This window comes from Rutidosis leptorrhynchoides, chromosome 1 (assembly GCF_046630445.1).
Source record: "Rutidosis leptorrhynchoides isolate AG116_Rl617_1_P2 chromosome 1, CSIRO_AGI_Rlap_v1, whole genome shotgun sequence".
In the NCBI taxonomy this organism is placed as follows: domain Eukaryota; kingdom Viridiplantae; phylum Streptophyta; class Magnoliopsida; order Asterales; family Asteraceae; genus Rutidosis; species Rutidosis leptorrhynchoides.
Genome location: NC_092333.1, coordinates 53,732,467 through 53,804,555, shown reverse-complemented (window position 1 = coordinate 53,804,555; position 72,089 = coordinate 53,732,467). Strand labels below are relative to the sequence as shown.

Genomic DNA, 72,089 nt, shown 5'->3' with positions numbered 1-72,089 from the left:
TGAAAGCCGATGTTGCTAAATACGTAGGAGAATGTTTGACGTGTTCTAAAGTCATAGCTGAGCATCAGAAACCATCAGGTCTACTTCAACAACCCGAAATCCCGGAATGAAAATGGGAAAACATTATCATGGATTTCATCACTAAATTGCCAAGGACTGCAAGTGGTTTTGATACTATTTGGGTAATAGTTGATCGTCTCACCAAATCAGCACACTTCCTGCCAATAAGAGAAGATGATAAGATGGAGAAGTTAGCACGACTGTATTTGAAGGAAGTCGTCTCCAGACATGGAATACCAATCTTTATTATCTCTGATAGGGATGGCAGATTTATTTCAAGATTCTGGCAGACATTACAGCAAGCATTAGGAACTCGTCTAGACATGAGTACTGCCTATCATCCACAAACTGATGGGCAGAGCGAAAGGACGATACAAACGCTTGAAGAAATGCTACGAGCATGTGTTATTGATTTCGGAAACAGTTGGGATCGACATCTACCGTTAGCAGAATTTTCCTACAACAACAGCTACCATTCAAGCATTGAGATGGCGCCATTTGAAGCACTTTATGGTAGAAAGTGCAGGTCTCCGATTTGTTGGAGTGAAGTGGGGGATAGAAAGATTACGGGTCCGGAGATAATACAAGAAACTACCGAGAAGATCATCCAAATTCAACAACGGTTGAAAACCGCCCAAAGTCGACAAAAGAGCTACGCTGACATTAAAAGAAAAGATATAGAATTTGAAATTGGAGAGATGGTCATGCTTAAAGTTGCACCATGGAAAGTCGTTGTTCGATTTGGTAAAAGAAGGAAATTAAATCCAAGGTATATTGGACCATTCAAGATTATTGATCGTGTCGGACTAGTAGCTTACCGACTTGAGTTACCTCAACAACTCGCGGCTGTACATAACACTTTCCACGTCTCGAATTTGAAGAAATGTTTTGCTAAAGAAGATCTCACTATTCCTTTAGATGAAATCCAAATCAACGAAAAACTTTAATTTATCGAAGAACCCGTCGAAATAATGGATCGTGAGGTTAAAAGACTTAAGCAAAACAAGATACCAATTGTTAAGGTTTGATGGAATGCTCGTAGAGGACCCGAGTTCACCTGGGAACGAGAAGATCAGATGAAGAAGAAATACCCGCATTTATTTCCAGAAGATACGTCAACACCTCCAACTGCTTAAAATTTCGGGACTAAATTTATTTAACGGGTAGGTACTGTAGTGACCCGAACTTTTTCATGTTTATATATATATATTAAATGAAATTGTTATTTACATGATTAAGTGTTTCTAACATGTTAAGCAATCAAACTTGTTAAGACTTGATTAATTGAAATAGGTTTCATATAGACAATTGACCACCCAAGTTGACCGGTGATTCACGAACGTTAAAACTTGTAAAAACTATACGATGACATATATATGGTTATATATATAGTTAACATGATTTTATTATAAGTGTGTATCTCATTAGGTATTTTAACAATGAGTTATATACATAAAAATGAGACTATTAATTTAAGAAACTCGAAAACGATATATATAACGATTATCGTTATAACAACGTCTTACTAGGTACATATGAATCATATTAAGATATTGATACACTTGGTTAATTATGTTAAATGATAAGTAAATATATTATTAAGTGTATTAACAATGAAATACATATGTAAAAAATAAGACTACTAACTTAATGATTTCGAAACGAGACATATATGTAACGATTATCGTTGTAACGACATTTAACTGTATATATATCATACTAAGATATATTATATATCATAATATCATGATAATATAACAATTTAACATCTCATTTGTTATAATAAACAATGGGTTAACAACATTCAACAAGATCGTTAACCTAAAGGTTTCAAAACAACATTTACATGTAACGACTAACGATGACTTAACGACTCAGTTAAAATGTATATACATGTAGTGTTTTAATATGTATTCATATACTTTTGAAAGACTTCAAGACACTTATCAAAATACTTTTACTTAACAAAAATGCTTACAATTACATCCTCGTTCAGTTTCATCAATAATTCTACTCGTATGCACCCGTATTCGTACTCGTACAATACACAACTTTTAGATGTATGTACTATTGGTATATACACTCCAATGATCAGCTCTTAGCAGCCCATGTGAGTCACCTAACACATGTGGGAACCATCATTTGGCAACTAGCATGAAATATCTCATAAAATTACAAAAATATGAGTAATCATTCATGACTTATTTACATGAAAACAAAATTACATATCCTTTATATCTAATCCATACACCAACGACCAAAAACACCTACAAACACTTTCCTTCTTCAATTTTCTTCATCTAATTGATCTCTCTCAAGTTCTATCTTCAAGTTCTAAGTGTTCTTCATAAATTCCAAAAGTTCTAGTTTCATAAAATCAAGAATACTTCCAAGATTGCAAGTTTACTTCCAAGTTTTCTAACTCCATTCCAAGTAATCATCCAAGATCAAGAAACCTTTGTTACTTACAGTAGGTTATCTTTCTAATACAAGATAATAATCATATTCAAACTTTAATTCAATTTCTATAACTATAACAATCTTATTTCGAGTGGAAATCTTACTTGAAATTGTTTTCGTGTCATGATTCTGCTTCAAGAACTTTCAAGCCATCCAAGGATCCTTTGAAGCTAGATTTATTTTTCTCATTTCCAGTAGGTTTATCCAAGGAACTTGAGGTAGTAATGATATTCATAACATCATTCGATTCATACATATAAAGCTATTTTATTCGAAGGTTTAAACTTGTAATCACTAGAACATAGTTTAGTTAATTCTAAACTTGTTAGCAAATAAAAGTTAATCCTTCTAACTTGACTTTTAAAATCAACTAAACACATGTTCTATATCTATATGATATGCTAACTTAATGATTTAAAACCTGGAAACACGAAAAACACCGTAAAACCGGATTTACGCCGTCGTAGTAACACCGCGGGCTGTTTTGGGTTAGTTAATTAAAAACTATGATAAACTTTGATTTAAAAGTTGTTATTCTGAGAAAATGATTTTTATTATGAACATGAAACTATATCCAAAAATTATGGTTAAACTCAAAGTGGAAGTATGTTTTCTAAAATGGTCATCTAGACGTCGTTCTTTCGACTGAAATGACTACCTTTACAAAAATGACTTGTAACTTATTTTTCCGACTATAAACCTATACTTTTTCTGTTTAGATTCATAAAATAGAGTTCAATATGAAACCATAGCAATTTGATTCACTCAAAACGGATTTAAAATGAAGAAGTTATGGGTAAAACAAGATTGGATAATTTTTCTCATTTTAGCTACGTGAAAATTGGTAACAAATCTATTCCAACCATAACTTAATCAACTTGTATTGTATATTATGTAATCTTGAGATACCATAGACACGTATACAATGTTTCGACCTATCATGTCGACACATCTATATATATATATATCGGAACAACCATAGACACTCTATATGTGAATGTTGGAGTTAGCTATACAGGGTTGAGGTTGATTCCAAAATATATATAGTTTGAGTTGTGATCAATACTGAGATACGTATACACTGGGTCGTGGATTGATTCAAAATAATATTTATCGATTTATTCTGTACATCTAACTGTGGACAACTAGTTGTAGGTTACTAACGAGGACAGCTGACTTAATAAACTTAAAACATCAAAATATATTAAAAGTGTTGTAAATATATTTTGAACATACTTTGATATATATGTATATATTGTTATAGGTTCGTGAATCAACCAGTGGCCAAGTCTTACTTCCCGACGAAGTAAAAATCTGTGAAAGTGAGTTATAGTCCCACTTTTAAAATCTAATATTTTTGGGATGAGAATACATGCAGGTTTTATAAATGTTTTACAAAATAGACACAAGTACGTGAAACTACATTCTATGGTTGAATTATCGAAATCGAATATGCCCCTTTTTATTAAGTCTGGTAATCTAAAAATTAGGGAACAGACACCCTAATTGACGCGAATCCTAAAGATAGATCTATTGGGCCTAACAAACCCCATCCAAAGTACCGGATGCTTTAGTACTTCGAAATTTATATCATATCCGAAGGGTGTCCCGGAATGATGGGGATATTCTTATATATGCATATTGTTAATGTCGGTTACCAGGTGTTCACCATATGAATGATTTTTATCTCTATGTATGGGATGTATATTGAAATATGAAATCTTGTGGTCTATTGTTATGATTTGATATATATAGGTTAAACATATAACTCACCAACATTTTTGTTGACGTTTAAAGCATGTTTATTCTCAGGTGAATACTAAGAGCTTTCGCTGTTGCATACTAAAATAAGGACAAGATTTGGAGTCCATTTTTGTATGATATTGTGTAAAAACTGTATTCAAGAAACTGATTTCGATGTAACATATTTGTATTGTAAACCATTATGTAATGGTCTTGTGTAAACAGGATATTTTATATTATCATTATTTGATAATCTACGTAAAGCTTTTTAAACCTTTATTTATGAAATAAAGGTTATGGGTTGTTTTAAAAATGAATGCAGTCTTTGAAAAACGTCTCATATATAGGTCAAAACCTCGCAACGAAATCAATTAATATGGAACGTTTTTAATCAATAAGAACGGGACATTTCAACGGGCACCAACCACCCCCATTTTCGAATAGTGGAAATGCTTTAGTACTTCGAAGGGTTCTTGTCATACATTTGAATAGTGGAATGTATGATGCCAAATATCTTAAGCGCTCTATGTTAAGGTCGGTTACCAGGCGATTCATCGTATGAATGACTTTTGCAGTTGTAATGATCCTGCGCATTTAATTAAATGAAATCTTGTGGCTTATTAAATATTATGATTATTATATAGAAATTAAACCTATGAACTCACCAACCTTTTGGTTGACACTTTAAAGCATGTTTATTCTCAGGTATGAAAGAAATCTTCCGTTGTGCATTTGCTCATATTAGAGATATTGCTTGGAGTCATTCATGACATATTTCAAAAGACGTTGCATTCGAGTCGTTGAGTTCATCAAGATTACTATTAAGTCAATTATAGTTGGATATATTATGAAGTGGTATGCATGCCGTCAACTTTCGATGTAATGAAAGATTTTCTTTTCAAAAACGAATGCAATGTGTGTAAAATGTATCATATAGAGGTCAAGTACCTCGCGATGTAACCAAATGTAATGTATTCGTCCAGATGAATTGGGGACGGGTTATCACATATATCGATGTCTTTTCGTGTAGTGATGTCGTATCCTTGGTAGAATATTTATACTATTTGATAAGTGTCTAAACCATGTTGCGGACATCCTCTTAACAACTTTCCAAATCTTGTCCACGCCTCATATAGAGTTTCATTTGGCTTTTGCGTGAATGTAACTATTTCTCCTTGAAGTCTCACGGCTTTAGATGCCGGAAAGAATTGTTTAAGAAATTTTTCAACTAAAACGTCCCATGTATCAATCGCCCCTTCAGGTAACGATTCTAACCAATCTTTGGCTTCTCCCTTCAAAGTCCAGGGAAATAACATGAGACAGATATGTTCATCCTCCACTTCTCGGATTTTAAATAGAGTACAGATCCTATTAAAGGTACGAAGATGTTCGTTTGGATCTTCCTTCGGCGCACTACTAAATTGGCATTGATTAGTTACCATGTGTAGGATTTGTCCTTTGATTTCATAATCTGGTGCATTAATGTCTGGTTGAGTAATTATGTGACCTTGGCCAGTGCGTTTAGCTCTCATTCGGTCTTACATACTTAGAGGTTCCAGATTTTCCATGATTGAGTTTGTTGAATCTGAATCACTAAAGGATTCTGATTTAATGGTTTCTTCCTCTACAATCTCTGGATGAGTGATTTGTGGTTCAGGAGGAATGATTAGTAGTTCAGGATCTCTGAATTGTCCCTGAATATCCTCTGGATTCTCAATTGTGAGGTCGGGTTCAAAAAACGGATTATCGGAAATTTGAATTGGAGTACTTGGTCGACTGGATGACGATTCTAATGAAAAATCAACGGCGACAATATTGGCTAGATGTCTTGATCGAGTTACAGGTGGTGAACGTTTTGCTCGGTGCATTCACTGAATATCCTATTAGTTATAAAAATAAAAATTATATAAGTTATCAAATTAGTAGACTTTTCTGATTTTGCCCACGTTTCGAATAGCCAATAGATGCAGCAGGTAGCCAGGACCCTTTAAATCGGAAGCCCACAACTCGCCACTAACAAATCCAACTATTACTACGAACCAGAAAATTTTGGACGTCTATCAATTTAACCACTTAAAATAATTTTTTCGTCAAAATTTTGAAGAAATTTTAGAGAAGAAATAGAAAATTCTATGTCCTAAAAACTAGAGCGTCGAGAAATAAGAAAAAAAGAGCGCGTCAAAAAACGTCAAAAAAAAATAAGCGTCGAAAAATAATAAAAAGAAAGTAAAGCGTCGAAACTCAAAAGTCTAAAAACTAAAAATTAAAACTTACGTCTAAAGGTATTAAGGCTTAAAGGAATTCTATATCCAAAACGGCAATAACTTAAAAAGTACTAAAATCTTAAAACGGCGTCGCAAAATTCTAAAGCACCTAAATCTTAGTCTAAAGAAAAAGCACTTAAGGTATTTTACGGCAAAGCCTAACAATATAGAAATAAAAATAAACTATGGCTTTTACTAAATTTAAAACTAAGCACGAACGAAAAATTATAAACTTACGCTTTAACTAAAAAAAATACAAAATATAAAATAAGTTTAAAGTTATAAAAATACAATTTTATAAAAATATTATTTTTATATTATTTATTTTATAAAAGTATCAATTTTAATATTTAATAAAACTAATTATAACATAAATTACAAATTAAAACTAAAAACTAAACTAATTAATATTATAATTAAACCCTAATTAATATTAATAATTTAATTAAAACCCTACGCGTAATTAATGTTGGGATCAGACCTGTCAGCAACCCTCATGCGGTCGCATGAGTTTTATGCATACGGGCCATGCGATCGCATGACTTCTGGATCCAGCTCTGATCTTGGGCTGCTACAGTACGGCCCGTTTATAGTTTTATATATATATTTTTTTTTTATTATATAAAGTATGTAAATAAAATAAATAAAAACTTATATTTTAAAAAAAATACTTATTAGTTTTAATTTTTAACAAAAGAAAAACAAAAATATAAACTTTTTAATTTAAATAGAAATATATTTTTCTTTTATATTTTTGTATTTTAAAACTTATATAAAATTATATTTTTACAAAAATAGCTTAAAAACTAATATATATTTTTTTAATAGCGTTTCGCTTTCGACGTTGATGAATTTCCCCGGCAGCGGCGCCAAAAATAATTGATGTGTGCAGAGGTATATACGAAATAGTTATATTTTTATTGCGAAATACTATTAAATACGATACAATTTTACACAAGTTATTTATTTATTTATAGAGTGGAAATACCTAAACCTTGCTACAACACTTATAGGCAGTGTACATAATCGTACAGTAGTGTAGTTTTTAGTAAGTCCGGTTCGTTCCACAGGGAGCTAGCCAAGTTTAACGCTATATTTTTAAAACTATATTTGTATATATATATATATATATATATATATATATATATATATATATATATATATATATATATATATATATATATATATATATATATATATATATATATATATATATATATATAAGTAATATTATTATTATAAAAGGGGGTTTTTACCGTTTAATGACCGATTTGTCGATTTTATATCTTAAGTCACAGTTAAAACCTAATGTAAAATATTAAAAATAAATATAACTTAATTCAAAGCATAAAGTAAATGACAATAATTAAAGTTCGATAATTAAAAGTGCGATAAATAAATTAACGATAAATAAAATTGTGATAATTAAAAGTACGATAAATAAAATGACAGTAAATGTAACACCGGCCATTTTTTTTTAAATACACAGCGGAAGACTTTATTAACAAATACAATATAAGTCACGTCTTTACATTAATCCGTGTAATTACGTTTAAGTTTACACAACGGTGTTACGTTATTACAAAACATTATTTATACGAAAGTCCACATCAGAGTTGGGTTGTCAAACTTGTCTTCTGCAACAGCACCCATCCCGACTAGCAGTACCTAAACCTGCAAGGAGAGAATATGTGGGGAATTAGCGCACCGCTAAGTGAATGGAATCTATCTAACAGATATAGCTTAAGCCACACACAAGCTATATACTAACAACAACACTTGCTAACTACCACTAGCATACAATAAGACAATACAAGGATCGGCGGCTTGTATGAGCACACGACTCCCAGCTGATCGGGTCTGAGTCTATCGATAGTCCCTGCTACTCAATTCACAGTATAGTTATCCAGATGCAGGGGATGCATCATTCACACTATACTCCACAATCAGTAGCCTATGGACCCAACCTCCCCTAGGCACGGTTGACCTCATACGGACTCTAACCTCTCCTAGGCACGGTCTCGAGTCCCCAGTCTCCCTAAGCCTGACTGGTGCCATTCACACAGTGTACACATAATTCACATACAACATCAGGCAAACGATATTATTCTATCATGACAATTCCTACACTATGCATGGTAAAAGAGTCAACTACTGTAGCATGATATGCTACTTAAACTCTATCCGTAGATAGACACACTCACCAATTACCAGCAACTGCTCAGTTATTATTTCTGAGCTTCCTCCTTGTCCTTATCTCCTGAGAACAGTAAAAACCAAGTTAGAATAGTGTTCCCATCAAGATTAGACACACTGACAGCGAATTATAGCAAATTAGTAAAAAATGCGTCCGCTAAAATTTTCATGCTTAACACTTATGCACTTTCAAAATTTACATCCTGAACACCAAAATACAAAAGGGCAGCATAACGGCTAGAAAAAGGCACTTTGGTAAAACATTCTGCCCTGGACACACAGTCGGTCGACTGTCTCCTCAATCGGTCGACTGACATAGATAGTCGGTCGATTGTAGATACAACCGGTCAACTGACTTTCCCAATCGGTCGACTTATTTGGTATTTCCACCATCGACCGAAAGTCAAACTCAATCGATCGGTTCATTCGCCAGTCGGTCGACTGTCGACCGACAGTCGGCCGACTGTGTTCATCATCTGCAGATTCTGAACACAACCTACGGACTTCAAGCTAAATTCACCAAAACTCGATCTAGAGCTCGTTTTCGACATCAAAACTTACCACAACTCAATTACTACATGTTATAGACTATAAACCCACAAAGTTTTGACCATAACAACATCAAATCCATGGATTGACACAAAATCAAGCTTTTAAACAAATACACTTAAAAACACCATTTTAACACTAAATTGATCATGAAAGCTCATGATTCATACCTTAAAAGAATCAGTAGAGTGTAAAGAACGTGATTTCAAGACCAATTCGAGCTCAAGATCAACAATGGAGAATTAGGGTTTGGTTAGGTGGGAAGGATGAAGGTACGGTGTGTTTGGTGAATTTTTTAGAAATGGGAAGGAAATACAGTACACTAGTCTCTTAGTTGGGTTTAATTCCCACACTGTGCAACACACGGGTATTTACCAGTTATCTGATATCTTTCGTACAGGATTAGGTAACCCAAATGAGGTCCAAATAAAATAAACAAACCTGTTCTGGGACCCTTGTCACAAACTGGACACAACACAAATATAATAAAACACTAATTAAATAATTAAAATAAAAGCACTTAAGACTAAGCACAAACCCTTAGGGCAAAATAGACAACTTACAACTAGCCCGGGTTTCAGTCTGTTACAGTAAATAAAAGTGCAATAAAATATGAAATAAAGGAATTATGCTTATTTAAACTTCCGTAATCATGATGTTCGACATGTTGATTTTAATTTATTACCATGGGTTAATTGTCCTTTATCCTGGATTATTCGATATGTCCATACGGTTTTGTCCATAATAGTCCATCAGTCATAAATATAAAGTGCGAGAATCTTCATCAAATTATCCTTATACCCGAAGTCAAATATTCCAACTAATTGGGGATTCGAACTGTAACAAGGTCTTAATACTTTGTTTAATGAATACACCAGGTTATCGACTGTGTGTAATCCAAGGTTTTATTACTTTGTTAACAATTACACCAATTACCCTTGTATGTAATCCACCCCTGTTTCAACAAGTCTATTGATTATTAATCCATCCCCGTATCCGGTCAAATGAATAATTATTGGTATTTATAGATATCCCGCCCACCGTACCCAGTCAAACGTATGTGGTTATATATAAATACGTCAAATTATAAGTCTATATATTAAATTAACGAGGTATCATTTAGTTAATATAAAGCCCATTAATAGCCCATAGTCTAATTTCCACAAGTGTCGTTCTTTTATCCAAACCCCAATTATGGTCCAAAGCCCAATTACCCCGTCTTTAATATTTAGCCTAACATCACGATTACTTCGATTTAAATAAGCATAATAATAACTTAGCTACGAGACATTAATTTAAAAAGGTTGAACATCACTTACAATGATTAATAATAGCGTAGCGTTACACGGACAGAATTTTGACTTACATACTTACAACATTCGCCACTATAACCTTATTATTAAACTTTAATATTAAAATTATAATTAAAATTAAAATATAAATATATTTGAGAGTAAGAGAGATTGAAATATTATGAGTAAAAATTCGGCCAGAATTCGTTGTATTTAAAGAATGTGACCTTCTACAGTAACTCATGCGGTCGCATGAGTTTTGTGCCTTCTGGCCATGCGATCGCATGAGTTTTGTACCTTCTGGCCATGCGATCGCATGGCCGTCATTTCCTGGTCACATACTTTTTGGCTCCTAGCTTGTCGACATATTTATTTAATATATATAATATATATATATAATTTTATATAATTATATATATATTATATATATATTATATTATATTCATGTGCATAGTTGATTTGTAATTTTAGCTCCGTTGCGTCACGCGTTGATAGTTGGTTCATGTCCCGGTTCTGGATTTTCGAACGTCCTTTCGTACTATCTAATATCTTGTACTTCGTGTTTTGCGGGTCGTACTCTTGTAATTTTTAGACGTTTCTCATCAATAATTTGAACCATTTTGATTTTACTTTGTACTTTTTAGCTTTTTGGTCGTTTGCATCTTCAATTCGTCGAATCTGTCTTTTGTCTTCACCTTTTATTATTTAAACAAATATCACTTGTAAATAGAACAATTGCAACTAAAAGCTTGTCTTTCTTGAAGGATAATGCTATGAAATATATGTTCGTTTTTAGCATTATCAATGACATTGTTGCAAATTGAGTGTGATAATGTTAGATGTCAAAACATGTGTTGATGATGATCGTAAAAGTCTAGAATACATATGAACTTTGTGAAAATTCATAATCTAGTTGCAAACTCATTGAAACTAATGAAGAGTGAAAATGTGAAGAACATTAACATCAAAACATCTAAGTATTGATGATAATTAAAGTTTGCAAAACTTGTTGCCTACAATTGAATTATACACTTTGAACTAATTTGAAGTATCATTGTGTAGAAAATGGCAAGAGGAAAGGGAAAGAGTAGTGAACCAAGAAGAAAGGATTCATACGGTCCACCATCAGATCCAACAGAGAGAATTAATTGCAACATTGAATTTCTCTCTTACCGTCATATCACTGAAGGAAGAAGAGTCGCCTACAGTCAAATGCCTGAACTCATGAGATAATTCAAAACTCTTAAATGGGAAGCATTTCTCACTCTTGATGGTCCCATTTACCCATCTCTTATTCGAGAATTCTATGCAAATTTCAACTTTGTGAATAACGAAGTCTCCTTCAATCTTCAAGGCACAAATTATTGCTACTCTCTCGTGGACTTTGGGCGCATTCTCCAAGTTCCAACAGACGGTGAAGAGTTCTTTAGTTCGCATCATGGACTAGCATATCTTCCGAGTTTTATCTCCAACAAAATGGCATTGATAGATACAATGTGCAAGGAGAATGCTCCTCGAGCTGAAATTGAGAGATCTGGAGTACTGACATCTCTCCTCTGAGTATGAAGTTTGGAATAAAGTAATTGACTACAACATCTACTATAAATCGGGAAATCATTACAACATCCATGCCACTCAATTTGCTCTCATGTTGTGCTTGGAACATGATATCAAAGTGAACATTGCCTATCTAATGGCAACAAGAATGAGTGGAACTATCACCGAAACAACTCAAGGATTACCCTATGGAATGCATCTCAACAAATTGTTTAGGCACCTCAAAATCTCAAGTGATGACTCTCTTCCACCTACTCACAAACCAATCTTACCACCAAAGACAACAGGAGGATCAACCTCCAAACAAAGAAGAACTACCAATGAGGAAGGAACGAGCAGAGGAGCTATTGAGATATCAGACAGTGAAAATGAAGAAGAGAATGAATCGGTAAGAGATCTTGGGGTTAACGCTAAAATGGATAAGATTTATCAAACTCAAATCAAAAATTTGAAGAAAGAATCAAAAGTGAAGAAATTTCTAAAAGGAGTGATCAGAAGCTTGACATGTAGGTCAGGAAATGAGGAAGATTATGATTTTAGTGATGAATTCTAATAAGCCCTTATTAAATTGTTCTATGGTTTAATGTTTAAGACAATGATGTTTAAAAAACTTTAGTATGTATGTTTAATAAGTATTCATGTGTGTCTACTACATGCATTCAATTAATCATACGAAAAGTCCAAACAAAACTGTCAAAGATGCACACGGCTGAACTCACGGTCGACCGTAGGGTAAGCCGTAAATAGATTGACAAACCGTTTTGTCCTATTCTGCTCAATAACTTCTCTCAAGTGAGAATTGACATGTCAACCAAAAGACTTTATTCATCTAACCTATCCCACTTGTGAGTATTCAATGAAGTAAAGTTGTACCTAGTAAGCCTTTATAAAAACTAGTGCATTCAATTAAACTCATACCCATCATCACAATCCCTCAAAAACCATCACTTTCAACCAAGTCATGAGATCTATTGCAGAAGGTGGAGAAGTGTCAACACACCAACTTTTAACCTATTCGCTTGCCAACTTCTCTAGTGTGAATTGGAATGCCTTTCTCAATCTCCGAGGACCTCTATATCCTCTCCATGTGAATGAGTTCTATGCAAATTTCCAATTTCATGATGATACGAAGAGTTCTTTAGTTCGCATCATGGACTAGCATATCTTCCGAGTTTTATCTCCAACAAAATGGCATTGATAGATACAATGTGCAAGGAGAATGCTCCTCGAGCTGAAATTGAGAGATCTGGAGTACTGACATCTCTCCTCTGAGTATGAAGTTTGGAATAAAGTAATTGACTACAACATCTACTATAAATCGGGAAATCATTACAACATCCATGCCACTCAATTTGCTCTCATGTTGTGCTTGGAACATGATATCAAAGTGAACATTGCCTATCTAATGGCAACAAGAATGAGTGGAACTATCACCGAAACAACTCAAGGATTACCCTATGGAATGCATCTCAACAAATTGTTTAGGCACCTCAAAATCTCAAGTGATGACTCTCTTCCACCTACTCACAAACCAATCTTACCACCAAAGACAACAGGAGGATCAACCTCCAAACAAAGAAGAACTACCAATGAGGAAGGAACGAGCAGAGGAGCTATTGAGATATCAGACAGTGAAAATGAAGAAGAGAATGAATCGGTAAGAGATCTTGGGGTTAACGCTAAAATGGATAAGATTTATCAAACTCAAATCAAAAATTTGAAGAAAGAATCAAAAGTGAAGAAATTTCTAAAAGGAGTGATCAGAAGCTTGACATGTAGGTCAGGAAATGAGGAAGATTATGATTTTAGTGATGAATTCTAATAAGCCCTTATTAAATTGTTCTATGGTTTAATGTTTAAGACAATGATGTTTAAAAAACTTTAGTATGTATGTTTAATAAGTATTCATGTGTGTCTACTACATGCATTCAATTAATCATACGAAAAGTCCAAACAAAACTGTCAAAGATGCACACGGCTGAACTCACGGTCGACCGTAGGGTAAGCCGTAAATAGATTGACAAACCGTTTTGTCCTATTCTGCTCAATAACTTCTCTCAAGTGAGAATTGACATGTCAACCAAAAGACTTTATTCATCTAACCTATCCCACTTGTGAGTATTCAATGAAGTAAAGTTGTACCTAGTAAGCCTTTATAAAAACTAGTGCATTCAATTAAACTCATACCCATCATCACAATCCCTCAAAAACCATCACTTTCAACCAAGTCATGAGATCTATTGCAGAAGGAAGAGAAGTGTCAACACACCAACTTTCAACCTATTCGCTTGCCAACTTCTCTAGTGTGAATTGGAATGCCTTTCTCAATCTCCGAGGACCTCTATATCCTCTCCATGTGAATGAGTTCTATGCAAATTTCCAATTTCATGATGATATGAAGATATCATTCACTCTCTATGGCAAAAGCTACTCTTTGACACTTGAAGAATTTGGAAACATCATGGATGTTCCAAGTAACGGAATCAAATTCTTTCTCAACCCAAACTCATTTGATGAGTTTCCAGAATGGTTAGAAAAAGACTGTGTTCTTGAAACACTGAGTGAAGGACCACTCAAATTTGAGTCCGTTAACAAAGAAGGTTTCTTAGTGCATCACCTTGCTTCAACATATGATCTATGACAACAGATCATCTCCATAAATGTATATGGAAAGGGTGAAATACTTTGGAGAATGAATGCAAATGAGGTTACTCTTCTGTGGTGTCTCATACAATCACTTAAGGTAAACATTGCATTTCTTATGGCATCAAGAATGCAACAGGTAGCTCAAGAACCCTACTTGAAACTACCTTATGGTCTTCATTTAACTAAACTATTTGCTCGCCTCAAACTAGCAACCACCTATCACTATGCTGCTCAAGTTTTGTTATACCTAATATGCAGAGCATCAACTAGACCATTCGTTGAACCTTCTCTTGATAATCCTCCAAACTTCAGCCTCCTTTCAACCGCGGGACAAAGCAGCGTCATTCACGAGAATGTTCTGAAAATCGAACGACATATGACAAACTTGACGGAATTATAAGAGACACTCATCACTACGTTCATCGCAAGAAATAAGCCAAGGCAATTTGAAGAATGCCTACCTATACCATGAATTTGTGTGCTCCTTGTTGTATTTTCCATGCATATTTTCATGTATGCATAACTACGTTTCGTGTTTGCTTTGAATAAAATGTGTGCTTGTTATGTTTTAATAAATATTTTCCAACGTGCACAATTGAAGGGGGAGCTTTGCTCTAAGGGCGAGCATAGTTCTAGGGGGAGCTAACCTTTTTGCTTCGACAAAAGGGGGAGAAATATGGATACAAGTGATTGTTAACACTTGCATATTTATAGCAAAATGTCCCTCATCACTTGTATGTTTGTCATCATCAAAAAGGGGGAGAATGTTGGTTGAATGTTGGTTAATGAACTAAACGACAAAGTCAAGTATGATGATTAACCAAAGAATATGTTCTGATGATGACACATATATATGCATAAGTGATTACCGATACCTTAACATAAAACACGCAAGGTCACTAATCCATACTTTATCTTGTAAATGACCAAGTCAAACAAAACTTAAAAAATGGAAATAAAGATCAGCAAAGTACACGGTCAAGGTACGGTCGACCGCATACTCAACCGTAGAAGCCCAAACTAAATTGCAACGCAGTTTTGTGAAAACAAGTTGCACAGTCGCCACCACGGTTGAAATGTCCCGTTCTTATTGATTAAAAACGTTCCATATTAATTGATTTCATTGCGAGGTTTTGACCTCTATATGAGACGTTTTTCAAAGACTGCATTCATTTTAAAACAAACCATAACCTTTATTTCATCAATAAAGGTTTAAAAAGCTTTACGTAGATTATCAAATAATGATAATCTAAAATATCCTGTTTACACACGACTATTACATAATGGTTTACAATACAAATATGTTACAACGAAATAAGTTTCTTGAATGCAGTTTTTACACAATATCATACAAGCATGGACTCCAAATCTTGTCCTTATTTAAGTATGCGACAGCGGAAGCTCTTAATATTCACCTGAGAATAAACATGCTTTAAACGTCAACAAAAATGTTGGTGAGTTATAGGTTTAACCTATATATATCAAATCGTAACAATAGACCACAAGATTTCATATTTCAATATACATCCCATACATAGAGATAAAAATCATTCATATGGTGAACACCTGGTAACCGACATTAACAAGATGCATATATAAGAATATCCCCATCATTCTGGGACACCCTTCGGATATGATATAAATTTCGAAGTACTAAAGCATCCGGTACTTTGGATGGGGTTTGTTAGGCCCAATAGATCTATCTTTAGGATTCGCGGCAATTAGGGTGTCTGTTCCCTAATTCTTAGATTACCAGACTTAATAAAAAGGGGCATATTTGTAACGACCCGTCAAAATCGCTATTGACGCAGCACGTTAATCATTGATTCCACAGTGAGGTTTTGACCTCTATATGATACGTTTTGATAAAATATTGCATTCATTAAAATAAGTGACTTTCTAAACATAGAAAGTTATAAACATGTAGGCGAGTGCTTAGGTATAAGCAAAACCCCAAAATACATAAGTCTTTAATTTACAGGTTGACTTCACAGTCCAATTATTTATTACACAACGCAGTTTTATTTTGAATGCAATAAACTTTGTACAAAGCATGAGAGACTTCATGCAGGCAACAAGCACATCACAGCGAAAGCATTCTAAGGACCTGAGAATAAAACATGCTAAAAAGTCAACACGAATGTTGGTGAGTTATAGGTTTAATTGCTCGAGTCATAAACATATATAAAGATAGACCACAAGATTTCATCAAAAGTTTATCAATAGATTCTACGTAACAGAGCACCCTGGTAACTAAACTTAACGCTATAGTGATAATTACCCCATTCATTTTAATACACGCAAACCAACGTGTCTTAAACTCAAATAACATACGTCCGTTAAAAGGCTAGCGCTCTAGCTCGGACGGGGATGTCAAGCCCTATGGATCCATATACAATTATTCGCGCCCACCAGTCCATATCCTATGTACTGGCAGCTACTAGCTACCAAAGCTAAGGGATTTTCGGTTTAACTCAGTGTAGAATTTTGTATGTACTTGTGTCTTATTGCGTTTAAAATAAATTGCATGTATTCTCAGCCCAAAAATATTTAAAGTATTTAAAAAGGGGGACTATAAACTCACAGTTCAATATTGAGACTCAATATTGTAGGCAAATTGCGTAGACGTAATGATGGTAGACGACTGTATGGTTGGCCTTGGATTCAAGAACAATACCCCGAACAATACCCAATATTTCCTTAGCTTAAAGCGGTTTGAAACCCGAATTAAAACACCCTCAAATATACCTTATTATTATTAAACTTAAATTAAAATTATAATTATAATTATAAATATAAATATAAATTTATAGAAGAAAGAAAAAGTGATTATATTTCGTCGAGTAAGCTGGCCTTTTATAGGCATGTTTCCTGATTTTGGTCCCCATGCGATCGCATGGATTTTCAGTGTTTTTGCCATGCGATTGCATGGCCGCCCGAACCCCTTTTGTTTGCTAGTTTGTCGACATCAAATAGTATTTTACTGTAGCAATAGTGTTTACTGTAGCAAATAGTGTTTTACTGTAGCAAATAGTGTTTTACTGTAGCAAATAGTGTTTACTGTAGCAAATCACTGTAGCAAAGTCGTTTTCACTGTAGCACTGTAGCAAAATACGGTTTCACTGTAGCAAATAGTGTTTTACTGCAGCACTGTAGCAAAATACGTTTTTCACTGTAGCACTGTAGCAAAATACGGTTTCACTGTAGCAAATAGTGTTTTACTGTAGCAAAGTCATTTTTACTGTAGCAACTAGGGTTTTACTGTAGGAAAGTCGTTTTTACTTGTACATATATATATACATACATATAATTGTTCATGAATCGTTGAGAGTAATCAAAGGTAATTGTATATATGAACAGTTCTAAAATTTTGAGACTCAATCTAACAGACTTTGTTTAACGTGCCAAAATAATAAATCGTATAGAGAATTGGTTTAAATTAGTTGAAATTTTCCGGGTCATCACAGTACCTCCCCGTTAAAGAAAATTTCGTCCCGAAATTTTTGAGTAGTACCTGTTTCATGAGCGATATCAGTGAACAAATGTGGATACTTTTGCTTCATTTGATCTTCACGTTCCCAAGTAAACTCGGGTCCTCGTCTTGCGTTCCAACGAACTCTAACTATCGGTATTTTGCTTTGTTTTAATTGTTTGACCTCACGGTCCATGATTTCAACAGGTTCTTCGACAAAATGGAGTTTATCATTAATTCGTATTTCGTCAAGAGGAATTACGACATCCTCTTCAGCTAAACATTTCTTCAAATTTGACACGTGAAATGTGTCATGAACACTACTAAGTTCTTGCGGTAGCTTTAATCGATAAGCAACTGCTCCAATTCTTTCGGTGATTTCAAAGGGTCCTACGTACCTAGGACTTAGCTTTCCTTGTTTACCGAATCGTACAACGCCTTTCCAGGGTGACACTTTCAACATGACTTTGTCGCCCACTTGAAATTCTAGCGGTTTTCTTCTTACATCAGCATAACTCTTTTGGCGACTCATGGCCGTTTTCAATCGCTGTTGTATTTGAATGATCTTTTCGGTGGTTTCGTGAATAATTTCTGGTCCAGTAAGTTGTCTTTCTCCTACTTCACTCCAACAGATAGGAGATCTGCACTTTCTACCGTAAAGTGCTTCAAATGGTGCTGCGTTGATGCTCGTATGATAGCTGTTATTGTATGAAAATTCTGCCAACGGTAAGTGTCGATCCCAACTGGTTCCAAAGTCAATCACGCATGCCCGTAACATGTCTTCCAATGTTTGTATTGTTCTTTCACTTTGACCATCTGTCTGTGGGTGATAAGCGGTGCTCATATCTAATCGAGTTCCCAATGCTTTTTGTAATGATTGCCAAAAACGTGATGTGAATCGGGTGTCACGATCAGATATGATGGAGATGGGTACACCATGCCTGGAAATTACTTCCTTTAAATATAGGCGTGCTAATTTTTCCATACTGTCTGTCTCCTTTATTGGTAGGAAGTGAGCTGATTTAGTTAGACGATCAACTATCACCCAAATAGTATCATGACTACTTGCAGTCCTTGGCAATTTCGTAATGAAATCCATGGTTATTCTTTCCCATTTCCACTGCGGAATTTCTGGTTGTTGTAGTAATCCTGATGGCTTTTGGTGCTCAGCTTTGACCTTTGCACACGTCAAACATTTGCTTACATAAGTAGCAATTTCTGTCTTCATATTAGGCCACCAATAAAACTTCTTGAGATCGTGGTACATTTTCCCATTTCCTGGGTGAATTGAGTACCTCGTTTTGTGTGCATCATCCAGTACTAGTTGCCTTAGATTACCATGTTTTGGTACCCATATCCTATCAGCAAAATACAGGGTTCCATCGGCTTTTACTTCAAGCTGTTTTTCTAACCCTCTGCTTATTTCGCCTTTTTCATTTTCTTCTTTTAAAGCCTCCAACTGTGTTGCTTGAATTTGCTTTGTGAGATCAGTACGAATTGTAATATTCATGGCTCGGACCCTAAGAGGTTTTACTCTTTCTTTTCGACTTAGGGCATCAGCTACAACATTAGCCTTTCCGGGGTGGTAACGGATTTCACAATCGTAATCGTTTAACAACTCTACCCAGCGACGTTGCCTCATATTGAGTTGTTTTTGATCAAAAATATGCTGAAGACTCTTATGGTCGGTGTACACTGTGCACTTGATGCCATATAGATAGTGTCTCCATATTTTGAGTGCAAAAACTACTGCTCCAAGTTCCAAATCGTGCGTCGTATAGTTCTTTTCATGAATTTTTAGTTGTCGTGAGGCATATGCGATAACTTTTGTGCGTTGCATTAATACACATCCTAAACCTTGGCGCGAAGCGTCACAATAGATCACGAAATCATCATTTCCTTCCGGTAATGACAAAATGGGTGCAGACGTTAACTTCTTCTTTAATAACTGGAATGAGGATTCCTGTTCTGTGGACCAATCATACTTCTTTCCCTTTTGAGTCAATGCAGTTAAGGGTTTGGCGATTCTAGAGAAATCTTGAATGAATCTTCGGTAGTAACCAGCAAGACCTAAGAATTGGCGGATTTGTGTTGGAGTCTTCGGTGTTTCCCATTTACTAATGGCTTCGATCTTGGCAGGGTCAACTTTAATTCCATGTTTACTGACAACATGGCCCAAAAATTGTACTTCTTGTAACCAGAAATCACACTTCGAAAATTTTGCGTACAGTTCTTCTTTCTTGAGTACCTCCAGTACCAGTCTTAAGTGTCGCTCATGTTCTTCCTTGTTCTTCGAGTAAATCAATATGTCGTCGATAAAAACAATGACAAATTTGTCTAAATACGGTCTACAGATGCGATTCATTAGATCCATGAATACTGCTGGAGCATTAGTCAATCCAAAAGGCATGACTAAAAATTCATAGTGACCGTAACGGGTTCTGAACGCGGTTTTAGGAACATCTTCTTCCTTTACTCTCAGCTGATGATATCCGGAGCGTAGATCAATCTTAGAATAAACACTTGATCCTTGCAATTGATCAAACAAATCATCAATCCTCGGTAATGGGTACCGATTCTTGATTGTTAATTTGTTTAATTCTCGGTAATCTATGCACATTCTCATAGATCCATCCTTCTTCTTGACGAACAGAATAGGAGCACCCCAAGGTGAAAAACTAGGACGAATAAATCCACGGGCCGATAATTCTTGCAACTGGTCTTGTAATTCTTGCATTTCTGAAGGTGCAAGTCTATATGGAGATCGGGCTACAGGTGCAGCTCCTGGTATGAGATCAATCTGGAATTCTACACATCTGTGTGGAGGTAGCCCCGGTAATTCTTCTGGAAATACTCCGGGATATTCTCTTACAACCGGCATGTCATCAATGCTTCTTTCTTCAGTATCGATCTTCTTTACGTGTGCCAGAATAGCATAACAACCTTTTCTTATAAGTTTCTGGGCCTTCATACAGCCGATAAGGTTCAGCTTCGAGTTACTCTTCTCCCCATAAATTATTAATGACGTTTCATCCTTACGAGGGATGCGGATTGCTTTCTCAGCGCAAACAACTTCCGCTCTTGTTTTGGACATCCAGTCCATGCCAACGATTACATCAAAACTTCCTAATTCTACGGGTATCAAATCGATTTTAAAGGTTTCACCAGCGAGATTCATTTCGCAACCATGGCAAATTTTATCGGCTTTTATCAATTTACCATTAGCTAATTCAATAGTATATTTATCGTCTAGAGGTAATGATGCACATTTTAGTTTAGAACTAAAGTCTTTACACATATAACTTCTATCAGCACCCGTATCAAACATAATAGAAGCTAGTTGATTATTAACGGTAAACATACCCGTGACAAGATTAGGATCCTCACGTGCTTTACTGGCACTAACATTAAATGCCCTCCCACGTGCGGGTTCTTTGTTCTTCTCCTTATCAGGGCATTGATTTATAAAGTGACCAGACTTCCCGCATCCAAAACATTTCTTGACATCGGTCGATTTTGTCTTTACTTCAGAAACGGTGGCATAACAATCTTTCGCCACATGTCCTTTCTTGTTGCACTTATCACAGACCACTTGGCAATAACCTGCATGATGTGTGTAACATCTTTTGCAGAACGGATGGGGTCCCTTATAGTTTGGACTTGCAGTTGCCCCATCTTGCTTACCTTTAAAAGTTTCTTGTTTCTTCAGGTGAGTACTTTTGCCCTTATAGTCTTCCCATTTCCTCTTTCCTTCAGTTGTCTTGACTTCGGTAATTGGTGCCTTAATCGAACTCTCTGTGATCTGGTCCATGAGTTGGTGTGCCATTGTCATGGCTTCCTGCATCGTATTTGGTTTGGACAATGTAACATTTCCTTTGATATTGATCGATAAACCGTCAATATACATTTCTATCTTTCGTTTCTCGTTTGGCACCAATTCGGGACACAACAAGGCTAGTTCCATGAAACGCTTTTCATAGTTATTGAGATTCGCGCCGATAACCTTCAGATTACGTAACTCAGATTCCATTTTTCTGATCTCGTTTCGAGGACAGTACTCCTCGATTAGCATCTTTTTTAGTTCTTCCCAAGAGATATCATATGCCGTATCTATTCCTTCTGCTTTAGCATAATTGTTCCACCAAGTAAGTGCACCATCTTGCAACGTGCATGAAGCATACTTTGACTTGTCTCCATTTGCACAATTACTGATTTTGAAAACGGACTACATCTTTTCAAACCATCGGGTTAGACCAACTGGTCCTTCGGTTCCACTAAACGTCTGTGGTTTGCATCCTTGAAAAGTTTTGTATGAGCATCCGTTTCGTGAGTTTGTGTTTACGGCTGCTGCTTTTGCTGCCTCGGCTGCAGCAATTCTTTCATTCACACGTTTCTCGACTAGTTGCTCAAACTCAGCATCCGACATTTGAGACATGTTTCTTCAATAAACACAGCAGATATAATTTAATCATATAGAATATTATAGGTAAAATGAGTTGTCAATAGTTAATCGTAGCATATTAATAATATGAACCGATTATTATAAAAGCCTTTTCTTCTTATTAGCATTTTATAATTATTTCTAGGGTATTACCTACCCGTTAAGTTTATACATAATAGCTAGTACTAGGAATTAACTACTAAAATCCTAATAATATTCCACTATGAAAAATTATAGCGAGTTACTACGTTATTATGTAATAATAATAATAAGTATTAATAATACAAATAATCATTCCATGCATTTATTATTAATAAACCAAAATAATACAATACCATACAATACCGATATTTTACATATGATTATTCTACATAACAAGATAGAGTAGCACACATAAGCAATAGGATATCGCATGGAAGATTTATGGTTGCGAGGTCTTTTACTCAGAACTATCAGAAACTTCTTCCCATTTGGTTCTCTCTGCCAATTGTTTGTGTGCACATGGTCCTACAGACATTCTGGCAGTGTATTTTATTTTTGGTTGGGGTTTTGAGGTACCCGTTGCCTCAGTGGGTTTAATACAATAAGGGTGGTTACGGATCGAATGGTCATGTTCCTTTTTAATAATTAAGGACTTTTTATTATTGTGGTTGTTTTTATTATCTATAGCAAGTTGGAATTTCTCCTTAGTGATCTCTTTTATTTCATTAGCGAAATCCTCCTCCTTACTGATTTCGTCTGATGACGAACTGTCTGAGTCATGTGTAGGAGAATATGATGACGAACTGCAAGAATATGTACCGGTGGTCATGAACCGAAATCTGCCAGGCGTAATCGGCACAACCCGCCCGTCGGCGATATATCTGGACCAATGTCCATATTTGTTTAGAAATGGACGATCCTCGTTTACTCCAGGGATCATGGGTCCATGCCAACGATACTGTGGCTCTGGAAAACTAAAGCTGTGTGGAGCTGGAACCTCCTCTGGGTTTACCGGGAGTTGAGATTGCCCGGCTAACACAATTTCTTCTTTAACAGGTATTGGAACGCCCTTTTCAGTTGTGGATAGAATAGATTCAGTGTCCGATTCCGAGCCGTACAAAATGATAGGATTAGAGGAAGTCATCTATCACATAATTGAAACAACAATTACGTTAGCATATAAATATATCACATATAATGTTTTTGACCAAATAATAAGCAAAAATTAGTAAAAACAGATATGGTCATAGTCCAGACTCACTAATGCATCCTAACAATTACCAGTTAAATACACTAATGTAATTTCTGGTTCCCTATGACCTCAAGCTCTGATACCAACTGTAACGACCCGTCAAAATCGCTATTGACGCAGCACGTTAATCATTGATTCCACAGTGAGGTTTTGACCTCTATATGATACGTTTTGATAAAATATTGCATTCATTAAAATAAGTGACTTTCTAAACATAGAAAGTTATAAACATGTAGGCGAGTGCTTAGGTATAAGCAAAACCCCAAAATACATAAGTCTTTAATTTACAGGTTGACTTCACAGTCCAATTATTTATTACACAACGCAGTTTTATTTTGAATGCAATAAACTTTGTACAAAGCATGAGAGACTTCATGCAGGCAACAAGCACATCACAGCGGAAGCATTCTAAGGACCTGAGAATAAAACATGCTAAAAAGTCAACACGAATGTTGGTGAGTTATAGGTTTAATTGCTCGAGTCATAAACATATATAAAGATAGACCACAAGATTTCATCAAAAGTTTATCAATAGATTCTACGTAACAGAGCACCCTGGTAACTAAACTTAACGCTATAGTGATAATTACCCCATTCGTTTTAATACACGCAAACCAACGTGTCTTAAACTCAAATAACATACGTCCGTTAAAAGGCTAGCGCTCTAGCTCGGACGGGGATGTCAAGCCCTATGGATCCATATACAATTATTCGCGCCCACCAGTCCATATCCTATGTACTGGCAGCTACTAGCTACCAAAGCTAAGGGATTTTCGGTTTAACTCAGTGTAGAATTTTGTATGTACTTGTGTCTTATTGCGTTTAAAATAAATTGCATGTATTCTCAGCCCAAAAATATTTAAAGTATTTAAAAAGGGGGACTATAAACTCACAGTTCAATATTGAGACTCAATATTGTAGGCAAATTGCGTAGACCTAATGATGGTAGACGACTGTATGGTTGGCCTTGGATTCAAGAACAATACCCCGAACAATACCCAATATTTCCTTAGCTTAAAGCGGTTTGAAACCCGAATTAAAACACCCTCAAATATACCTTATTATTATTAAACTTAAATTAAAATTATAATTATAATTATAAATATAAATATAAATTTATAGAAGAAAGAAAAAGTGATTATATTTCGTCGAGTAAGCTGGCCTTTTATAGGCATGTTTCCTGATTTTGGTCCCCATGCGATCGCATGGATTTTCAGTGCTTTTGCCATGCGATCGCATGGCCGCCTGAACCCCTTTTGTTTGCTAGTTTGTCGACATCAAATAGTATTTTACTGTAGCAAATAGTGTTTTACTGTAGCAAATAGTGTTTTACTGTAGCAAATAGTGTTTTACTGTAGCAAATAGTGTTTACTGTAGCAAATCACTGTAGAACTGTAGCACTGTAGCAAAATACGGTTTCACTGTAGCAAATAGTGTTTTACTGTAGCAAAGTCATTTTTACTGTAGCAACTAGGGTTTTACTGTAGGAAAGTCGTTTTTACTTGTACATATATATATACATACATATAATTGTTCATGAATCGTTGAGAGTAATCAAAGGTAATTGTATATATGAACAGTTCTAAAATTTTGAGACTCAATCTAACAGACTTTGTTTAACGTGCCAAAATAATAAATCGTATAGAGAATTGGTTTAAATTAGTTGAAATTTTCCGGGTCATCACAATATTCGATTTCGATAATTCAACCATAGAATGTAGTTTCACGTACTTGTGTCTATTTTGTAAATTTTTTATAAAACCTGCATGTATTCTCATCCCAAAAATATTAGATTTTAAAAGAGGGACTATAACTCACTTTCACAGATTTTTACTTCATCGGGAAGTAAGACTTGGCCACTGGTCGATTCACGAACCTATAACAAATATGTACATATATATCAAAGTATATTCAAAATATATTTACAACACTTTTAATACATTTTGATGTTTTAAGTTTATTAAGTCAGCTGTCCTCGTTAGTAACCTACAACTAGTTGTCCAACGTTAGATGTACAGAAAAAAATTGATATATATTATCTTGAATCAATCCACGACCCAGTGTATACACGTCTCAGGCTAGATCACAACTCAAAGTATATATATTTTTGGAATCAACCTCAACCCTGTATAGCTAACTCCCACATTACTGCATATAGAGTGTCTATGGTTGTTCCAAATAATATATACACATGGGTCGATATAATATGTCAAAACATTTGCATACGTGTCTATGGTATCCCAAGATTACATAATATATTAGAATACATGTATAATACAATATAAGTTAGCTAGGATATGATTAATATAGATTTGTTACCAATTTTCACGTTGCTACAACAAGAAAAATTATCCAATCTTGTTTTACCCATAACTTCTTCATTTTAAATCCGTTTTGAGTGAATCAAATTGCTATGGTTTCATATTGAACTCTATTTTATGAATCTAAACAGAAAATTTATAGGTTTATAGTTGGAAATATAAGTTACAAGTCATTTTTGTAAAGGTAGTCATTTCAGTCGAAAGAACGACGTCTAGATGACCATTTTAGAAAACATACTTCCACTTTGAGTTTAACCATAATTTTTGGATATAGTTTCATGTTCATAAGAAAAATCATTTTCCCAAAAGGACAACTTTTAAATCAAAGTTTATCATAGTTTTTAATTAATTAACCCAAAACAGCCCGCGGTGTTACTACGACGGCGTATGTCCGGTTTTACAGTGTTCTTCATGTTTCCAGGTTTTAAATCATTAAGTTAGCATATCATATAGATATATAACATGTGTTTAGTTGATTTTAAAAGTCAAGTTAGAAGGATTAACTTTTGTTTGCGAACAAGTTTAGAATTAACTAAACTATGTTCTAGTGATTACAAGTTTAAACCTTCGAATAAGATAGATTTATATGTATGAATCGAATGATGTTATGAACATCATTACTACCTCAAGTTTTTTGGATAAAGCTACTGTAAATGAGAAAAATGGATCTAGCTTCAAATAATCCTTGGATGGCTTGAAAGTTCTTGAAGCAGAATCATGACACGAAAAACAAGTTCAAGTAAGATATCCACTCGAAATAAGATTGTTATAGTTATAGAAATTGAATCAAAGTTTGAATATGAGTATTACCTTGTATTAGAAAGATATCTTACTGTAATTAAGAAAGATTTCTTGAGGTTGCATGATCACTCTACAAGATTGGAAGTAAGCTAGCAAACTTGGAAGTATTCTTGATTTTATGAAACTAGAACTTGTAGAATTTATGAAGAACACTTAGAACTTGAAGATAGAACTTGAGAGAGATCAATTAGATGAAGAAAATTGAAGAATGAAAGTGTTTGTAGGTGTTTTTGGTCGTTGGTGTATGGATTAGATATAAAGGATATGTAATTTTGTTTTCATGTAAATAAGTCATGAATGATTACTCATATTTTTATAATTTTATGAGATATTTCATGCTAGTTGCCAAATGATGATTCCCACATGTGTTAGGTGACTCACATGGGCTACTAAGAGCTGATCATTGGAGTGTATATATCAATAGTACATACATCTAAAAGCTGTGTATTATACGAGTACGAATACGGGTGCATACGAGTAAAATTGTTGATGAAACTGAACGAGGATGTAATTGTAAGCATTTTTGTTAAGTAGAAGTATTTTGATAAGTGTCTTGAAGTCTTTCAAAAGTGTATGAATACATATTAAAACACTACATGTATATACATTTTAACTGATTCGTTAAGTCATCGTTAGTCGTTACATGTAAGTGTTGTTTTGAAACCTTTAGGTTAACGATCTTGTTAAATGTTGTTAACCCAATGTTTATAATGTCAAATGAGATTTTAAATTATTATATTATCATGATAATATGATGTATGAATATCTCTTAATATGATATATATACATTAAATGTTGTTACAACGATAATCGTTACATATATGTCTCGTTTCAAAATCATTAAGTTAGTAGTCTTGCTTTTACATATGTAGTTCATTGTTAATACACTTAATGATATGTTTACTTATCATAATATCATGTTAACTATATATATATATATATATCCATATATATGTCATCATATAGTTTTTACAAGTTTTAACGTTCGTGAATCACCGGTCAACTTGGGTGGTCAAATGCCTATATGAAACCTATTTCAATTAATCAAGTATTAACAAGTTTGATTGCTTAACATGTTGGAAACACTTAATCATGTAAATAATAATTTCATTTAATATATATATAAACATGGAAAAGTTCGGGTCACTACAACGGTCAACCACAGTGCGACCGCAGTTTTCTCTGTCAATTTAGTTTAACTAGTTCCCGGCATCTATAATTCATGAAACCTTTCTCAACATGCTTAGAATAGATGCCCTCTCCATACTCAATTTAGTTTTGGTTATAAAAACACTAATCTTGGTTAATTACGCTTAATTACATCTTAATAACAAATTAACCACGATTAGACATAACACATAAGTGTTAATCAACAACTTGTGATCTTAAAACCTATTTAAATATCCTTAGTATGATCACCAAGTACCAACACACTTAAGCTAATGTCACTAGAACACTAATTATAATTAAAGATGACTTAGTGATTAATTAAGGCTAAATGAAGAACAATGCTTTCAAGTGTAACTAGTAAAGACTTGTAATCCTAAAATACACTTAGATACATTTAGGATGGTCACCAAGTCTCAACTAGAGATTGTTCTTCCCTTGTGCATGTGTTTGACATTAATGTGTGCTTACACATTAATCATTCAATATGTTATATTGCAAGTAAGCTTGCTAAAAGCTTAAACTATAATGTTGTGCAAATATTTATATGATTGATTTTAGAATAATTATCTCTTGCTATGTGTGAGTATTACTTGGTACTTGCTAATATGTTTAATACTCATTAATTTGCCAACTTGATTAACATGCTTGCTATGTGCTACTAGTTAGAATATTGGGATTCAAGTAACTAGTTTACTCCAATATATTAAGTGTAAAATGGTTCATAAAGGAATAATAGTCAATTGTCTATTTGGTCTTGTCTAAGTAACAAGTTGTGATTACTTATCCAAGTATGACTTAACATTGATGTCTTTACACACTTAGTGATTATTTTAGAAAGACATCATTCAATTAATCTCTACTTAATCTTAAAATGAATATGACTTGTGATTAATTGAAACTAGGAAGTTAATAACATAATGACGAGTCTTTAGGATTGAACCAAATGCATTAATGTGGCTAACTAAGTCTTGACCAAACTGAGATTTCCAAAAATATCAATCAAGACACTTCTTCAAGAATGTTGGGTTTACCACTATTGGAGTGTTATGTCACTTTCACTCAATAAGACCAAATTCCATACACTTAATGCATATAGTACTTGTATAGAATGTTGGGTTTCTTTTGCATGTGCTAGATGGAGTAAAGGTTCCAAAATGTGGTGTTCAAATTTGAGTCAAACGGCTATACAACGGATACACACTTTTGGACTGGAGCACGTACGGTCGAACCATGGTCGACCGTGCTGGCAACAGTGTGTCAACGACTATTTTTTGAATCCCACTATAAAAGGCAAGCATTGAAGAGCATTTGAAGTTGACCCTCTTGCATATTTCAAAAGCTTATTTCAGAGATCACAAGGGCTCTAATTACTACTCAAATGTGATCAAGCAAGAGAAGATTCTACGATCTTATAGATATAGAATTTGGTTGTTGTAAACTTACTAATCAAAAATCATTTATCTTGTGAGTGTACTTAGTGTAATGTATGTCCTAGTATTGTCTTAGGAACATCATTACAAATTGTATAAGTCTTGTAATTTCAATTAGTAGAAGCATAGGCTAGCTTAGTGATCTACTTCCTTAAAGGGACTTAAGAAGTTGATTAATCTTATTTGGAGATTAATACTTGTCCAAGGTGAAGACAAGTTGATCTAGGTTGGAGGTGATCTTTCAAAGGGATAGAAAGATTAAGTTTGTTGTCTACCAAAGAAGTTGAAGACTTGTAAATCGGATCTCCACCAGGTTTGAAGAAAAGTGATTAGTGAAGCAAGAAATCCTGATTAGTGTAATCGGGGAGTGGATTAAGGTGGATTAGTTAACATCCACCTGAACCACTATTAATCCTTGTGTCTATGTTCTTTACATTACTTTATTCATCATTTTGAACATACATACCACACACATCAAGTTTGAGTTGAATTGGTTGATCATAGTTAATCGAATTTGGTGATCAATCGAAAGAGTGTTAAAAATGTATTAAGTAACTATTAACCTCCCTCTAGTTACTTACAGTTTGGAAATCTCGAAAGGTTGCAATGCCTCGTTTATAACCCTTGTCCCAATAAATGATTTTCCATTAAGCCTTGCCGATTACTGTCCAATAAGTCTCATCGGAAGCGTCTATAAGATAACTGCAAAGGTATTGGCATCTAGACTCTCAAATATTGATCACAAGGTTATTGGGGTCGAACAAAGTGCGTTTATTGATGGGCGGTACATCCTAGTTGGAGTCTTAATTACCAATGAAACTATAGACTTATTGAAAGAGAAAAGATGAGGGGTTTAATCTTCAAAGTCGATTTCGAAAAGGCATTCGATCGCCTTATGTGGAACTTTATCATAGACACAATGAGAAACTTAGAGTTCAGGGAAAAATGGATCCATTGGATTAAATCTTGTCTAACCTTAACATCTATATTCGTTCTTGTAAACGGGTCACCAAGTAAAGAATTCATACCAGAAAAAGGTGTTAGACAAGGTGATCCAATCTCTCCATTCTTATTCATAATTGCGGCTGAGGGGCTGAATTTGTTAGTAAAAAAGGCCACTGATTCGGGTGAAATAAAAGGTGTAAGTGTAGGTAAAGAAAATGTTATTGTTTCACACCTTCAATATGCAGATGACAAGATTTTTTCTGGAGAATGGAGTGAAAGAAACACAACCAACATCATGAAATTGCTCAAGTGTTTTGAAAAATTATCGGGCCTTAAGGTTAATATTCAAAAGAGCAGTTTATTTGGCATCGGGGTAAGCGATAGTGAAATACTTACAATGGCATCAAGGCTGAAATGTTCAGCAGGCAAATTCCCTCTCAGGTATCTTGGTTTACCCCTTGGTTTGAAAATGAACAATGTGAACGCTTGGCAACCTGTTATAGAAAAATTCAAAAAAAGACTTTGTGATTGGAAAGCCAAATCCATATCCTTCGGAGGTAGATTAACTCTCATTAAATCGATACTCAGTAGCTTGCCTCTTTACTTCTACTCCCTCTTCCACGCTCCAGCAGTTGTTGTAAAGCTTCTCGAATCTCTAAGGTATAATTTATTCTGGGGAGGGTCGGGGGAAAATAGAAAACTTTGTTGGGTAAAATGGGAAAAAGTGTTACTACCATATGAGTCGGGAGGGTTAAACATTGGGACTTTAGTCGCAAAAAACTTAGCTTTGTTAAGTAAATGGTGGTGGCGGTTTAAAACTGACCATAACTCTCTTTGGGTCAAGGTTATCACTAGCATATACGGGGCGGGGCTGGGGGGTGTTAGACTCACAATTTATTACCAAGTCTGTGCATGGAGCATCAACGTGGAAATCCATCATCAAAGCTGGGAACTTAGCAGACACTTTCGGAATCCAGTTTACAGCTTCGTTTGTAAAGGAAATCGAAAATGGTCAATCTGCGAAATTATGGCACGATAGATGGGTTGGGAACTTGATTCTAAAAGATGAATTCAGCAGGTTATATGCATCAGAAAAATTCAAAGACATCTCGGTCACAGCAAGATTTTCACATGTCATTGGGCCCAACAGATTTACGTGGGATTGGGTCAGGCCCGTTAGAGGAAGGGCCTTAACCGATTTAAACATCGAAAGGGTTGATTCTTGGAAGTGGACACTTGATTCGGATGGAGTTTTCAAAACAAAAACTCTACCCCGAATTATCGATGCTGCAAAATTAAATCCATTCTACTCGACAGCTACTCTTCTGAATAAAGCTTTACCTCAGAAAGTGGGTATATTCATTTGGAGATTAATTCTAAAAAGAATTCCTGTTCGGGTTGAGCTCGATAATCGTGGAATAGACCTCAATTCCATTTTATGCTCGATTTGTGAATTGGATGTTGAAACTGTTGAACATTGTCTCACAAATTGTGCAAAAGTGGTTGACATGTGGAACAACATTCTTAGATGGTGGAACATTCCTGGCATAAACTCGCTTTCTTTGGACCATGTTGTCGATGACTGCTCTTTATTACATGGTTCATCTTCTTTAGGAAAACAAATTTGACAAAATGTTAAATGGGTAACTTGCTACTACCTTTGAAAGGCAAAAATGATGTAGTTTTCAAAAAGCATTCATGGAATATGTCGTCTATCGTATCAAACATTTAATTGGCTAGGTTCGAGTGGATCTCTAAACGAGTTAAGAAAGCGAAGTTGGAATGGCACCAATGGTTAATCAATCTGAGGTTTTACGTTCATTCGTCCAACAACAGATTGGTAATCGGCTGAATCAAGATCTCTTGCTCGTGGGAAGCCTAGCAAAATACAGCTTTTTCACGTACAGTAGTCTCGTCTTGTCTTTGTTTAGGTTTTAGGCCTTTTCGTTGTTGTACTTTATCGTTGCATCTCTCATTGTAAATTTTTCGTGGCTAATAAAAATTCTTTCATTTTAAAAAAATGTTTTAAAAATTGTATATATGATCATAAGGTGTTTTATCATAAGGTTGTACATAATCTTTCATATGTATATATATTCAATTAGAGAAATGACAATTGACACTGTTTGGCTAAAATTGTAATACCATCCAACTTGAGGGTTAAAATAATAACACAAAATGATGACTCACCCATCAGATGCCCAATAACTTTGCCACCTAACCGCCTTTTTGGTTACCCTCTTTTTAAAAATATCGGAAGTTTTAAGTGTTATATAAATAAATTTAAATTATCCCCTACATCACATAAAGCATGAGGTATACTACTGACGTGGCACTCTCCTAATCACTATCGCTAATTACTGACACGTGTAAATTCAAGAATTAATCGTGATTATTTAGGCTAATTACAAAAAGCAAGAGCGTCTGCAACACGTTTTAGGGTTTCAAACGGCGCACAAAATTCCGCTGCATCATTTTCTGCGATTCACGTTGATGAAACAATTAAACCGATCCTATCAGTCATGAAGCAACGATTCACGTTGATGAAACAATTAAATCGATCAAGTTGGTGCGTAGAAGATGCTCCTATCAGTCTCAAGAATCCAATTAGTATTGGAATAGTCAATTTGCATTAATTTTTACTTTCTGAAGAAATCTTCCAAATACAAGTAAGTCAATTTGCTGAAAGGTTAGTTGATTTCTCTACTCTGATTTCATGTTATATTGCTACTTACGGTTTTGATTTGTACTTTAATGGCTGTTAAATAAAGGTTTGGAACATATTTGAGGTATTATTATATTTTGAATATTTAATATAAACTGTGGCATCATTTGAATTCTAAATATAAACTAATTATGTTGTTTTCATTTATAATTCGTGTGCAGGTCCTCCAATTAGTTGTAGGTACAGCAAGTGAACAACCAAATCATGATTGTACATTTGTACAAGTGCATGAAAGGTGTTTGATAAAATGTCTAAAAGAAAAAGCTTTACATGGTACAGAGTTTGGTTTTTGTTACACTTGCAGATTTAGATTGGTAAGTAATGTTGTTGTTACACCTCCATTTTTTTGTTTATATCGCAATAGCTAAGTCAGTAGTTTTTGCACTAATATCAGTTTAGTACTTATTTCTTTTGGAAAATATGCAATGTTGAGCAGCCTATTGTGATGTTATTGTATCTAATAGTTTCTTTAAATTATTGTATCTGCAGGTGTTCTAAGCAATGTTTGAATTTCAAGACTCTCTTTCGAGTATGTTATTGTAAGCTTCTGTAAGGTTTGTTAATGAAAGGTTTGTTAGTATGGATTTACTTTTAGAGCTTAAAAGTAAATCCATACTACCACTTTATTATATTTGTGGGCTTAATCTGGACTTATATATCTATATTTTCATATTTGTATTTCTATATCTTGTGTGTTTTATTATTATTATTATTATTATTATTATTATTATTATTATTATTATTATTATTATTATTATTATTATTATTGAAAGATATGGCATAGTTAGAGATGCAAATTGCAGCCATGTGAAATTTAACTTTCAAATTTTGTTCTTTTACTACTTGGACTTCTATACCATCTATAATATGAATGGTATAAGAAAGGATGTTATGATAAGGAGTAGTGTTTCTTGATCAATACGAGGAAAATAGGAACTATAGGAATGAACTTAGCACATGTGAAAGTGAAAATGATGCCACATAATGTTAAAAGTTTTAAGGTTGCATATAGACACCTGATTGAGGAGGTATTATTTTTATTTATTTATATCATTTTAGTTATTACCTGAACGTTATGAACAAATTTTTTTTTTGGAGACAATGCTATCTCAATTTTTGTCCCATTTAGTAAGCAGTTTATAATGACTTTGAGTGGGTTATTGTTTGAATAATTCAAAGTTGTGTTATTATAATGACTCTATAGTCTTTTGTAAATTTGGATTCTCAAATCCAGCTTTTTATTGGTAATGCATTCACATTCGCTTGATGTATATGGGTGTGGAAGTTTAAAGATGCTGGATGGTTTGCTGACATGGATCGTGTGCTAAATTTGGGTGTTTCAAGTGGTGGGTGCAAGTTGGGCCATAAGTTGCACTTTTTATTTAGTTAATGGAGGTTTTAACTTATACTTTTTATGAGCATATATATTTGTAATGGCCTGATGCTGCCGCTTTGCATGTTAAAGTACATGAAGAGTATTTGGCTTTCAAAGTAATGTACAGTCTGGAAAGTAAAATGTAAGTCATGTATTAGAATTTGTTTAACTTAAATTGTTATGATAATGATAATAAAATATATGTATTCTTATTAAAAAAAATCTAACGAAGTTCTTTTAGTTTACTAAAACCGTTTTTTACTTGGTCTTTTTCATGTTTCGTCTTAAACAAACCCAGTCTTTTTCATGTTTCGTCTTAAACAAACCCGTGAATTCACGAGTCTTATATGTTTTACTAAATGAAAGGTTCAAAGACTTCATAGACTCGAGGTGGACAAGGAAGCTACTGTTATAAGATGAGAAGAAATGAAAACGGGATCTTATGCACATGGAATTGGGCAATGAATCTCACAGGGAGATTAGGTCAGGTGAGCTTCAGAGTTTGTTCAAAGACTTCAGGGGTGATGTTCAGTAACAAAACAAAAGACAAACAAGCTAAAAGTATCTTATAAGTGGCATTATTGGCTATCAAAGCCAAGATCATTTGATCGATGTAGCGCAACTAGATTTTTTTTTTTTTTTAACGGTGATATCGACATCGAATGCTCTCATTTGGCACCTACACACGTTAGGAGGAAACCCATAAGTAGGCTTTCCTTTTTTTTTTTTTTTTTTTTTTTTTTTTTTTTTTTTTTTGCAGGGAGATCAACTCTAAGAATATCAACCACCTTGTGAAGTGCAAAGTCATAAAGCTACTATAGAGATTAAGAGTCGTTATAATGGGAAAGTTGCTAACGTTTTGCATATTCCCGGTGATATTATAAAGGTATTACTAATAATAGTTCCAAGATTAATTCTGTTCTAATTAACTCAATATTGTATAATGAAATTGGATTGATAATATTATGCAGAGGTTTTCTTTCTTACAAATGTAGGTATGGAAACATATACGGATATAATAAAAAATTCATTAGAAGAAGCAATGAAGTTGTAGGAATTTTATAGGTTAGGGATTATATCAACCCTTTATGAAAGTATATAACCATTTATAAAATTCACATGATCACCTGATTTGTATGTCTTCTTTCAGGTAATCGAATGTCTGTTAAGGATGGAGGAATAACCATAGTTTCTTAGAATAAAAAGCAGACTCATTGTACACTAAAGCCACGTGGTTTTCCTTTCGAAATACTACACGGTATGTTATTAGCAGTTGAAGTTAAGATTTGGCTACTACTCATATGCTTTATTCATGTTTGATTTGGTTAGTGATATACCTATGTTATTCCCAACTGCAATACTATGTAGACGAGTCGTACAAGTTAAAAATTCGTCCAAAGCGAAATCCTATTTATGGATATATGCGGTTCGTATCTGCTATTTTAAAACTTTTTACATTTTTTTATTCTATTTATTTGGTTCATTACTTTGATAAAGAAAAATCCAGCAAAAATGCTTTAATCCATCTTTTAATATGTTCCATCCAAATGGTTAGAAAGTAAAATATTCATATTAAGTTTTATGCTCGAGTATTGACTTTTGAAAAACAACAGGTCATGTTTAAAATGAATATAAACATGTGTGAGGTTAAATGTGTTTTAGATTAGTCTGGTGTCGATTGGTGGGTATTTGGGAACATTTTTAGTGGTAATAGGGTGTATTTGGGTATAGCTTTGATTGTCTATAGTCAAACGGCAGGCTATTGGGCTTAAAATGGTTGTGCTTATTTAAAGACGAATTGTGACGATATCATGTCCTTGATATGAAGATATATGGTAGATCATGTGATAAAGGTTACATCAGAGGAGTTAGGGTCTACCCATCTTATTGTTACTACTCCTATGAAATATCCACAAGCCTCAATTTTTTAGTTTTGCTGAAATGTTGACTTTCAAAAGTCAACGAATTATGGATTTGAAAGATGCATATTCTGATATGGGTGAACACATTTCGTATAGATGGAATTGGTGATACAAGGTATACAAGCAGTTGAAACATCAAGTGTTTAAGATGGTAATAGAATAAGTTCTCTTATCAACCTCATTCCTTTCATTTGGCTGTCATTTGTAAGTGTTTTTATCAATACTTTGAACAAATTAAATGCATTTGTTGAATTCGAAACATTGTTTGTTTACATGTCAACGCATAAGTTTTATATTGACAATGTTGTGTTTCTTTTGTAATTATTTCATTAACATTTTATACTTAGTTTTTAATAGGGCCCGCCGTGCAACGCACGGGCTCTTAAAGGCTAGTACTATAATATACCATACGAAATGGTAGCGCAACGGTTGTTGTGCAACATCCTCATACACAGTAGGGCTAGGTTTAATTCCTGGGTGTTAAAATTTTTGTTACTTTTCATATGATTTTTTCTTTTTAATTTTATTTTCATTTTGACCCACCTTCACTTTATATTATTTATTCAATTCTTCATTTTTTTTCTTCTTATTATTATAAAATCTAATCTAATACTCCGTACATGCAAGTTTTTTAGTACATTTTAAAAACTTTTAAATCTGTCATACAATTTCTTATATATATAACTAGGTGAGGAGCCCTCGCTTCGCGTCGGGGCTCCGTTTCGAATATAATTTATCGCGTTTAGTTCGTAAAATTTTTTGAATTTAACGGTTATGTCGGTTAAACGTTACTCAACCCGAACGAAAAGATGAATCCCAATTTTAGCCAAAAAAATTACCATTTGTCCCCTCAATTTAGACATGGGGTACAAATATTTTAAGCATGTAATTTTAATTTTATTTTCATTTTGACCCACCTTCACTTTATATTATTTATTCAATTCTTCATTTTTTTTTCTTCTTATTATTATAAAATCTAGTCTAATACTCCGTACATGCAAAGTTTTTTAGTACATTTTAAAAACTTTTAAATATGTCATACAATTTCTTATATATATAACTAGGTGAGGAGCCCTCGCTTCGCGTCGGGGCTCCGTTTCGAATATAATTTATCGCGTTTAGTTCGTAAATTTTTTTGAATTTAACGGTTATGTCGGTTAAACGTTACTCAACCCAAACCAAAAGATGAATCCCAATTTTAGCCAAAAAAATTACCATTTGTTCCCTCAATTTAGACATGGGGTACAAATATTTTAAGCATGAGACTAAGTTACTATTCATCGATTTGTTTTTTAGATAAACGTATAATAATAATAATAATAATAATAATAATAATAATAATAATAATAATAATAATAATAATGAATAGTTAGTAGATATTAAAAAGTATGGGCTCGATTTATAATGAATGAGAAGTTGTATGGTTAAATTATAAAGTGTGAAAAGATTGTGGTAAGTTTATAAAAACCAGTGTTGTAAAAGTCGGCCGACTTGGCCGACGCGTCGGCCAATGCTTCGTTTTTTGGGTTCTCCGTCCCGTTTTTTCTGAAAATGACTCAAAAGGCGGTCAAAGCTAAAAATTCGGTCAAAGTCTGTCAAAGACGGTCAAAGTTGGTCAAAAGATGTGATATGTTTCTAAAATTATGGTTAGTTTTCATTTTTTGGGCCGCCCTTTTCTCTATGTCCTTACTGATTATGTACTCAGTAACATTAATTGAGTTTGAAGTTTGATTGTATTTAAATTCAAGTTCTTATTTAAGAAGTTTATGGTACAGAATCAACTATTTTATACATATATAAATATATATTCAAGAAATTATTAATAAAGTCAACGTTGGTCAATGACCGATGCGTCACCGACGCGTCCCCGACTCGGCCGACGCGTCCTTTTTAGATCTCGACCGATGCGTCCCCGACTCGCGACTTTTACAACCTTAATAAAAACTATAGAGTTAAGTATTAAAAAAGGTGAGGTTGAATTGTAATAATTAAAAAGATAATGAATGAGAAGTTGTATGGTTAAATTATAAAGTGTAAAAAGGTTGTGGTAAGTTTATAAAAACTATAGAGTTAAGTATTAAAAAATGTGGGGTTGAATTGTAATAATTAAAAAATTTGTTGTAAATTTGTAAAAATTGTGAAGTTAACTCATTTCACCTCCATCTTTTAGATATATAGAATAATTGTAATAGGTGCGAATTATTGTTTAATAGGTTATGTTAAACTCACTAATACTAACATCTTTTTATTCAGTTACATACTTTTTTTTGTAAAGAGCAGAGGGTGGTCTCCGCAACGCGCGACTAACCACCCTTCTTGTATTATACAATTAACATTTTAATATTTTTATTAAATACAATTAATTATTTTAATGACATCATCATGAGGGGCTTAGAATTTTACTTTTTCTTTTTGAATTTTTGTAAGCTTGAATAATCTTTATTTATGAAATTATCATTATATATATATATATATATATATGATAGTATAGATAATATAATAATAATAATAATAATAGTAATAATAATAATAATAGTAATAATAATAATAATAATAATAATAATAATAATAATAATAATAGTTTTTTTACTGCAATTTTGACATCGAATACTCTCATTTGTCACTCACGCACACGTTTGGGCGGAAACTCGAGCCGCTAACCAGGGGACATCGAACCACAATTCATACGAGCATGTGGTCGAACCTTTATCCCATCGAGCGGGCCGGTAAAACCTCCTTATATGGTCAATATATACCACCACTATTAGTATTTAATTGCTTTAAAGAAATCAATTTTAATTTTAATAGTAAAGTAATAACAATAATAACAATATGAAAGTGTAAACTAGTTTCCTTTATTTGAAATAGATTAATGGTTCTTACTTACAACTTTTAGCCAAGCATAAATGTTATACAGTAATGTACTACTTGTTGAACATAAATGTTTACACCTCAATTGGGAGTTTTGACTGGGACCAAAATGGGTAAGGTTCGAGTTACTTGGTCATTGCCCGTCTTGTTTTCTCAAGTGTGTTCCTTCGCTTTTTCGTCAATTTGAAAATTTTGAATATGTATACAGATAGTCTTGTACTAGTCTTGTACTGTACAATATATCTCTTTGTTTCATGGATATCATTCTTGCTTACATTATAAGTTTAATATATAAAGTTTATTTGCCTTTAAAGATAAAAAAATGTACTACTTAGATAGATAGTACACAATTGAATCATCTATTTCTGTTTAAAGAAGCAAGAATCATTTTTTTACTTAAAATGGAAGCAGAATACACAAACGAACATGGAAACAAACATACAAAGCCTTGTGTTTGCCCCAACCTCAAACACACGAATTACTAACGATAGTTACACGAAAATGCGACCGGCAATGCAGGGAATGCAACTCAGAATTAACAACTACGATTGATTGAGATAAAAGCCGGGATTAGCGAGCCATGTTTGCACCTGAAATTTCTTCCTCTCGACCTTTATGTGATATGCACTCAAATGATCTAATTTGTATATCGTTTAGAGAGTTATCAGAGTGTTTCAGTGTTTTCCTTAAAACATCATGTTGTTTCGGTTTTTTCAAATAAGATACAAACACAATTACACAAAATGATTAGAATCTTTAATCATCTATGTGAAATCCCAATGACCAATCTTGAGTTTTCAAGTATCCGTAAAAAATGATTACAATCCTGAATCAAATTTATGAGATTAAATAATTTTGTTGACTCAAACCTATTATAATTCAACTTCTCTCTGTCCCACTATTATTCAGAAACATTGAATTGAATTGTTCAGAATTCATAATATGAATCATCAAAGACTATATATATGGAAAAATAATGTGTATTAAATTCAATTATTACATCCTATTAATATACAGTAATACAGTATTACTCAATAATTAATGTCCGAAACAAATGAAATAAATATATGTTCTTATATGGTGTAGTGTGATGTGATGTGGGGTCAATATGTTTTTACTTGTACGTTTTCCGCCTTTATACATCACACTAAAACAGTAAAACATACGTATCTCCTATTTATTAAATTAATTATTAATATATATTTTATTATTTTAATAGTAATATTATATTCTCACCTCTTTCTTTTTCAATCTCTATCTCTCTCTTAGATACTCTCTGCTTAGGGTTTCTACTTTCACAAACTCCCATTTCTCATAATTTTCAAAAAAAAATTCAACTTTTTGACTTCATATCTCCAGATCTCTTGAAATCTACATTCAAATTCAATCGTTCATGTAACTACTTATTCACCAACTTTTCCTGATTGTAAGCTTTCTGCTTCCAGATTGATTAGGTTTGTTTTCAATACTAAATTTCAATGTTTTAGTTACTTAGTTTGTGAATTAATTTGAATTATTTGTTACATTTATCTGTAGCTGCTGTATGATATTTTGCTATATCTAGGATCAGGTTCAGCAGATCTTATGTTGTCAACCACCACTAGTTTTTTTATTTTTTAATCTTCTTGGGGAAAATATTGATTACGACATTAATATTTTTTATTATTTCTCTTGATTTGCTGCTATGCGTTAAAAAGTTTACATCTTTTGATTGATTATGACATAATTTTATTTATTGATGTACTTAATTTAAGCAGTAGCAAAGATCAATAGATAAAAACACATATGGGATTCATAAGCAGATTTGGCTGATTTTAATTTTTTTCACTTTTTCTTTTTGTGTAAATTCATGATCTTATGCAACTATCTTTCTTGTTGATTTGATGATATTAAATATTAAATTAAATAAAAAGCTAAGTAAGAATGGAAAATGGTTTTTCTATTGTAATTTTTCTTTTTATTTACTATTATCATTATTATCAACTTGATAAATTGTACATAAAAATTAGAATTGTTTTCATGGTACTGAGTTGCACTAGCATGTTTTACATTTTAAAAAATAATGATGTAAGGGATCCTCATGGAAGAGGTAGTGACAGGGTTGACTAAGTTTTAAATTTGTTACATTTGCAGGATTTGGTGCACATTTTAACTGACAGTAATTAACTTGATGATGTCATCACATCTGGGTACTAGTTGTGATTCATGAGAGAAGGATGAATAATGTATTTAGCTTCGTAATTTTATAAATCTGTGTAGTAAAAGCGTTTATCTACGGGTGCTTAACTAGATGGGTTCAAATCGTACTTGTGAGATTGTCGAGTTAAACGATGAGCCAAAATCAAGTGATTATTCCAAGAAAAATTATCAAGATAAGGTTAATGACAAAGGGAAAAAGCCTATGGGTAGTAAATCGATAGAAGACGATATTAACAAACTGTTTGAGGGTATAAATGTCAGAACATCATTCCATGGTTTGACTCTTTCGAATGAGACACCTGGCACCACACCAAGACGAAATCCAATGAAGAAACCGATGAGAATGAGTACATCATCTTCATCTGGTGTTGGATACTCGGAACACGTTTCGTTAAAACAGGCGTTAAGGGGACTTAGCATTTCACATGCGTCAGAAATGGCCGCCTTAAAACGGTTATCAAAACCTCCCGGGTCCCCTGCTTTGTCTGAATCTGGTAAACCGCCAATCGTGTACAGATTGGTTAAATCAGTTGAATCTGGTACATCTGTAACTGAGATTGAAGATGTTAAAGATGTCGTTTATGAAGCAAGTACATCGAGTATGTCAAAAACAACACCTAAGTACTTGCAAGACCCCAAGATGAAGTCAAAGTCAACGAAAAAAGTGGGCCCTGCAGTTCTGTTGAATCAGATTTTACAAGAACCGGAAACCGAAATTGATTCTTCAGTGATCGAGCTTGAGCCTGTACAAGAGAAAAGCGTTGTTTCTGTTAGTTCAGGTTCTTGCAGTAACGTTGCTGACGTGTCATCAAATTCAGTTATAATTGGTTCTGAAGATAAGACAATTAAGGCAGTAAACAAACCAGTTATGAAGTTAAGGCGAAAAGCCAAGCTACAAAACGGGCCTTCATCTAATTCTGCAAAACGGGCTATGGTGAAAACAGTTATTAGAAACAAATACGCGGTTAAGAAGAAATCTAGGCCGGTTTCGCCTTCTGCAACCGTTAAGAATGATAATTTGGTATGTGAAAGATGTCATTGTGCTTTAAAAGATGCACAAAAGGAACAAAACCCGCCTTCATGTATAACTACCAATGCGAGTGGTACAAACGAACCGGTTGTATACAGTAACACGATTTCAAAAAGTGGAGATAAATCAGAGTTCACCCAAAGTTCAAATAGTAGCATTGGTGAATATAGTAGTAGTACAAGTATTAGTGAAGATAGTAATATGAGCAGGTGTAGTATTGGTAACAGGCCTCATATGTCAATGGATCTAAGGTGGCAAGCAATTCGAAACGTGATGAAACGGAACGGGTTTTTAGGGTTGAGACATTTTAGTTTGTTGAAGAAGTTGGGATGTGGTGATATTGGTACAGTTTATCTTGCTGAATTGGTTGGTACAAATTGTTTGTATGCGATTAAAGTGATGGATAATGAGTTTTTGGAGAGAAGGAAAAAGATGCCGAGAGCGCACGCTGAACGAGAGATTTTGCGAAGTCTTGATCATCCTTTTTTACCGACTCTTTATGCGAATTTTGTATCGGAGAACTTATCTTGTTTGGTTATGGAGTATTGTCCTGGTGGTGATCTGCATGTACTTCGACAAAAGCAACCTGGCAGATATTATCACGAACCAGCAGCAAGGTAAGACCGAAATCATGCGTTCGTTATCTCATATTTAATTAAATAGTTCAACGCTGAATGCTAAATCATTCAGAGTTGAAATGGAAATGGTTTGTTAACCATTAAGAACTTAAATTTTATGTAATATATCCTCTTAAGAATGCTTATCAAACAACTATAATGTTTTTTTTATTAACGCAAAAGGTTAATAAGGTAATTTTATATCATACACGTTATTCTTTAAAAATGATTACTAAGCAGGTTATTCTCATTCAGAACCAAATTCATGCAGAACCTTAAAATCATTCAGATTATGAACCATTTAGTGGTTAATCATTCAGTTTTATCAAACGCATCTTAAGTTTCCGTTACTAGATATTCTCTACACTGTTGTTTGTTGGTGTGGAACTATTATGTAGGCTGTAGAGGTGGTGTTTTTTGCCTGTTTGCTTCTAAATGGATAATAATAAGTTTTAGCTTGAAATGGTTCAAAATGGGTTGAAAGTGAATCAAAGTGAATTTAGTATGTTCATATTAAGTCTCCTATTTTATTTTATTTTATTATATTTTATTTTTTTTGGAAAAGAAGATATAATCTTTTACTTATTTGATGCTATTTACAGATTCTATGTTGCTGAAGTTCTTCTTGCTTTGGAATATTTGCATATGCTCGGAATCATATACCGAGACCTAAAACCAGAGAACATTCTAGTACGACAAGACGGTCACATAATGCTCACAGACTTCGATCTTTCTCTTCGTTGTTCTGTAAATCCTACTCTCCTGCAATCACCTTCATCAGGCCCAATGGACCCTCCAAGAATGTCAGGCCCATGTGCTGGATCCAACTGCATCGACCCGTTTTGCATTAAACCCACATGTCAAGTCTCATGCTTCACCCCACGAATACACAAAACCCGAAAACCGAAACTCGACCCCGCAACACTTCACAGATCATTACCACAGCTTGTAGCTGAACCAACCGAAGCCCGATCCAACTCATTCGTCGGGACCCACGAGTATCTCGCTCCCGAAATCATTAAAGGAGATGGTCATGGTAGTGCAGTTGATTGGTGGACGTTCGGGATTTTTCTTTACGAACTTTTATACGGAAAGACACCCTTTAAAGGTTCAGAAAACGATGAGACGTTAGCCAACGTGGTCCTACAAAACCTTAAATTTCCCGACACGCCACTTGTCAGTTTACAAGCACGAGATCTTATCAAAGGGTTGTTAGTAAAGGAGCCTGAAAACCGATTAGGGTCACAAAAAGGGGCTGCTGAGATTAAACAACATCCGTTTTTCGATGGTTTGAATTGGGCTTTGATACGTTGTGCGACTCCACCTGAAGTGCCTGAGGATTATGATATCGGAATTGATAAATCTGCATCAATGGAGAAAGCGAAGAGATATTTGGACTATAACGGGTCTGCTGGAGAACACTTGGAATTCGAGCTTTTTTAGGTGGCTGAATCATCTTTGTTGTAGTTTTAACTGCATTATGTAAATGTGGTTGAGGTGGGACAGTTTCGAACTAGCGAAATGTTATCCAGAAACAATGGTATACACTAGAATAATTGGTTTCTCAATTAGGTTCCACTGCAATTGCATTGTATGGACATGTAAATTTTGTACCTTCAATGTGTATACAACCCTTTCTGTACCAACAAGAGCTAAAAGAATCCGAATGTGGTTGGACACTTTTATTAGGGGCTTTATAGTTTCTACAGTTATGTAGCTATCCACTTCCATTATTCTCTTTTCTTCTTTGCATGAAGACACTGTTTTCTTATTTCCTATTTCTGATTCGAAAGATGCAACTTTTTCATTATAATGTTTGAGTTTCAAAAATCCCCAAGACAATAACAAGCAACAAATCTTACTTCAAATACATAGTACAAAATACAACGGATACAGAATAAATGAAAATAAAGAACTAGAGAGTACAGACAGTAGCACAAACAGACCATGCAAGAAGTAGAACCATCCTAAATAAAAAATTGTTTCACTCCCAACCATGACGTATTTTTATAAAGAGACTGAGCTCTATATCAGTGACATGTCAACATATTCATAAAGACTTATAAAGACCGGACACTACCAACCATAACATACTTCAATAAAAAGAGTGGATCCACTAATCTTATATTTTTAATATTTAAATAAGAATAATGATATAATATTGATATAAAATAAATGGGTCATGCACTATTTTCTTGTTTGTGGTCCGCCATGCTCGTCGTTTAGATTCTTTCCCTGGACGAATACATGTTATTCTTTTAATTGACACAAAAAGACATGACACACTATGGTGTCTTTTCATGTTATAAAATGAGTAAATGACCGTATTTAAGACACAGCCGTTCGTTGTGGTCTCATAAAGGAAGAAAAACTGCTTCATCTTGAAGCCATTGAAGTTGTGACGTGACAATAAGTTCTGCTTCAGAGTGGTATTTTATAATCTTAAGAAGCTTATTGATGTCAATTTTGTTGCAAGTAAAGCGTGCAACAGAATCAGTTTAGTATTAGCTCTCAAAGCGTCATGATCATGTTAATTTCATGTTTTAGTGATGTCTAAGTACAAGTAAAGTATGAAATACTACGTACCACTCATCATGCTGCCCTTTGTCTTGAAAGCCATAAGATAATGGAGTAGTATCATATTAAAAACAAATATTGAGCATAAAACTCCATATATGTAATGGATCTATGCTGTGGACGATAAGTATGTCACAAACTCGAACTTTGCTGCGCATGCTCTTAGGCTGAGTTCAATTCTACCCTCCTTCCTGAGTACACAAATCATAAAAAATATCACCACAATAAAAAAATAAAAAAAAACAAAAAACAAAGAGGTCACACAATTAATAATTAATCCAAGTCATAACACTAGTTAAAATTTGGAATGAAGAGGGTATCCCTATCATACAAAAACTGAACTACATGCTACAAGCTGTGGACTTCATGTCATAGAGGTTGATCCCGTTGACTATTGGGGTACATGCTCCTAAATGTAAACATGGATCTCACCCCTAACCTGTTTTTTTACATGTTATTTCTAGTTTAAAACCGTTCAATCCTGCCCAAGTAATAGGATAAGGTTGGGATAATGTTAAATTACCAAATTCTAGTTCTCATAGAGCAAATACTACAACACGTGCAACTTCCACATGAGCAAAACAAAGCGTATATTCCTTCCTTTACATAGATAAGAGCACGTACATATCAAGAAATTAGAGTGCAATAAAGGTCTAGGTGAACACGATATAACTCAACATTGATTATTTGCACTGATTTTGCAAAGTGCACATTAGTGTCAATTGTCAAAGAACCATGTTCAGAAACAAACCACTAAATTAAGCTATTTTAGGATAATTTGATTGATTTAGAAATATATGAACAGTGAAAATCAAACCACCCCAAACAAGACCCGTATTACCCAAAATCAAGCAAACAATGTACACAACTGATCTAATATTTAACTAATTAATAAAAAAATGTAAATTAGCATACTACTACTAGCACCAACATCTGCTACATATACAACTCATTACCGGAATGCATGTTATTTCATATTCTTGGTAGATTGTTGTTGAGAGCACCTAAGCCAGTTTTTTTTAAAAGTGATAAGAAAGTCAAAAAAATGATATGTGTTTGCAGATTAGCATCACACATAGAAGTTTTTAAGTTATCAGCTTCCAAAAGTTTTCTTTTATATGTGGCTCTATTTTCGAGTCAACAACAAGCGTCGATTTATTGGCGTCTTAATTGCCGTTCAGAGCCTAAATTGAGTTCCAGTCAGGTTTTAGAACCCATGAAAATTTGATCCTACCATTTTCATGGCGTCTCAATTTTATTTTAATTTTATTCTACTTTATTTAAAAAAAAATACTTTTTGGCCGAAGGTCCACTCGGAAGCAATCTCTTTAACCGTCGAATAGGGAGAGGGATGACTTTCTCTACTTTTGAAAGTGTTTTTCACTCTGGGTGGAGAAATTACTTGTCTTTATTCTCGGATAGGGGAAGGATTGTCTACATCTCAGCTCCCCATACACCACTCATTGTGTGGTGTTGGGTTTTGTTGTTGTTGTTGTGTAAAATTTTTCTTTTATAGACAAACATAAACTGCTACGTTGATGCATTTGAGAAGCATTTTATTTTAATAAGTATAATAAGTCATCCATTTAAACTCATAGGTTGCTAAAACAAAAATAATACATTATCTGTTCATACAAAAAACAAAAACATTCTTGTAGATCATTTATAGTAAAATTAGTGCCACTAATTATTCTATATCATCCTAATTTATTGGTCTAAGTATTGTTCGTAGATGACGGATGCGGGGTGATATCAAAACTAAAATCTGCAAGACTGAAAGCAGGGTGCTACTACAGTCAAAAGCGCTCCTATGTGAGTGCAATTATAGAATCACTAAAAATGTAAATATACCATTACGAATGTATCACACCATTAGACGATCCTTGAGTTTTTGGCTTTGTGTACCCAAGAGAGATTAGCTTTTCAACCAGCTTCTTTTCAGCATATGCCTAACATACCAATTAAAATGTATTGAATTTGTTAACGAACGAAGAAAGGGTCCTCACTTCATAAAAAGATCCTGAATGTGTGTGTGTGTGTGTGTGTGAGAGAGAGAGAGAGAGAGAGAGAGAGAGAGAGAGAGAGAGAGACCTCGAGCATGGGGCTATCTTTTGGAATATTACATGCTAACGTTACAGGAAAACCCGTCTTCAGAACTTAAAAAAAAGACTGCAAGTCAGCACATGTACAAGGAGAACATATTCAAATGTTTCTTATAGTACATAAAATACCTATTCTACGAGCAATGCCGGATCCCGTATTATCAGAGGTTCCACCAAGTAAGGATGTCACACTAACTATATTATTCTGTAGCAACAGAGTAAGATATAAATTTATGATTGCTAAAACTACGAACACATTTCATTGTGTATGCAACAACTCGATGTAAACATCTGAACAATTATACAGATTCTAATGTATTATATTTAGTTATAGTTATAAATGTATGTCATTCACATAGACTAGAGTAAATGTAGATTAAACCCAACATGAATTACATAATTAAAAACTTACGGGTCTTGTAGGTGCAGCAGCATATAAACTTCCAAATCTGGCAGTGTTACAACCTACCCATGTATATATCTACAACCAATATAACAACATTAGCAACACAGCATTGACTGAATAAAAAAAAAAAAAACTCAAGTAACATGCCACCTCACAATAATTTTCCAAGTAACCTTATGTACATTTAGATGGTCAAACAGACCTTTCAACATTGGATAACAATCAAGTGTGAAAAAATAAAATAAATAATAATAATGTTAATAAGATATGATTAGCTCTATATTTGTATTCTTAACTCAATCTTAAGAAGCAATCGTAATATATCAGAAACATACTAGACATTCCAATAATCTGCTTTGGTGGTGATGTTAATCAGACTATAATAAAGCGTGAAAATGCAAATGCCATTAGACAATTTTACCTAAATAGATTATAAAAAGGCAAAGCGAATTATTTAGTCTTGTAAACTAATAATAATTATATTTGAGCACATATCATACACTAGTCCAATTAACATATACTGTATAAGGTATTATAATTTAGGGGTGGTCAGTATTTGGTTTGAGACCGTGGAACCCGAAAACCAAACCGAAATCAAACCGGAAAAAACCAATCCGAATTTGAAAAACGGTTTTTGGATCGAGTCAAACCGAAACCGAATTTGAATTCGGTTTTCGGTTTTGAATATTCTGAATTTGGTTTAACCGAAAACCGAATTCAAAATTTTTATATAATTAATTCGTATATTTATGTTTTAATGTCATTATAATTTGGGATCTAGTCAATAAACTATGTTCTCACCCATATGACGATTTGGTAGCTCACATTATAATTATGTTATTCAAATTATTATGTTCTTTTTTCTTAATAGCATAAGCAGTAAACGTAGTAATTAAACTGTAAATATTAATAAATCATCAAATTCTTGATAATTTAATAGTGCGTCATTGTTTTAGGATATAAATAACTAAGACATCATTAACGCCAAAATTAAACTACCATCGTTCTCAATTTTTTCATAATTTTCGGTTTTAACCGAGAACCGAATCCGAATTCGAATTCGGTTTTCGGTTCGGTTTTAACTTTGAATTCGGTTTTCCGTTCGGTTTTCGGTTTTGCCCAAAAAAAAATTCAAAACCGAATACACCGAATAAACCGAACAAACCGAAAACCGAACAGATGTTAGAGAAAGAAATGATATTCATAAAATTCAATAACATATAAATGAATTATTAGATCACACAATAACACCAAATTAATTGTTAAGAAACAAATGGAAGCAAAATGACAACCTGTTTGTGGAAACGAATGATTTGAAAGTGGATTGAGATGTCGTTGAAAGAATCAGAGAAGCACGTGATCTTAGCCGCTTCTTCTTCTTCTTCTCCATTAGAATCTTGAATCCCCAAATTCTGGATTGAATCAGCAATAACACTATCCATTCTTGAGGTTTTAATTAGGTTAAACTACCTAGGGTTTAAGTTTCGCATAGGACCGATCAAATACTGTTATGTGTCAATTAGGTCCACGTGCTATGCACGAGAGTTTGTAAGCAGGGAATCTATCTATGTATCTATCTATACAATTACAATCTATTAAAATACAATATATATATATATATATATATATATATATATATATATATATATATATATATATATATATATATATATATATATATAAATTTATAATGTCATTAAAAAGTTTTTTTCAAATTTAAAAAAAATTAAAATTAAAAAAAAAAATTCTAACACATCCATGATGATGTAAAGTAAGTATTTTATATTTAATAAAAACTAAAAATGTTAAACAAATGTACAATATGAGAAACATTATGTACAACTTTATGGTAAAATATCCCCATGGTCATATGTACAATATTTGAAGCATAATGTACAACTATTATGATAAAATACCCCATGACCATATGTACAATATTTGAATCATTATGTACAATCTTATGATAAACACTCTCATGACCATATGTACTAGGGGTGTTCACAAAACCGTCAAACCGCGAAAACCGACTGGACCGGACCGATTTATTGGTTCGGTCAAGTTTTGGATATTAACGGTCCGGTCGCCGATTTTAAGATCTCCAAACCGCAAAACTCGGTCCGGTTTGCGGTTTCATTAGGCCACCGTCCAGTTAAACCGGACCGGACCGGACTAATCAATACGATGAATGTAGAGTTCTTTGTTTTAACAACAGTCCCTAACATAGTTATTTTCTAATAATTTGGTTGTTTACTAAAACTTCACACTAAGTAAGACTTGTTATTAATTAATACATAGTTATTTTTCCTAATAATTTGATTGTTTACTAAGGTTCACACATCTATATCTAACTAAATTTTGACTCCCATTATCATAAATTAGCTAATTAATCTCATTTATTTACTTATGATGATTTTTACCCATCTTACACACTTAACCACATGGTAAATCTCTTTTTTTTTTCTTTCTTAATTTTAATGTCTATTTATGCCTTCACATAAGTCATGAATGACTGAATGTTATGGAATATAAAAAGAATACACAACTAAATAAATAACCTTTCATTTTCTTAATTTAAAACATTGTTGTAACTCTCGAATGTAATTAAGGCTGAGAAGTTTTGTTAATTCACATCACATCAACCAATATATATATGACACTATATGGAAGGATGGCTCAAAGAAATTTTTTTTATACCGACGAAAGGAATGTCATGATAGTCAATAATACTTATCTCATGCCGTATGTAGATGTCAATAAATTCCATTGACCATATATACTTTCACATATTGGTGAATGGATATTTAATTGTTTTTGTTATTGAATTATGAGTAGGTTCTTTTTTAATTTGTAATTTGTCTTAATTTTTTGCATTTCATTTCGTGTATTCTAAAATTATATGTCTTGACAATCATTTGTATCGTGTACTTCATTAAAGTTATTTGAATAAGAATACTATACCTTATTTTTTTATGTTATACTAGTGGAGAACCCGCGAATTCGCGGGGCTATTAAAATGTTTTTAAAGAAATTATTTTTTATGTTTATTTTATTTACTTTAAGTAGACATGTTAGTTTTTGTGCATCCAATATATCTACTTACAATTTCAAAATAATGCATATATGTGTTTAAAAATGGTTATGTTTGGGTTGAGGCGGGTGTAACCGTTGGTGAGCTTTATTATTGAGTTGCTGAGAAGAGCAAGACTCATGGGGTACCGGCTGGGCTATGCACGAGCCTAGGCATTGGTGGTGATATAACGGGTGGTGCATATGGTTCCATGATGAGGAGATTCGGGCTTGCAGCCGATAATGCACTTGATGCAAAGATTATTGATGCAAATGGTAGAATATTGGATCGATAATGCACTTGATGCAAACATCTGAAACACTTTTACACTTTCCTACCTAGTAAGCATAAAATTTATACAATCACCATAATTTATTCCTATACCAATAAAAGACAAAATCAATACAATGAACAATACTATTTCTATATGACCTATTACTCATAACCCATTTTAAATACAAATCATAATTCATACCTTTATACTTCAACATGATCCATTTCATTTGGCCACACTCTGAAGAATCGAGCTCTTGATCTTCATAATCTTCAAAACAGCATACCTCGGCATCTTTAAACTTTAAACCTTCGTTTGCCTTTTCCCTTGATTCAGCCATCATTTCCAATGCACAACACCATTTGGTATTCTTTGTTCTTTGGCATCTCTGAAGTTTCAGATCTTCTAAATGTTGTTTCTTCAACTTATTTTGACTATGCTCCATCTTTTAACATACATACCAAGTAGTATATACCTGCACCATTTAACAAACAAAGACACCAAAATGACTATATAATGACCTGTTTTTATTCCTATCCCTTGTTAAATACAACCAAAAACCTAATACAGTTTGACCAATTTTAGTTGCATCTGTACTATGAAGATCTGAAACGCAATTTTGCGAATTCGCGGGACTTTGTGAGGGTTTAATCAAGAGTAATGTTTATAATGAATGTATTAAATTGAAGTAGTAGTGTTTACCCATTTTACGACACTTATCCACAAATGTACGTTGAATAATTAGAATCATCCAATATTTCTGGATGATTTAGATTCATGACAATTATAAAAAAATGAAGTTTTATCTATCCGTTAACTAAAAAAACATTGTATTTTACCTATTAATTTTACCATCACAATTGCATGTTACACTGCAATTGTAGTGTATGTACAATTGCAAGCCTGCAGCTACTTTGGGCTTTAGGGCCATGTTTGACCTGGACATCAACACACAAAATAGATAAGCTTCATCAATATTCAATATAAACATCAAGATAAACTAATAAAAAATACTAAATGTTTTTTTTTTCGTAGTATTGATATATACCCAAGCAATATAATTGCTGAAATCGTTGTTTATGAAGACTAAAACAAACGAACTTCTATCGAGTGTATGAAGACTCAAACTTTCACCCCTTAAACCAAACTGCCATAACCACACATTTTTAAAGTTATTAGCCACAAATATGACTCCTTGTATAACATAAATAAATGTAATTTATGAAGTTAATTAGCTAACCTTATAAGACCATTTTTGGTTTGTCAAGTCTCGTGTTCCCTCATTTAGACCTTTCAAGGTAACATGACATAAACATCATGTGTAAAAAATCACGATACCTTCCATTGCAAAAAACTGTGATGAGCCTAATTAGAAGCTTTCCATTTGATCATGATTAGTAGTTGGTGATACATGTGATTGATTATTCATTATCCGATATAATAAAGAATCATTATTTGTGTAACTTAATTAAGTATACGTTCAAAGGACTCGGACAGAAAACTACTCAGTAATTGTATATACGCTAGTTCAATTGACCATTTGTAGTTGACCCAAATAAAAGTAACTTTATATTTGACCATTTGTAGTTAACCCATTTAGTTATTATGCAAATTTGACCAGAATGATCAAATTATAAAATGTAGACCAAATGACCATTTACAAATAACCCATTTAGTTTATAATACAAATTTGACCTAAATGATCAAATATAAATTTATGACCAGATGACCATTTGCAGCTGGCCCATTTAGTTTATAATGAAATTTGACCCAAATGACCGATGTAAATTTATGACAAATGACCATTTGCTGCCCCATATTGTTTATAATGCAAATTTGAGACACAAAGGATCAATTTGAGGCACAAATGATCAATAGTTTATAAAGCAGTCAGACCTACGATCATACTTGATAAATATAAACTTTATAAAACAAATTTAAAAACAAAAGACTCATGAAATATGTCGAAGACTTAACCCTACCTCATCTGTTTTCACCCATTAGACTCCTCGACCATTCAATTTGAGATGTAAATAGCGTTGTCATGCATCTTTCGAGTGAGGATCTTACAATGTTGAGATATCAGACATGTTTACCGTTGTAAGCAGTTGTAGCTTCAACATTATACTCACCCAATACAAACTCTTGAACAACCTAGAAAAAGGGAGAAGATCATAAACTGCCCATAAAACTTTTAAGCTTATAATAAGCGTTGATTTACCTGCATTTAGGGCTATGTTTTATCTCTAACGGGTCAAATCAAAACCAATGAGCTAAGAAGAAAATGGCCAAACTGATCGACAACCAATATGTACGTTTAACGCATTAAACCATTTTAATATTAATAATCATTTTAAAAGAATAGATTACAACAAAAAGTATAAAACACTGCAATCAAATCAAGTCACTACATATATATGTAGAAATAAGTGCTTCATGTCAACACAACCTGACCCAATCCATTTTGGACCATAACTCAACTTGTGGGAACTGCATGCCCATTTCCCACCTCTATAGTTTATACATTTAAATTCATACCTTATCATTCTCCACATGAATTTGACGCAATTTCGCGTGATAACCAAATTATATGACCACCAGCCCTCTTGCTGCAAAAAAAAAAAAAAAAAAAAAAAAAACATATATAAGGATAAGTGGATTCCATTTTTTTTCCCCAAATTTTCTCCTACACATCAACAATAGTACCTAATCCTAATATCATATATAGTATAAAATGAATGACGGACATAATTTAGGCAAATCATTTCATGATATTATGTGATGTAGTGAGAGTTCTAACCCTGATAAAGCAACGGTCTTTAAGGGCTTCAAGTAGTTCATCGGGTGTTTTCAACTTGAAGTGGTTTTTCAGTTTCCAAAATTAAGCTGGTTGTGTTTTCTTGTATGGACGGTTTCCCACTATTGTTTTTCTCGACTTCAGGCATATATCATATAAACTTTCCTCCGTTCTTTTTAGGCATGCCCACATACTCTTGATCATCATCCTACAGCACACACAAATCAAACATATATTATTGGTCAGTTTTAGAACTGTGAATATATTATTCTACTTCAAGGTTAAAACTTAAGACCCGCGAATTCGCGAGGTTATTTTAAGGATGAATTAAATATCGAATTGTTAGAATAATTATATTTTATATACTATTTGTTATACCATACATCTGCTGACATTGACTTTTAAAGGTCAACTCTACCAAAAATAATTAACCAAACATGACTACTTTGAACTCCATTAACTTCTACCCACCTGCAATTTTTGATCCCGTTAAAACTTACACATGCAAGCCTTTTCCTAACAACAATACTATTACCGACATCAGCAGCATTCATGTTCAAGTATAACAAATCAAAACAGCAACACCAAACCGATAATGACCCATTCCTTTGATTTAAAAAATATACCGTCTTCAACTTCACAACAATTTCCAAATTCATTACATCAACATCAACATATAAATTTGAACCAACACAGATGACAGCATAGGCACACAACACACAATTTGACTTGGACCCATTAGAGAATCAGTATGCTCATTCAAGTATAAACTTAATGATCTCGAACCACCACATACGATTTCATGCCCAGGATTAACCATTTGTTGACTTTCGGTAGTTTGACTAATAGAGTTCAATATTATTTGACTCCTGAAGTTAACCTTCCAGTCCTCAAATAACAGTAGCACCAAATGAAAAAGGAATTCCATCCAGTTTTCAACAGCAACACAGTCCAATAAATAGTAACTTAAAATTAAAAATCGGCATAATCAATTACACATCAACTCAAACATATCATGTAATCAGATAACTAAAATCATGCTCACTGCAGCTACTAATTATCTGACAATGTAACAGTTACTATGATAGCATAACTAAAATTAGATACAACATACACAAGCATCTACATGCACTCTCTGCAACTTACAATCACATAAAGCAAATCATCACTTCAAAGGTTACAGATCGTATGCATAAATATGCTAACCATATAACACATATATAACCATTGTAACTTTCTCAAATTTCCATACATTTTAAGAATCACAAATAATATAAAAGCACTAAAATACACAAAGTCTTGTAGGATAACAAAGATCGGGCATCACATCAATATCAAGTACAAAATAAGTATTACATTGCTATTACCTGATTTGTTTTCCGGTTGAGTCTTCATCGTCACTGCACATCAAGATGTTATTATAACCTGATAGGACAATCATCATACCTCATCTCATCATATGTAGTCTGATTAATTTGCAGACTGATGATGTGTCTTGTTCAGCCACATTGTAGCACATACTGCCTGAATATAGCCACATTTGTAGTAAATTAAACAGACATAACTCCTCAATACTTAAAGTTTTCTCGTGAGAATCCAGTGCTTTAACAATGCAGAATATGCAGAAACGCTTCCTTAGTCAGATCCTTTATCTACAAAAATAAGTGAAACTCGTAAGTTTCTTCTGTACCACCTTTATCAAATGACCCACTCCTTTAAAAACGGCTAATGAAGTCAGAGGAACATCAGACTTATAATTTCATATTGATGGCCGAAGATAGAAATCAAAAACAACAACTAATCGACCAACAACACACTTGAGCCCGAACTACTTTTTCCGCCATATGGCCCGTTTTCAAAACATATGTCATCATAAAGATGTTACGTAATAATTAAGAATAGATTTGCATAAAAGAACTAAGAAAGATGCGGGCTCAGTTGATTGAGTAATTTTTTTTTAATAAGCACACATATAAAAAACGGTGAAAAGCAAACATGAATTATAGCACGGAAAGCAATAAACAATCATTACCTTTAATCTTGTGAAAATTATCTTCTCTGTGAGCTGAACTACGACCACATTATAGGTGCACATACCCGAACCTGATATAAGTGACAACCAATATCATCATTCAATGATTCACGTACTATGTTTTTTTTTTATCAAAAATAAACATATATATAGAAAAAACTGGGACCAACATACAACATTTACAACATAAAAGAAACTTTTACTTCTAAGGCTTGCTCTCAAATAGCCTCTGGTATTTCTAGGGCTAAGATTCACACCAGGTATCACTTACATTCCACCTGTAATATATTGATTTTCTTGCAATCTAGCCATACATTCTTTCACCTTCAAAATCACACATAAATGTTGAAAATTTAATAACTCCATAAAAAAAAACAATACCCATATCATTAAAACAAAGATAAGATACAATTGGAAAAAAGGAGTACCTTATTTGCAGTTTCTCGGAGTTGATTAGGGTCAAGCGGTGCCACCATTTTCTTCCTTAGTTTTGCTTGGCTTCTTGTAACCATGCGTGCACTGCTGAAAAATTTAACAATTTATGAATATGAACCGCACTTTAAAATAGATCAAATTAAGTCCAAATAAAAAAAACATATTCCTCTGTCAAAAATTTAAAGGGCACAACACCCTGATGATGCCAAAAGGAAGCTACAGTAAAAATATGAACAACTGATTTTGTATAAATTTCAATACTTTAAGTTCCAACCCTAAGCACCTCATATAGCCCATCCCATCATAGCAACCTGTAGCATAAAGTACCCATTAAGCTCAGCTGCATAGATTATCCAAACCCATTTATATATAAACATATCAAACCCACAATCAAGAATGTTTATATATAAAGAACAGAAAATCGAAAAAAAATGAAGAACAACACAGGACAGTACTGTTGGAACCAACCTTCACTTCCAAACAGTTTGACAACCGTTCCCAAAAGCACAAAATAAACATCCTAATTAATGTTTGGTGAAAAAAAAAGAACAAACCAAAAATTGTTAGAAGCGGCTAGGAAAAAATTTAGAAAGAGGTTGTTAACTTGCAACATTTTTTATTATATTGTATATAACTAATATTATTTGATTCTATAATTAATTTTTTCAACATGTTTAGGTTACCTTTGGCAATTTAATTATGCCCGAAACAAAAACTGGTTCAGTAGCTGTAAACTTGTTGCTAGTTATTTCTTCAGCATCGCTAAAATCAGGTGACATAGTAGGAATTAAAGTAAACTCAGCTAGCCTCGGAGAGTTTGATAACCTGAAAGATAATATTATTGTGAGATAAAGACAACGTGATGAGATATGCCTTTGTATCATAAAAATGTATGTTTGATAAAAAGAAAAAATAAAAGTTTAAGTTACATTTGATTGAAGTGATCGATGGGTGGAACCGATTCGTTCAGATACAGTCGGGTTCCAAAAAAGATGTTATTAACTTCCGGGGTGCCTGAAAGTAAACATTAATGTAAGGGTTATGTTATTAAAAATAAATAAGAATGCAAGCTTAAAATTCAATCATTGAAATATTAAATAATTAGTGAAATTTAAATATATAAACATTACCATCCCAATTCTTCAAAAGACAGTTGTGGATGAGGGCTATCACTGGAGCTCCACTAATTTGATGTTTCTTAGCAAAATCTAACAAACGGTTACCATGTTCGCCCCACAATGCACATCGAATAATTTCACCACTATAAAGGATAAAGGATTTATGTTTAAAAAGAGAGTTGGTATATATTAGTGCATTAAACTATGAATTTCATTGTATTTGATTTTAATGTATACCTATGAAAAAGCAATTGAAACTCTAGCTTCTTGCGGACACAATTCTTATCCCTTATAGTACGATAGTTTAAAACGTTCACCACCCTTCCAACAACATCTGTTAAGAATTATATTAATAAAAGTATAGCGAAATAACAAATGCGCTGATGATTCAGTTAAAGCATGTAAGTGATAGATAGATAGATAGATAGTTACCAAATACTTCATCAGCCTTCAAGACCCTATTATTAACTTGGTCATAGGTAGCAAATCGGAACACATCCCTTTCAATGACAAAGTCTGGAGCCTTCTTAACAATACTGCTTTTTAAAATGAGCAACTTAAGCCTGTTATCAATGAATTTGGTATGATCATTCTCATTGACAACTAAAAAGTCAGCCAGAATCAAGAATCGTCCTTCTTTGAAAGTTTGTTCGTAATAACGTACAATATCTTTCTCTATGCAAGCTCTAATCTTATTTCCCTGAAAAAATTGTACACGAACAAAGGATGAATACCTGACAGAGGATAATATCAATTTACATATATTTGACCTTGGAAACCATGAAATGTAATTAGTTCAAAAAAAAAAAAAAAAAAAAAAAAGCTAATCAAAATGTGTATGAGATTTGGTCTCAACAAAATTAATTTACAACAGCAAAACACATATACCTGTTGGTCGACCAAAACCATCTCAATTGATGCTACAGAAGTCGGATTGTTGATCCAAAACTTTTTCCATACAAAGTGTACCTTCACCTTGACATTGTATGAATCAACACCTTTTCTAATCTGATTAAGCGGGGTAAACACTTCAACTGCTGCCATAACGATTTAATTAAGAATATGTTGTGTTCGTGATTTTTAAATGATGATGGGTGAAACAATTAGAAAAGGGGACTGCTTAAATAGAGGGTCGAAAAATCAAAGCTCAATGAATTAAGGTAACAATTATTTGGTGTTATCAATTACATTAAATTTGATTGATGTAATTTCAGCATTTCAACCGGCAAATTAAAGGGTTGATGTATGTTATATATGGACCAAAATTTGAATTCCAAAAAGTTGAATACAATAACGCGCTATACATTTAAAAATCAATATAATAGCCAAAATTAGATAGGGTCAACGATGTAATACAGCTCATTTACATCAATGATAGTCGATTTTTGGTAAATTAACGATTATGTGAATTAAGTAAGAGTATTATTTGCTAATTTAGAATATATGTTGGAAATCAAAACTGTAAATATTTGTTTTGTATAAAATATATGTTGTATATATTTTGTTATGGAAATTAAAACTATATTAAATTCTAATGAAAAAACTATGGTACAAAAAACGTATTTGAAATATATGGTGGTTTACAGTAGTAAATGAAACCATCAAAAATAGAAAACAAACTAAAAAATATATAGGTTGGTGCTTTACATGATTATTCAAATTGTAACTCATAACATCAGATTAATCAAAGTTGTTATCCACATGCTTGATCATCTTAGAAAAGTATTCATGTCCAAATATAAAATGTCAAATATATGATGAAGAACCCAAACAATCGAATAGATAATCAAAAACATAAATTGATGAAGATACATCTACCATATAAAGACATAACAAATTTTAAAGAACGTAATACATAATGATTGGTTAACAGCACCATTGATTGATAACAACTTGTATGAAGTAATTGGGATCTAATACCAGTAATGGTAAACTAAATTAAAATTAAACAACTGTAAATAATAGGTGAAGCGATTAGTATGAACAATTCTGGAGGTAAATCAAAGGAACAAAAAATAGTCGTATTTAATCAATAAGATAACACGTGTAGTGATTAGTATTAACGAATTAACGATGAGTATTAGCGGATTAGCGATTATTATTGTCGGCGCATAGCGATTAATACAATCAAACGATAGGTGTATCATTAATCGCAAAACACATAATTCGAAGGAGGTTACCTGGACAACGATTTGTATTCTAATCTTGAATGTAGGCTTATCAAATGGTAAAAAACGATAGGTGGATTGATGAAATGAATTTGGGAGAAAACAAAAAGCTATTCATAAGTCAAATGAGGTATTTTTTAATTGACCCCTAAAAACCAAAAAGAAAGCCTTGTTTTTTTTTTTTGGAAGGGTAGTTTGGTCAGTTCCTAGATTATTATATCACTAATCACATGATAAAGAGATATATCCTAATTGTATGGTTAAAATTGGTGGAAAAGAACAATTTGGATGGCTAGGATTGAAAGTTGAATGGAATTGTCACTCACTTGTGTGTTTGCTTTAAGTATAAGAGAGATAGTTGTAGCTTGAATAAATATCAAGCATTACAATATTCTCTAATCTATTATGTGAGGATATACATGTATTATTTTAGAATACTTTATATTAGTTGTATCTATACTTAAATTAATAATTTATAAGTCCATTTCAAATTACATTTACTAACAGTATTATGTGCTCACTGTGACGACCCGGAAATTTCCGACCAAATTTAAACTTAATCTTTATAAGATTCTGACACGATAAGCAAAATCTGTAATATTGAGTTCTTAAAAACTTTGAACTGTGTTTAATATATTCATTTGACCATCGACTAGTTCCGACGATTCACGAATAACTGTTTGTAAATAGATATATAATAAATAACCATCCGGGCATAGCCTGGGTGGCCAGGGTGCCCCGCAAATGCTGGGTTGACCTAGTCAATTGGCAATTCACTCCTAGATGGCGAAGGTTCGAATCTCGATTCGGCCACCAGTTGTATTAGGCGCTGAGACAGGGGTTGGTTCCGACCACACTTGCCCGGGGCTGTGCTGACCCACGTACAGTTGGCATCCAAAGGGAGCATGGGGTTAAAGGTTCCCCACCATGATAACCTTTTTCACTCCTAGATATATAATAAATATGTATTAAAGTATTCATATTTACATAAATAATATATGATGTGACAACAAGTTTAAAAATATAAAATTAATGACAAATTATATTATTACTACTTCCATTATTATTAATATCATTATTAGTGATATTAACAAATGTTAAATATTAAGAATTTTAGTAAATTTAAAATTTTATGATTATCAAAAGTATTATCATTAACTTGATCTCTAAAAATTATCATTTTAATTAAAGTTATTATCTTCATCATTATTATTAGAATTATTATGATATTAATAACATTGTTATCTCTATTATCATTATTATTAGTTTCATTATTGTTATTAATATTAATACTATGTATTTATGTTTGTACTATCAATATTAGTGTGTTCCTTTATATGTTTAATAAGCTGATATAGATATAATTAGATATACATAAATACAAATACAAATATATTATACTCATAAATACAGTTATGTATTTTATAAATACATATAAAAGATATATAGATATACAATAATGAGATATACATATATAAAAACATATACATCTGTATTCCGTTTCCATCACAATCCTACTGGTTTAAATATTCGTTTTATGTCCATAAAGTTAACAACCCCGATTGAATTATCAGATAACACAACTATACTTAAATCAATAATATTCTAGATGGAAACAAAAATGTTAGATATCAAATCCTCAATCGTACAAATTGATTCCATTTGTTTCAATAACAAACAAGAGTAGTTAAGAGTGATTTCTTTTCTTAATTTTTATCTTCTGACAGAATATTTGATTGTCGAACGAATCAAGCTACAATACAAGTGTTAATTGATTAAGTTTAATGTAACACCCGTGTTACATCCGTCCCACATCGGTTGGAGAGGAGAACGAAGCATGCCTTATAAGGGTGTAGAGACATTTCCTAGCATGACGCGTTTTGGGACCACAAGCGCAGCAGATCCCATGAGAACTCTGCAGTTAAGCGTGCTCAGGCGAGAGCACTACCAAGATGGGTGACCTCCTGGGAAAGTGCTCGTCATGTGTGGTTGCCAAGAAAAATATGTGCGCCTACGGGCTAAGCGGACAATATCATGCTACGGGGAACGTTTACCTGGGATGTCACAGACGGTATCAGAGCCAGGCCCCGACCAAACGTGCACAGCGAGGACGCTGTGTCCAATTATGGGGGAGGATTGTAACACCCGTGTTACATCCGTCCCACATCGGTTGGAGAGGAGAACGAAGCATGCCTTATAAGGGTGTAGAGACCTTTCCTAGCATGACGCGTTTTGGGACCACAAGCGCAGCAGATCTGCATGCCTTATAAGGGAGTATTGTCCTGGTGGTGATCTGCATGTACTTCGACAAAAGCAACCTGGCAGATATTATCACGAACCAGCAGCAAGGTAAGACCGAACTCATGCGTTCGTTATCTCATATTTAATTAAATAGTTCAACGCTGAATGCTGAATCATTCAGAGTTGAAATAGAAATGGTCTGTTAACCATTAAGCACTTAAATTTTATGTAATATATCCTCTCAAGAATGCTTATCAAACAACTATAATGTTTTTTTTATTAATGCAAAAGGTTAATAAGGTAATTTTATATCATACACGTTATTCTTTAAAAATGATTACCAAGCAGGTTATTCTCATTCAGAACCAAATTCATGCAGAACCTTTAAATAATTCAGATTATGAACCATTTAGTGGTTAATCATTCAGTTTTATTAAACGCACCTTAAGTTTCCGTTACTAGATATTCTCTACACTGTTGTTTGTTGGTGTGGAACTATTGTGTAGGCTGTAGAGGTGGTCTTTTTTGCCTGTTTGCTTCTAAATGGATAATAATAATAAGTTTTAGCTTGAAATGGTTCAAAATGGGTTGAAAGTGAATCAAAGTGAATTTAGTATGTTCATATTAAGTCTCCTATTTTATTTTATTTCATTTTATTTTATTTTGGAAAAGAAGATGTAATCTTTTACTTGTTTGATGCTATTTACAGATTCTATGTTGCTGAAGTTCTTCTTGCTTTGGAATATTTGCATATGCTCGGAATCATATACCGAGACCTAAAACCAAAGAACATTCTAGTACGACAAGACGGTCACATAATGCTCACAGACTTCGATCTTTCTCTTCGGTGTTCTGTAAATCCTACTCTCCTGCAATCACCTTCATCAGGCCCAATGGACCCTCCAAGAATGTCAGGCCCATGTGCTGGATCCAACTGCATCGACCCGTTTTGCATTAAACCCACATGTCAAGTCTCATGCTTCACCCCACGAATACACAAAACCCGAAAACCGAAACTCGACCCCGCAACACTTCACAGATCATTACCACAGCTTGTAGCTGAACCAACCGAAGCCCGATCCAACTCATTCGTCGGGACCCACGAGTATCTCGCTCCCGAAATCATTAAAGGAGATGGTCATGGTAGTGCAGTTGATTGGTGGACGTTCGGGATTTTTCTTTACGAACTTTTATACGGAAAGACACCCTTTAAAGGTTCAGAAAACGATGAGACGTTAGCCAACGTGGTCCTACAAAACCTTAAATTTCCCGACACGCCACTTGTCAGTTTACAAGCACGAGATCTTATCAAAGGGTTGTTAGTAAAGGAGCCTGAAAACCGATTAGGGTCACAAAAAGGGGCTGCTGAGATTAAACAACATCCGTTTTTCGATGGTTTGAATTGGGCTTTGATACGTTGTGCGACTCCACCTGAAGTGCCTGAGGAGTATGATATCGGAATTGATAAATCTGCATCAATGGAGAAAGCGAAGAGATATTTGGACTATAACGGGCCCGCTGGAGAACACTTGGAATTCGAGCTTTTTTAGGTGGCTGTAATCATCTTTGTTGTAGTTTTAACTGCATTATGTAAATGTGGTTGAGGTGGGACAGTTTCGAACTAGCGAAATATTATCCAGAAACAATGGTATACACTAGAATAATTGGTTTCTCAATTAGGTTCCACTGCAATTGCATTGTATGGACATGTAAATTTTGTACCTTCAATGTGTATACAACCTTTTCTGTACCAACAAGAGCTAAAACAATCCGAATGTGGTTGGACACGGCTTTATAGTTTCTACAGTTATTAGGGGCTTTATAGTTTCTACAGTTATGTAGCTATCCACTTCCATTATTCTCTTTTCTTTTTTGCATGAAGACTGTTTTCTTATTTCCTATTTCTGATTCAAAAGATGCAACTTTTTCATTATAATATTTGAGTTTCAAAAATCCCTAAGACAATAACAAGTAACAAATCTTACTTCAACTACATAGTACAAAATACAACGGATACAGAATAATTGAAAATAAAGAACTAGAGAGTACAGACAGTAGCACAAACAGACCATGCAAGAAGTAGAACCATCCTAAATAAAAAATTGTATGTTTCACTCCCAACCATGACGTATTTCGATAAAGAGACTGAGCTCTATATTAGTGACATGTCAACATATTCATAAAAACTTAAAAAGACCGGACACTACCAACCATAACATACTTCAATAAAAAGACTGGATCCACTAATCTTATATTTTTAATATTTAAATAAGAATAATGATATAATATTGATATAAAATAAATGGGTCATGCACTATTTTCTTGTTTGTGGTCCGCATGCTCGTCGTTTAGATTCTTTCCCTGGACGAATACATGTTAGTTCTTTTCATTGACACAAAAAGACATATGACACACTATGGTGTCTTTTCATGTTATAAAATGAGTAAATGACCGTATTTAAGACACAGCCGTTCGTTGTGGTCTCATAAAGGAAGAAAAACTGCTTCATCTTGAAGCCATTGAAGTTGTGACGTGACAATAAGTTCTGCTTCAGAGTGGTATTTTATAATCTTAACAAGCTTATTGATGTCAATTTTGTTGCAAGTAAAGCGTGCAACAGAATCAGTTTAGTATTAGCTCTCAAAGCGTCATGATCATATTAATTTCATGTTTTAGTGATGTCTAAGTACAAGTAAAGTATGAAATACTACGTACCACTCATCATGCTGCCCTTTGTCTTGAAAGCCATAAGATAATGGAGTAGTATCATATTAAAAACAAATATTGAGCATAAAACTCCATATATGTAATGGATCTATGCTGTGGACGATAAGTATGTCACAAACTCGAACTTTGCTGCGCATGCTCTTAGGCTGAGTTCAATTCTACCCTCCTTCCTGAGTACACAAATCATAAAAAATATCACCACAATATCTATAAAAATAAACAAAAGATCAAAAAAAAAAAAAAAAAAAAAAAAAAAAAAAAAAAAAAAAAAAAAAACAAAGAGGTCACACAATTAATAACTAATCCAAGTCATAACACTAGTTAAAATTTGGAATGAAGAGGGTATCCCTATCATACAAAAACTGAACTACATGCTACAAGCTGTGGACTTCATGTCATAGAGGTTGACCCCGTTGACTATTGGGGTACATGCTCCTAAATGTAAACATGGATCTCACCCCTAACCTGTTTTTTTACATGTTATTTCTAGTTTAAAACCGTTCAATCCTGCCCAAGTAATAGGATAAGGTTGGGATAATGTTAAATTACCAAATTCTAGTTCTCATAGAGCAAATACTACAACACGTGCAACTTCCACATGAGCAAAACAAAGCGTATATTCCTTCCTTTACATAGATAAGAGCACGTACATATCAAGAAATTAGAGTGCAATAAAGGTCTAGGTGAACACGATATAACTCAACATTGATTATTTGCACTGATTTTGCAAAGTGCACATTAGTGTCAATTGTCAAAGAACCATGTTCAGAAACAAACCACTAAATTAAGCTATTTTAGGATAATTTGATTGATTTAGAAATATATGAACAGTGAAAATCAAACCACCCCAAACAAGACCCGTATTACCCAAAATCAAGCAAACAATGTACACAACTGATCTAATATTTAACTAATTAATAAAAAAATGTAAATTAGCATACTACTACTAGCACCAACATCTGCTACATATACAACTCATTACCGGAATGCATGTTATTTCATATTCTTGGTAGATTGTTGTTGAGAGCACCTAAGCCAGTTTTTTTTAAAAGTGATAAGAAAGTCAAAAAAATGATATGTGTTTGCAGATTAGCATCACACATAGAAGTTTTTAAGTTATCAGCTTCCAAAAGTTTTCTTTTATATATGGCTCTATTTTCGAGTCAACAACAAGCGTCGATTTATTGGCGTCTTAATTGCCGTTCAGAGCCTAAATTGAGTTCCAGTCAGGTTTTAGAACCCATGAAAATTTGATCCTACCATTTTCATGGCGTCTCAATTTTATTTTAATTTTATTCTACTTTATTTAAAAAAAAATACTTTTTGGCCGAAGGTCCACTCGGAAGCAATCTCTTTAACCGTCGAATAGGGAGAGGGATGACTTTCTCTACTTTTGAAAGTGTTTTTCACTCTGGGTGGAGAAATTACTTGTCTTTATTCTCGGATAGGGGAAGGATTGTCTACATCTCAGCTCCCCATACACCACTCATTGTGTGGTGTTGGGTTTTGTTGTTGTTGTGTAAAAGTTTTCTTTTATAGACAAACATAAACTGCTACGTTGATGCATTTGAGAAGCATTTTATTTTAATAAGTATAATAAGTCATCCATTTAAACTCATAGGTTGCTAAAACAAAAATAATACATTATCTGTTCATACAAAAAACAAAAACATTCTTGTAGATCATTTACAGTAAAATTAGTGCCACTAATTATTCTATATCATCCTAATTTATTGGTCTAAGTATTGTTCGTAGATGACGGATGCGGGGTGATATCAAAACTAAAATCTGCAAGACTGAAAGCAGGGTGCTACTACAGTCAAAAGCGCTCCTATGTGAGTGCAATTATAGAATCACTAAAAATGTAAATATACCATTACGAATGTATCACACCATTAGACGATCCTTGAGTTTTTGGCTTTGTGTACCCAAGAGAGATTAGCTTTTCAACCAGCTTCTTTTCAGCATATGCCTAACATACCAATTAAAATGTATTGAATTTGTTAACGAACGAAGAAAGGGTCCTCACTTCATAAAAAGATTCTGAATGTGTGTGTGTGTGTGTGAGAGAGAGAGAGAGAGAGAGAGAGAGAGAGAGAGAGAGACCTCGAGCATGGGGCTATCTTTTGGAATATTACATGCTAACGTTACAGGAAAACCCGTCTTCAGAACTTAAAAAAAAGACTGCAAGTCAGCACATGTACAAGGAGAACATATTCAAATGTTTCTTATAGTACATAAAATACCTATTCTACGAGCAATGCCGGATCCCGTATTATCAGAGGTTCCACCAAGTAAGGATGTCACACTAACTATATTATTCTGTAGCAACAGAGTAAGATATAAATTTATGATTGCTAAAACTACGAACACATTTCATTGTGTATGCAACAACTCGATGTAAACATCTGAACAATTATACAGATTCTAATGTATTATATTTAGTTATCGTTATTATAAATGTATGTCATTCACATAGACTAGAGTAAATGTAGATTAAACCCAACATGAATTACATAATTAAAAACTTACGGGTCTTGTAGGTGCAGCAGCATATAAACTTCCAAATCTGGCAGTGTTACAACCTACCCATGTATATATCTACAACCAATATAACAACATTAGCAACACAGCATTGACTGAATAAAAAAAAAAAAAAAACTCAACATGCCACCTCACAATAATTTTCCAAGTAACCTTATGTACATTTAGATGGTCAAACAGACCTTTCAACATTGGATAACAATCAAGTGTGAAAAAATAAAATAAATAATAATAATGTTAATAAGATATGATTAGCTCTATATTTGTATTCTTAACTCAATCTTAAGAAGCAATCGTAATATATCAGAAACATACTAGACATTCCAATAATCTGCTTTGGTGGTGATGTTAATCAGACTATAATAAAGCGTGAAAATGCAAATGCCATTAGACAATTTTACCTAAATAGATTATAAAAAGGCAAAGCGAATTATTTAGTCTTGTAAACTAATAATAATTATATTTGAGCACATATCATACACTAGTCCAATTAACATATACTGTATAAGGTATTATAATTTAGGGGTGGTCAGTATTTGGTTTGAAACCGTGGAACCCGAAAACCAAACCGAAATCAAACCGGAAAAAACCAATCCGAATTTGAAAAACGGTTTTTGGATCGAGTCAAACCGAAACCGAATTTGAATTCGGTTTTCGGTTTTGAATATTCTGAATTTGGTTTAACCGAAAACCGAATTCAAAACCGAATTCAAAATTTTTATATAATTAATTCGTATATTTATGTTTTAATGTCATTATAATTTGGGATCTAGTCAATAAACTATGTTCTCACCCATATGACGATTTGGTAGCTCACATTATAATTATGTTATTCAAATTATTATGTTCTTTTTTCTTAATAGCATAAGCAGTAAACGTAGTAATTAAACTGTAAATATTAATAAATCATCAAATTCTTGATAATTTAATAGTGCGTCATTGTTTTAGGATATAAATAACTAAGACATCATTAACGCCAAAATTAAACTACCATCGTTCTCAATTTTTTCATAATTTTCGGTTTTAACCGAGAACCGAATCCGAATTCGAATTCGGTTTTCGGTTCGGTTTTAACTTTGAATTCGGTTTTCCGTTCGGTTTTCGGTTTTGCCCAAAAAAAAATTCAAAACCGAATACACCGAATAAACCGAACAAACCGAAAACCGAACAGATGTTAGAGAAAGAAATGATATTCATAAAATTCAATAACATATAAATGAATTATTAGATCACACAATAACACCAAATTAATTGTTAAGAAACAAATGGAAGCAAAATGACAACCTGTTTGTGGAAACGAATGATTTGAAAGTGGATTGAGATGTCGTTGAAAGAATCAGAGAAGCACGTGATCTTAGCCGCTTCTTCTTCTTCTTCTCCATTAGAATCTTGAATCCCCAAATTCTGGATTGAATCAGCAATAACACTATCCATTCTTGAGGTTTTAATTAGGTTAAACTACCTAGGGTTTAAGTTTCGCATAGGACCGATCAAATACTGTTATGTGTCAATTAGGTCCACGTGCTATGCACGAGAGTTTGTAAGCAGGGAATCTATCTATGTATCTATCTATACAATTGCAATCTATTAAAATACAATATATATATATATATATATATATATATATATATATATATATATATATATAAATTTATAATGTCATTAAAAAGTTTTTTTCAAATTTAAAAAAAATTAAAATTAAAAAAAAAAATTCTAACACATCCATGATGATGTAAAGTAAGTATTTTATATTTAATAAAAACTAAAAATGTTAAACAAATGTACAATATGAGAAACATTATGTACAACTTTATGGTAAAATATCCCCATGGTTATATGTACAATATTTGAAGCATAATGTACAACTATTATGATAAAATACCCCATGACCATATGTACAATATTTGAATCATTATGTACAATCTTATGATAAACACTCTCATGACCATATGTACTAGGGGTGTTCACAAAACCGTCAAACCGCGAAAACCGACCGGACCGGACCGGACCGATTTATTGGTTCGGTCAAGTTTTGGATATTAACGGTCCGGTCGCCGATTTTAAGATCTCCAAACCGCAAAACTCGGTCCGGTTTGCGGTTTCATTAGGCCACCGTCCAGTTAAACCGGACCGGACCGGACTAATCAATACGATGAATGTAGAGTTCTTTGTTTTAACAACAGTCCCTAACATAGTTATTTTTTCTAATAATTTGGTTGTTTACTAAGCTTCACACATCTATATCTAACTAAATTTTGACTCCCATTATCATAAATTAGCTAATTAATCTCATTTATTTACTTATGATGATTTTTACCCATCTTACACACTTAACCACATGGTAAATCTCTTTTTTTTCTTTCTTAATTTTAATGTCTATTTATGCCTTCACATATTCACATAAGTCATGAATGACTGAATGTTATGGAATATAAAAAGAATACACAACTAAATAAAAACCTTTCATTTTCTTAATTTAAAACATTGTTGTAACTCTCGAATGTAATTAAGGCTGAGAAGTTTTGATAATTCACATCACATCAACCAATATATATATGACACTATATGGAAGGATGGCTCAAAGAAATTTTTTTTATACCGACGAAAGGAATGTCATGATAGTCAATAATACTTATCTCATGCCGTATGTAGATGTCAATAAATTCCATTAACCATATATACTTTCACATATTGGTGAATGGATATTTAATTGTTTTTGTTATTGAATTATGAGTAGGTTCTTTTTTAATTTGTAATTTGTCTTAATTTTTTGCATTTCATTTCGTGTATTCTAAAATTATATGTCTTGACAATCATTTGTATCGTGTACTTCATTATAGTTATTTGAATAAGAATACTATACCTTATTTTTTTTATGTTATACTAGTGGAGAACCCGCGAATTCGCGAGGCTATTTGAATGTTTTTAAAGAAATTATTTTTTATGTTTATTTTATTTACTTTAAGTAGACATGTTAGTTTTTGTGCATCCAATATATCTACTTACAATTTCAAAATAATGCATATATGTGTTTAAAAATGGTTATGCTTGGGTTGAGGCGGGTGTAACCGTTGGTAAGCTTTATTATTGAGTTGCTGAGAAGAGCAAGACTCATGGGGTACCGGCTGGGCTATGCACGAGCCTAGGCATTGGTGGTGATATAACGGGTGGTGCATATGGTTCCATGATGAGGAGATTCGGGCTTGCAGCCGATAATGCACTTGATGCAAAGATTATTGATGCAAATGGTAGAATATTGGATCGGTAATGCACTTGATGCAAACATCTGAAACACTTTTACACTTTCCTACCTAGTAAGCATAAAATTTATACAATCACCAAAATTTATTCCTATACCAATAAAAGACAAAATCAATACAATGAACAATACCATTTCTATATGACCTATTACTCATAACCCATTTTAAATACAAATCATAATTCATACCTTTATACTTCAACATGATCCATTTCATTTGGCCACACTCTGAAGAATCGAGCTCTTGATCTTCATAATCTTCAAAACAGCATACCTCGGCATCTTTAAACTTTAAACCTTCGTTTGCCTTTTCCCTTTATTCAGCCATCATTTCCAATGCACAACACCATTTGGTATTCTTTGTTCTTTGGCATCTCTGAAGTTTCAGATCTTCTAAATGTTGTTTCTTCAACTTATTTTGACTATGCTCCATCTTTTAACATACATACCAAGTAGTATATACCTGCACCATTTAACAAACAAAGACACCAAAATGACTATATAATGACCTGTTTTTATTCCTATCCCTTGTTAAATACAACCAAAAACCTAATACAGTTTGACCAATTTTAGTTGCATCTGTACTATGAAGATCTGAAACGCAATTTTGCGAATTCGCGGGACTTTGTGAGGGTTTAATCAAGAGTAATGTTTATAATGAATGTATTAAATTGCAGTAGTAGTGTTTACCCATTTTACGACACTTATCCACAAATGTACGTTGAATAATTAGAATCATCCAATATTTCTGGATGATTTAGATTCATGACAATTATAAAAAAATGAAGTTTTATCTATCCGTTAACTAAAAAAACATTGTATTTTACCTATTAATTTTACCATCACAATTGCATGTTACACTGCAATTGTAGTGTATGTACAATTGCAAGCCTGCAGCTACTTTGGGCTTTAGGGCCATGTTTGACCTGGACATCAACACACAAAATAGATAAGCTTCATCAATATTCAATATAAACATCAAGATAAACTAATAAAAAATACTAAATGTTTTTTTTTCGTAG

General features: G+C 33.4%; 4 protein-coding genes and 1 long non-coding RNA gene across 7 annotated transcripts; 3 read left to right on the top strand and 2 right to left on the bottom strand.

Moving 5' to 3' along the window:
• Positions 1–35,482: 35,482 nt before the first annotated feature.
• On the top strand, positions 35,483–36,740 carry LOC139859903 (uncharacterized). The gene is made up of 4 exons (XR_011763190.1): positions 35,483–35,567; positions 35,653–35,746; positions 35,832–35,939; positions 36,700–36,740. It is a non-coding gene; the product is annotated as an uncharacterized lncRNA (long non-coding RNA).
• Positions 36,741–41,611: 4,871 nt separating this feature from the next.
• On the top strand, positions 41,612–45,007 carry LOC139886443 (serine/threonine-protein kinase D6PKL1-like). Its single transcript, XM_071870265.1, has 2 exons — positions 41,612–43,320; positions 43,923–45,007. The coding sequence occupies exons 1-2, from the start codon at positions 41,765–41,767 to the stop codon at positions 44,761–44,763; spliced, it is 2,397 nt and encodes a 798-aa protein (XP_071726366.1). The 5' UTR covers positions 41,612–41,764; the 3' UTR covers positions 44,764–45,007.
• An 859-nt stretch (positions 45,008–45,866) lies between these two features.
• Positions 45,867–49,959, bottom strand: LOC139859894 (uncharacterized). Of its 2 annotated transcripts, none has more exons than XM_071848669.1 (6): positions 49,698–49,959; positions 48,412–48,480; positions 48,129–48,204; positions 47,989–48,053; positions 47,749–47,846; positions 45,867–46,084 (listed from the first exon to the last, which is right to left on the bottom strand). In XM_071848669.1, the coding sequence occupies exons 1-5, from the start codon at positions 49,845–49,847 to the stop codon at positions 47,751–47,753; spliced, it is 456 nt and encodes a 151-aa protein (XP_071704770.1). In that variant the 5' UTR covers positions 49,848–49,959; the 3' UTR covers positions 45,867–46,084; positions 47,749–47,750. The 2 variants fall into 2 exon arrangements, with proteins under 2 accessions (XP_071704770.1, XP_071704776.1); XM_071848675.1 differs by having other exon boundaries at positions 47,768–47,846.
• An 11,120-nt stretch (positions 49,960–61,079) lies between these two features.
• On the top strand, positions 61,080–64,387 carry LOC139870274 (serine/threonine-protein kinase KIPK1-like). Its single transcript, XM_071858124.1, has 3 exons — positions 61,080–61,136; positions 62,518–62,645; positions 63,247–64,387. Exons 1-3 carry the CDS (start codon positions 61,080–61,082, stop codon positions 64,085–64,087), a joined length of 1,026 nt encoding a protein of 341 aa, XP_071714225.1. The 3' UTR covers positions 64,088–64,387.
• Positions 64,388–64,806: 419 nt separating this feature from the next.
• LOC139859885 (uncharacterized) lies at positions 64,807–69,354 on the bottom strand. Of its 2 annotated transcripts, none has more exons than XM_071848663.1 (6): positions 69,093–69,354; positions 67,797–67,865; positions 67,511–67,586; positions 67,371–67,435; positions 67,158–67,236; positions 64,807–65,430 (listed from the first exon to the last, which is right to left on the bottom strand). In XM_071848663.1, exons 1-6 carry the CDS (start codon positions 69,240–69,242, stop codon positions 65,423–65,425), a joined length of 447 nt encoding a protein of 148 aa, XP_071704764.1. In that variant the 5' UTR covers positions 69,243–69,354; the 3' UTR covers positions 64,807–65,422. The 2 variants fall into 2 exon arrangements, with proteins under 2 accessions (XP_071704764.1, XP_071704761.1); XM_071848660.1 differs by having other exon boundaries at positions 64,826–65,430; positions 67,139–67,236.
• Positions 69,355–72,089: the final 2,735 nt, after the last annotated feature.

What these genes read in the sequence shown, in the direction of transcription:
- LOC139886443 (XM_071870265.1), top strand. Translation starts at nt 41,765, where the DNA reads ATGGGTTCAAATCGTACTTGTGAGATTGTCGAGTTAAACGATGAGCCA. An exon ending in TATCACGAACCAGCAGCAAG is followed by an intron (nt 43,321 to 43,922) that starts GTAAGACCGAAA and finishes TGCTATTTACAG; the next exon opens with ATTCTATGTTGCTGAAGTTC.
- LOC139859894 (XM_071848669.1), bottom strand. Translation starts at nt 49,847, where the DNA reads ATGGATAGTGTTATTGCTGATTCAATCCAGAATTTGGGGATTCAAGAT. An exon ending in TCATTCGTTTCCACAAACAG is followed by an intron (nt 48,481 to 49,697) that starts GTTGTCATTTTG and finishes TATTGGTTGTAG; the next exon opens with ATATATACATGGGTAGGTTG. An exon ending in CGGCATTGCTCGTAGAATAG is followed by an intron (nt 48,054 to 48,128) that starts GTATTTTATGTA and finishes CTTTTTTTTAAG; the next exon opens with TTCTGAAGACGGGTTTTCCT.
- LOC139870274 (XM_071858124.1), top strand. Translation starts at nt 61,080, where the DNA reads ATGGCGAAGGTTCGAATCTCGATTCGGCCACCAGTTGTATTAGGCGCT. An exon ending in TATTAGGCGCTGAGACAGGG is followed by an intron (nt 61,137 to 62,517) that starts GTTGGTTCCGAC and finishes GACCTTTCCTAG; the next exon opens with CATGACGCGTTTTGGGACCA. An exon ending in TATCACGAACCAGCAGCAAG is followed by an intron (nt 62,646 to 63,246) that starts GTAAGACCGAAC and finishes TGCTATTTACAG; the next exon opens with ATTCTATGTTGCTGAAGTTC.
- LOC139859885 (XM_071848660.1), bottom strand. Translation starts at nt 69,242, where the DNA reads ATGGATAGTGTTATTGCTGATTCAATCCAGAATTTGGGGATTCAAGAT. An exon ending in CGGCATTGCTCGTAGAATAG is followed by an intron (nt 67,436 to 67,510) that starts GTATTTTATGTA and finishes CTTTTTTTTAAG; the next exon opens with TTCTGAAGACGGGTTTTCCT. An exon ending in AAGATAGCCCCATGCTCGAG is followed by an intron (nt 67,237 to 67,370) that starts GTCTCTCTCTCT and finishes TTGGTATGTTAG; the next exon opens with GCATATGCTGAAAAGAAGCT.